The sequence below is a fragment of the Dipodomys merriami genome, unplaced genomic scaffold (assembly GCF_024711535.1).
Source record: "Dipodomys merriami isolate MVZ:Mamm:240054 unplaced genomic scaffold, mDipMer1.0.p SCAF_66, whole genome shotgun sequence".
In the NCBI taxonomy this organism is placed as follows: domain Eukaryota; kingdom Metazoa; phylum Chordata; class Mammalia; order Rodentia; family Heteromyidae; genus Dipodomys; species Dipodomys merriami.
In genome coordinates this window covers 1,186,742-1,258,830 of record NW_027206246.1, presented here as the reverse complement: position 1 = coordinate 1,258,830, position 72,089 = coordinate 1,186,742, and positions in this window count along the sequence as shown.

Sequence of the window (72,089 nt, the reverse complement as noted above, 5' to 3'; positions counted from 1 at the left end):
CATAACCCTAACCCTAAAGCTCACCCTACCCCTCACAATTAAACTAACCCTCACGCTCACCCTTAACCCTCACTCTAACCCTAACCATCACCCTAAACTTCAACCTAACCCTAACCCTAACCCTAGCCCTCACCATCAACCTAACCCTCACCCTATCCCTAACCATAACCCTCACCCTTAACCTCACACTCAGACTAACCCTTACCCTAAACCGAATCCTAACCCTAACTCTCACCCTCACATTAACTCTAACCCTAACCTTAATCCTAACCCTCACCCATACCATCTCCCTAAACCTAACCAATCCCTAAACCTCACACTATCCCTAACCCTCACCCTAAACCTAAGCCGCAGCCTCACCCTAACCCTAACCCTAACACTAAACCTAACCCTCACCCTAACCCTAACAATAACCCTAATCCTCACCCAAATGTTTACCCTCACCCTAACCCTAAACCTAACCCTAATCCTAACACTAAATCTAACCATAACCCTAAACCTAAACCTAACCCTCACCCTAACACTCACCCTACAATTACGGTAACCTTAAACTTAATGCTCACGGTCACCCTAAACCTCAGCCTAACACTAACCCTCACCGGCAACCTAACCCTCACCCTCACCCAAACCCTAGCCCTCACCCTAACATTCATCCTCACCCTAAACACCAACTTAACAATAATGCTCACCCTAACCCTAACACAATTCCTCAAACTAAACCTCACACTAACATTAAGCCTAACCCTCACTCTCACCCTCCCCCTCCCCCTAAGCCTAACAGTACCCAAAAACCTAATCCTAAATCTAACCCTTACCCTCGCCCTAAATCTAACCCTAAACCTAACCTGAAGCATCACCCTCACCTTACCACTAAACCTATCCCTAACCCTCACACAAACCCTAACCCTCACGCTAACGCTAACCCTGATCCTAACCCTTACTCTCACCCTAACCCTAACAATATCTCTCACAATAAAACTATCCCTCAACCTAACCCTAACCCTCAGCCTAACCCTCAGCCTAACCCTAAACCTAACCCTAACCCTCACCCTCACCTTAACCCTAACCCTAACCCTAATCATAACATTAACCCTCACACTAACAATCACACTAACCCTAACCCTAAACATCACCCTTACCCTAAACCTCACCCGAACCCTCTCACTGACCCTAAGATGAACCCTAAACCTAACACTAATCTGAAATCTAACCCTCACCCTCACCCTCACCCTAATCCTAACCCTAACCCTAAACCTTACCCTCACCCTAACCCTATCCCTAACCCTAACTCTCATCCTAACTCTAAGCCTCACCTAACCCTAACCCTAACCCTAACCCTCACCCTAACCCTAACCTTAACCCTCTCCCTCACCCTAACACTCACTGTTACCCTAAACCTCACCCTAAACGTAACCCTCACCAACACCCTAACGCTCACCCTCACCCGAACCCTCACTCTAACCCTAAACCTCAGCCTCACCCTATACATCACTGTAAACCTAACCCTCACAGTCACCCTAACCCTAACACTAACCCTAACCCTAACTCTCAAATAACCATAACACTAACCCTCACCCTCACCCTAACCCTAACCATAACCCTCACACTTACCCTCACCCTCACTATCAACTTAACCCTCACCCTTACCCTAACCCTCACCCTCATCCTCACCCTAAGCCTAACCCTAACAATTACACTAATCCTAAACCTAACCCTCACCCTCACCCTCACCCTCACCCTCTCCCTCACCCTCACCCTCAGCTTAACCCTAACCCTAAACCTAAACCTAACCCTAAAACTAGCCCCACCCTCACCCTCACCCTCACCCTAACTATAACCCTAACAATAACCCTAACCCTAACCCTAACCGTAACCCTAACCCTCACCCTAAACTTAACTCTAACCCTAACCCTAACCATCACCCTAACCCACAACCTAACTCTAACCCTACCTTTATGCCTCATCCTAACGCTAACCTTAAACCGAACCCTAACCCTAACCCTCTCCCTAACCCTAAAGTTAACCCTTACCCTAATCCTAAACCTACACCTCACCCTCAACCTAAGTTACCCACATCCTAAACCTAACCCTAAACCAAAACCTAATCTTAACCATAACCTTCACCCTCACAATCAGCATAAACCTAACCCTAACCCTAATCCTAACCCTAGCACTCACCCTCAACCTCACCCTAACTTTAACACTAACCCTCACCCTAATCCTAACACTAACCCTAACCCTAAACCTCACCCTAAACATAACCCTCACGCCAATGCTAACACTATCCCTCATCCTCACCCTAACACTCACCCAGAACTTACTCTCACCCTAACCTTCACCCTAACCCTAATCCTCACCCACAACCTAAACCTCACCCGAACCCGAACCCTCACACTCACCCTGACAGCTCAACCTCACCCTAAACTTCACATTAACCCTAAACCTCACCCTCACCCGAACCCTCACCCTCAGCTTAACCCTAACCATAAGCCTAAACCTAACACTAAACCTACCCCTCACACTCACCCTCACCCTAACTATAACCCTCACAATAACCCTAACCCTAACCCTAACATTAACACTAACCTCACCCTCACCCTAACTCTAACCCTAACCCTAACCCTAACCATCACACTAACCCTCAACCTAACCCTAACCCTAACCTTACGCCTCACCCTCAGGCTCACCCTAACCCTCACCGTCACCCTAACCCTAACCCATACCCACACCCTAACCCTCACCCTAAGCCTAAACCTAAACCTCAGCCTAACTCTCATCCTTACCCTAAACCTAACCCTCTCCACAACCCTAACCCTAACCCTCACACTTTACCACACCCTCAGACTAACCCTAATGCTTACCCGAATCCTAACCCTAACACTCACCCTAACCTTAACGCTAACCCTAACCCTCACCCTAATGCTTACCCTCACCCTAACCCTAATCCTAACACTAACCCTAACCCTAACCCTAAACCTAAACCTAACCCGAACCCTCACCCTCACCATCACCCTAAACGTAAACCTCACCCTAAACCTAAACCTACCTTTCAGCCTAAACCTAATCCTTACCCTAACCCTAACACTCTCCCCAACCATAACCCTAAACCTCACCCTTAACCTCAACCTCAGACTAACCCTAACCCTAACCGTAATACTGACCCTAACTCTCACCCTCACCCTAACTCTAACCCTAACCCTAATCCTAACCCAACCCCTCAGCTGAACCGTAACCCTAACCCTCAACCTCACCTTACCCCTCACCATAAAACTACACCTCATACTCACCCTAACCCTAACTCTAACCCTAATCGTCACCCTAAACCTCAACCTAACCCTAACCCTAACCCTAGCCCTCAGCATCACCCTAACCCTCACCCTACCCCTAACCATAACCCTCACCCTTAACCTCACCCTCAAACTGACCCTAACCCTAACCCTAATCCTAACCCTAACTCTCACCCTCATATTAACTCTAACCCTAACCCTAATCCTAAACCTCACCCATACCCTCTCCCTAAACCTAACCAAACCCTAAACCTCACCCTAAACCAAAGCCGCAGCCTCACCCTAAACCTAACACTAACACTAACCCTAAACCTCACCCTTAACCTAACGCTAAGCCTAACTCTCACCCTAAACCTCATCCTAATGCTTACCCTCACCCTAACCCTAACCCTAACCCTAATCCTAACAATAACCCTAACCCTAAACCTAAACCTAAACCTAACCCTCAAACTAACACTCACCCTGAACTTACCCTAACCCTAAACCTCACCCTAACGCTAACCCTATCTTTAACCCTAACACTCACCGTCACCCTAACACGCACCCTAACACCAACCCTCACCCACAACCTAAACCTCACCCTCACCCGAACCCTCGCCCTCATCCTAACCCTCATTCTCACCCTAAACACCAACCTATCAATAACGCTCACCCTAACCCTAACACTATCCCTCACCCTAACCCTCACCCTAACTTTAACCTTAGCCCTCACCCTCAACCTCCCCCTCCCCCTAAGCCTAACAATAACCATAAACCTAATCCTAAACCTAACCCTTACTCTCACCATAAATATAACCCTAGCCCTAACGCTAACCATCACCCTAACGGTAAACCTGTCCCTAACCCTCACACAAACCCTAACCCTCACGGTAACGCTAACCCTAACCCTCTTCCTCACCCTAACCCTTATTCTCACACTAACCCTAACAATATCCCTCAAAATAAACCTATCCCTCAACCTACCCCTAACTCTACCCCTCAGACTAACCCTCACCCTAACCCTAAACCTAAGCCTAACCCTCACCATCACCTTAAACATCACCCTAACCCTAATCATAACATAAACCCTAACCCTCATCCTAATCTTTTCCCTAACTCTAACACTAACCCTCACCATAACAATCACCCTAACCCTAACCCTAAACCTCACCTTTACCCGAAACCTCACCCGAACCCTCTCACTCACCAAAACCCTAACCCTCAACTTAACCCTATCCTTCACCCTAACACTAACCTTCACCTTAACCCTCAAGCTAATCCTTACCCTCAGCCTAAACCTAACCCGAACCCTCACCTTCAGCTTAACCCTCACCCTAAATTTAAACATAACCTTCACCATAACCCTCACCATAACCCTCACCCTAACCCTCACCTTAACACTAACCCTCACCCACACCCTAACCCTCACCCTCACCCTAAACATCACCCTAACCCGAAAGTAAACACGAAACCTAAACCTCAATCTCACCCTATCCTTCATCCTAAACCTAAACCTAACCATAAACCTCACCCTCACGCTAACCCTCACCCTATCCAAAACACTCACCCTAACCCTAACCCTCACCCTCACCCTAACTCTCAACCTAATCCTAAACCTTACCCTAACCCTAATCCTAAACCGAACCCTAAACTTAACCCTCCACTAACCCTAACTCTCATCCTAACCCTAACCCTACCACTCTCCCTAATCCTCATCCTAACCCTAACCCTCACTCTCACTCTCACACTCACACTCACACCCACCCTAACACTCACCCTAACCGTGAACCTAACCCTAACACTATCCCTCAACTTCACCCTCAACTTCACCCTCAGCGTAACCCAAAACCAAAACCTAATCCTAACCCTAAACCTCACCCTCAATCTAATCCTAAACCTAACCATAACTGTAACTCTCACTCTCACCCTAACCCTAAGCCTAACAATAACCCTAACCCTAACCATAACCGTTACGTGAAGCATAACCCTAAACCTAATCCTAACCCTAACCATCACCCTAACCCTAACCTGAAACCTAAACCTCACCCTCAACCTAATCCCCACCCTAACCCTAATCCTAACCCTTACCTAAACGAAACCCTCACCCTAACCCTCACCCTAACTCTAACCCTCACCCACAACCTAAATCTCACCCTCAACCGAAAACGAACCCTCACCCTAAACCTCACCCTCACCCTAAACATGACCCTAATCCTAACCCTCACCCTATCCCTGACCCTAATCCTCACCCTAACCGTAACCTTCACTTAACCCTAACCCTAAACCTCACCCTCACACTAACCCTAACCCTAAACCTAACCCTAACCCTCACACTCACCCTAACCCTAACCCTAACCCTCACACATATCCTAACCGTCACTCTCACCATAACCCTCACCCTAAACCTAACCCCCACACTCACCATCACCCTAAGACTAACACTTACCCTATCACTAATCCTAAATCTAACATTCACCCTCACCCTAAACGTAACTCTAAACCTATCCCCCACCCTAACCCTAACCCTAATGCTATCCCTAACCTTAAACCTAACCCTCACCGTAAACCTAACCCTCAAACTCACCCTCAACCTCACCTCAAGCCTAACGTTTAACCCTAACACTAATCCTAAAGCTAACCCTCACCCTCAGCCTAACCCTAATCCTAACCCTAACCCTCACCCTCACCCTCACGCTCAACCTCACCCTCAGCCTAACCCTAACCTTGACCTTAATCCTAACCCTAACCCTTACCCTCACGCTCACAATAAATCTAACCCTAACCCTAAACTTCACCCTCACCCTCAGCCTAACACTAACCCTAACCCTAACCCTCACCCTCACACTCATTCTAAACCTCACCCTGAACCTCACCCTCAGCCTAACCCTAACCCTAACACTTAGCCTCACCCTAGACCTAACCCTCACCCTAACCTTCACCTTAACCCTCAACCTCACCCTCACCCTAAACATAACTCTAAACGTAACTCTCACCCTAACCCTCATCCTAACACGAATGCTAAACCTAACCCTCACCCTAACCTAACCCTCACCCTAACCCTAACCCCCACCCTAACTCTTATGCTTGCCCTAACATTAACCCTAACTCTAACCCTAAACGTAACCCTCACACTAAATCTATCCCTCACCCTAACCCTTACCCTACCCCTCAGCCTAACCCTCACCCTAACCCTATCCCTAACCCTAATCCTCACCATATCCCTAACCCTAACCCTCAACGTAACCCTATCTCTCACCCTAACCCTAACAATCACACACACCCTATCTCTAACCCTAACCCTCACTCTAACCCTAAACCTAAACATCATCCTAACCCTAATTCTAAGCCTAACGCTAACAGTAAACCTAAGCCTAACACTCACCCTAACCGTCACCCTAACCTTAAACCTAACTCTAACTCTCACCCTAACCCTAAACCTAAACCTTATACACAACCTCACCCTAATCCTCAACATGAAGATTACCCTCACCCTCATTCAAACCCTAAACCTAACCGTAACCCTCACCCTAACCCTTACCCAAACCCTAAACCTAACCCTCATCCTAACCCTCACCCTAACCCTAATGCTAACCCTAACCCTAACCCTCACACTCACCCTCACGCTAACCCTTACCCTCACCCTCACCCTAACCCTATCCCTAACCTTAACTCTCACAGTAACCCTAACCCTCACCCTAACCTTAAGCCTCACCCTAACCCTAACTGTAACCCGAACCCTCACCGTCTCCCCAAACCTCACCCTAACCCTAAACCTAATCCTAACCCTCACCCTAACCCTAGACGTCAACCTAACCCTAATCCTAAACCTAACCCTTTCACTAACCCTAACCCTCACCCTAACCCTTACCCTCACCCCAATCCTTACCTTCACCCTAATTCTATACTTAAACCTCACACTAAACCAAACCCTCGCCCTAACTCTAACCCTAACCTCACCCTAACCGTCACCCTAACTCTAAGCCTCACCCTAAACCTAACCGTAATCCTAACCCTCACCGTCACCCTAACCCTCAACGTAATACTAAACCTCACCCACACCCTACCCCTCACCCTCACCCGAAACCTCACAGTGAACCTAACCCTCAACCTCACTCTATACATCACCCTTACCCTAATCCTAACCCTAACCCAAACCTTAACCCTCACCCTAAACCTAACCCTCACCCTCAGCCTAATCCTCACAATAACCCTATCCCTAAGCCTTACCTAAACGAAATCCTCACCCTCACCCTCACCCTCATACTAGCCCTCACCCTAACCCTAACCATAACACTAACCCTAACCCTCACCCTCACCCTCACCCTCAACCTCAGCCTAACCCTAACCCTAACACTCACAATAACCCTAAACATCACACTAACCCTCAACCACACCCTCACCCTAACCCTCACCCTCACCCTAACACTAAACCTAACCCTAACCCTAAACCTAACCCTCACAATAACCGAAACCCTAAACCTCAATCCCAGCCCCACGCAAACCCTAAACCTAACCCTAACAATAACCCTAACCCTATCCCTCACCGTAACACTCACCGTAACCATTACCCTCACCCTAACCCTAACCCTCACACTCACCATAACCCTCACCTTAGTCCTAACCCTACCGTCACCCTAACCCTAATGCTAACCCTAAATCTCACCTTCACCATAATCCTCACCTTAACACTTAGCCTTTCCCAAATCCTAACCCTCACACTCACCCTAACCCTCACCCTAACCCTTACCCTCACACTAAACCTAACCCTAAACCTAACCCTCAACCTCACCCTAACCCTAACCCTAACTCTAACCATCACCCTAACCTTAAACCTAACGCTCACCCTAAACAGAACCCACACCCTCAACCTCACCCTAACCCTAACCCTAACCCTAACACTGACCCTCATCCTCCCTGTCACCCTAACACTAACCCTCACCCATACACTCATTCTAACCATCACCCTAATCCTAAATCTAACCCTAATCCTCACAATCACCCTAACCCTCACCCTAACCCTAATCCTCACACTAACCCTAAACCTAACCCTAAGCCTACCCCTCACCCTAAACTTAACCCTAACCCTCACCCTCATCCTTATACTTACCCTAACCCTTACCTTCACCCTAACCCTCACCTTAACCCTAACCCTAACTCTAACCCTTACCCTAACTCTCAACATAACCCTTAAACTCAACCTAACCCTAAACTTAAACCTAACCCTAACCCTCACACTAACCCTCACCGTACCCCTCACCCTAAACCTCACCGTAACCCTAAACCTAACCCTCACCCTCAACCTAATCCTCACCCTCACCCTCAACCTAACCCTAAACCAACCATAACCCTAACCCTTACCTTAAGCGTAACTCTCACACTAACCCTCACCTTAAGCCTCACCCGAACCCTAACGCTAACCCTAGCCTTCACCCTCACCCTAAATCTCACCCTAACCCTTACCCTAACCCTATCCCTAACCCTAACCCTAATCCTCACACTAACCCTCAAGTTAAACGTAACCCTCGCCCTAACCCTCACACTATCCCTAACTTTCACCCAAAGGCTAACCCTAAACCTAACCCTCACATTCACCCTCACCTTAACCGTCACCATCACCCTAACCCTCACCCGAACCCGAAACCTCACCGTCAGGCTAACCCTCACCCTCACCCTAAACATCACCCTAACCTTAACACTCACCCTAACCCTAACCTCACCCTAAACCTCACCCTAATCCTAACAATAACTATAATCCAAACTCTCACACTAAACCTAATACTCACCCTAATCCTAACCTTCACTCTCACACTAAAACTTACCGTATCACTAAACCTCACTGTATCCCTAACCCTCAGCCAAACCCTAACCCAAACCCTCACCCAAACCTTTACCCTCACCCTCAGCCTAATCCTCACCCTAACCCTATACCTAACCCTTACCTAACCGAAGTTCTCACCCTCACCCTCACCTCACCCTAACCCTCACCCTCATCCTAGCCATCATCTTAGCACTAATCCTAACACTAACCCTAACCCTCACTCTCACCCTCAACTCAACCTCAGACTAACCCTAAACCTAAAAATCACAATAAGCCTTACCGTCACACTAACTCTCAACCTAACACTCACTCTAAACCTAACACTCACCCTCACCCACACCCTCAACCTAACCCTCACCCTCAACCTAACACTAATCCTAACACTAAAACTAAAGCTAACACTCACACTAACCCTAATCCTAAACCTCAATCCCACCCTCAACTTATCCCTAACCCTAACCCTAACAATAACCCTAACCCTCACCCTAAACCTCACCCTAAGCCTTTCCCTCACCCTAACCCTAACCTTCACCCTCACCCGAACCCTAACTGTCACCATAACTCTCACCCTAACCCTAACCCTCACCCACACACTGACCCTCACCCTCACCCGAACCCTCATACTCACCCTAACCCTCACCCTCACCCTAAACATCACACTAACCCTAACCCTCAAACTAACCCTAACCATAACCCTCACCCTCACCCTCACCCTCACCCAAACCCTAACCCTAACCCTCACACAAACAGTAACCCTCACCCTAACCCTAACCCTCAACTCACCATAAGCCTAATCCTAACCCTAACGCTAATCCTAAACCTAACCCTCACTCTCAAACTCACCCTAACCCTAACCCAAACCGTAACCATAACATTAACCTCAAACTAAACCTAAACCTCACCCTAACAATAAACCTACCCCTCACCCTAACCCTCACCCTAACGCTAACCCAAATCCTAAACCTCATACTAACCCTAACCCTAACCATAAGCCTCACATTCACCCTATAACTCACAGTCACCGTAACCCTCACCATAAACCTAACCCTCACCTATACCTTAAACCTCACCCTCACCCTCACCCTAACCCTAACCCTACCCTCACCAAAACCCCACCCTCAACCGAACCCTCACCCTAATCCTCACCATAAACCTAAACATAACCCTTACTAACCGAAAAACTCACCCTCGCCCTAACCCTCACCTATCCCTTAACCCACACCCGAACCCTCACCCGAACCCTCACCCTAAAACTCACCCTCACCCTAAACATCCCCCTAACTCTAACCCTCACGCTAAACCTAAACCTAACCCTCACCCTAACCCTAACCCTCACTTACCCTAACCCTAACCCTAACGATCACCCTCCCACTAACCCTAAGCCTAAACCAAACCCTGACCCTAACCCTCACTCTCACCCTAACCCTAACCCTAACCGTCACACTTACACTAAACTTCACTGTCACCCTAACCCTCACTGTCACCCTAACCTTCACCCTAAACCTAACCCTCACCCTAACCCTAAAACTAACACTCAATCTCACCTTCACCCTCACCCTAAGCCTAATCCTAACCCTAACACTAACCCTAAAGGTAACCCTCACCCTCACCCTCACCCTAACTCTAAACCTAACCCAACCCTAACCTTCATGCTCACCCTAACCCTAACCCTAAACATAACCTTAACCATAACCCTCACACTAACTCTAACCCTAACACTCAACCTCACCCTAACTCTAAACCGAACCCTCATCCCAACACTCACCCTAACACTAACCCTAACCCTCACCCTCACCCTCACCGTAGCACTTACCCTCACCCTAACCCTAACAATATCCCTAACCTTAACTCTCACACTAACCCTAACCCTCACCCTAACCCTAACCCTCACCCTAATCCTAACCGTAACCCTAAACCTCACTGTCTCCCCAAACCTCACTGTAACCCTAAGCCTAATCCTAACCCTTGCCCTCACCCTAAGCCTAATCCTAACCCTAATCCTTACACTAACCTTAACCCTCACCCTCACTCTAAACGTTTCCCTAACCCTTACCCTCACCCTAATCCTATACTTAACCCTCACACTAAACCAAAACCTCACCCTAAGTCTAAACCTTCCCCTCACCCTAACAGTCACCCTAACTGTAATCTCACCCTAACACTAACCCTAACCCTAACCCTCACCGTCACCTTAACACTCAACGTAATCCTAAACCTCACCAACACCCTACCACTCACCCTCACCCAAAACCTCACCCTCAGTCTATACATCAACCTAACCCTAACCCTCACCCTAACCCAAACCCTAACCCTCACCCTAACCCTAACCCTCATCCTAACCCTCACCCTCAGCCTAATCCTCACCCTAACCCTATCCCTAAGCCTTACCGAACCGAAATCCTCACTCTCACCCTCACCCTCATCCTAACCCTCACCCTCATCCTAGCCCTCACCCTAACCCTAAACCTAACACTAAACCTAAACCTTACCGTCACCCTAACCCTCAACCTCAGCCTAACCCTAACCCTAACACTCACAATAACCTTTACCGTCACCCTAACCCTCAACCTAACCCTTACTGTAAGCCTAACCCTCACCCTCACCCTCACCCACACTCTCACCCTAACCCTATCCCTCACCCTAACACAAACACTAACCCTAAACCTAAGCCTTACCCTAAGTCTCACCCTAAACCTAACTGTAACCCTAACCCTCACCATCACCCTATCTCTCAACGTAATCCTAAACCTCACCCAGACACTACCCCTCACCCTCACCCGAAATCTCACAGTGACCCTAACCCTCAACCTCCCTCTCTACATCAGCCTAACCCTAACCCTCACCGTAACCCAAACCCCAACCCTCACCCTAAACCTAAACGTAACCCTAACCCTCACCCTCAGCCTAATTCCCACCCTAACCCTATCCCTAAGCCTTACCTAACCGATATCCTCACCCTCACCCTCACCCTCACCCTAACCCTCACCCTCATCCTAGCCCTCACCCTAACTCTAACACTAACCCTAACCTTCACGCTCACCCTCACCCTCAACCTCAGCCTAACCCTAACCCTAACACTCACAATAACCCTTACCATCACACTAACCCTCAACCTTACCCTCACTCTAACACTAAACCTCACCCTCACCCTCACCCACACCCTCACCCAAAACCGCACCCTCACCCTAACACTAAACCTAACCATAAAACTAAACCTAATCCTCACACTCACCCAAACCCTAAACCTCAATCCCACCCCCACCCTAACCCTAACCCTAACCCTAACAATAACCCTAACCCTAACCCTAACCCTAAACTTCACCCTAACCCTTACCCTCACCCTAAGCCTAACCCTCACCCTCACCCTAACCCTCACCCTAGCACTAACCCTACCGTCACCCTAACCCTAATGCTAACCCTAAACCTCACCCTAACCCTAACCCTCACCCTCACCCTAACCCTCACCCTAGCCCTAACCCTACCGTCACCCTAACCCTAATGCTAACCCTAATCCTCACCCTCACCCTAACCCTCAACCTAACACTTAACCTTTCCCAAATCCTAACGCTCACACTCACCCTATCCCTCAACCTAACCCTTACATTCACCCTAAACCCAACCATAACCCTAACCCTCAACCTCACTCTAACCCTTGCTCTCACCCTAACCCTAATCCTCACCCTCATCCTAACCCTAACCGTCACCCTAACTCAACCCTAACAATAACCCTCACCCACACACTAACCCTCAACCTCAGCCTAAAGATCACACTAACCCGAACCCTCAATCTAACCTTAACCCTATCCCTCACCGTCACCCTCACCCTCACCCAAACAATAACCCTAACCCTCAAAAAAAAAACCTACCCCTCACCCTAACACTAACCCTAACTCTAAACTCACCCTAAACCTAATCCTAACCCTAACGCTAAACCTAAACCTAACCCTCACCCTCACCCTCACCCTAACCCTAACCCTAACCCTAACCCTAACCCTCACCCTAACAATAAACCTACCCCTCACCCTACCCCTCACCCTAACCCTAAACCAAATCCTAAACCTCACACTAACCCTTACCCTAACCATAAGCCTCACACTCACCCCAAACCTCACAGTCACCGTAACCCTCACCATAAACCTAACCCTCACCTACACCCTCATCATCCCCCTCACTCTCATCCTAACCCTCACCATCACCCTAAACATCACCCTAACCCTAACCCTAACCCTAAACCTCACCCTAAACCTAATCCTCACCCTCACCTTCAAACTAAGCCTAACCCTAATCATAATCGTAAAACTCACACTAACCCTAATCCTCATCCTAACCCTAATCTTCACCCTCACCCCAACCTAATCCTAACCCTAAACCACACCCTAACCCCATTCCTTTCCCGAAAACTCACCCTTACCCTAAGCCTCACCATCACCGTAAACATTGCCCTAACCCTAACCCTCAACTTAACCCTTACCCTAAACCCCACCCTAACCCTAACACTCATGATAACTCACATTCTAATCCTCACAGTAATATTAAACCTAATCCTTACCTAAACAAAATCCTCACCCACACACTCACCCTCACTCTAACCCTTAGGTCACCCTAGTACTCACCCTCAACCTAACCCTAAATGTAACCCTCACTGTCAACCTCACCCTCACCCTCAACCTAAACCTAAACCTAACCCTAATCCTAACGCTAACCTTCACCCTCACCCTCACCCTAACCCTAACCCTAACCCCAATCCTCACCGTCACCCTAACCTTCTCCCTAAACCTACCCTCACCCTAAACATAAACCTAAACCTAATCCTCACACTAACCCTACACTTTACCATAAACGTAACCCTAACCCTAATCCTAAACCTAATTCTCACCCTCACCCTCAGCCTCAATCTAACCTTAACCCTAATCATAAACCTAACCTTCACCTTCACCCTAACCCTAAACATAACCCTAACCCTAATCGTCACCCTCACCCGCACCCTAACCCTAACTGTAACTCTAACCCTCACCCTAACCCTAACACTAACCGAAAGCATAACCCTAACCCTGACCCTAACCCTAACCCTAACCCTCACACTCACCCTAACCCTAACACTAAACCTAACACTCACGCTAAAACTCACCCTAACACTCAGGCTAACCCTAACCATCACTGTCTCCCTAAACCTCACCCTAACCCTTACCCTCACCATAACCCTAATATTAACCCTAACTCAAAGCCTCATTTGAAACCTAACCCTCACACGAAGCTTAACACTACCGGTCACCTTAACCCTCACCCTAACCCTCACGCTAACCCCAACCCTCAGCCTCAACCTAGCCCTCACCGTAACCCTAATCCTCACCCTAACCCTAACCTTCACACTCACCCTAACCCTCACGCTAACAGTAACCCTAACTCTAAGCCTCAACCTAATCCTAACCCTAACTCTACCCTCACCCTAACCCTCACACCCACCCTAACCCTAAACCTAAACCTCACCCTCACCCTAACCCTCATCCGAATGCTGATCCTCGTCCTCAACCTAACCCTCACACTAACTCTAACCTTCACCATAACCCTCACCCTAACCCTAACCCTCTTCCTAACCCTAATCCTCACCCTAAACATAACACTCACCCTCACCCTAACCCTCACTCTTACCCTAAACGTAACCCTAATACACACCCTCACCCTAAGCATCACCTTACCCCTTATCCTCACCTTCACACTAACCCTTGCCCTCACCCTAACCCTTACACTCACCCTAACCCTATCCCTCACCCTAACCCTAACCCTCACCCAAACCCTCAACCTAACCCTTACCCTCAGCCTAACCCTAACCCTAACCCTCACCTTCACCTTAACCATCACCCTAACCCTAACCGTAACCTTCCCCATAAACCTCACCCTAACCCTCACCCTAACACTAACCCTCACCCACACACTAAACCTCAAACTCACCCTAAACATCACCCTAACCCTAAAGTAAACGCTGAACCTAAACCTCACTCTCACCCTATCCTTCACCCTAACCCTAATCCAAACCCCAACCCTCACCCTCACCCTCACCCTCACCCTAACCCAAACACTCACCCTAACCTTAACCCTCACCCTCACCCTAACTCTCAACCTAACCCTAAACCTAACCCTTACCCTTACACTCACCCTAACCCTCCACTAACTCTAACCCTCACCCTCACCCTAACCCTCACTCTAACCCTAACCCTGAACCTAACACTCACCCTCACCCTTACCCTAACCCTAATCCTAAACCTAACCCTAACCTTAACCCTCCACTAACGCTAAATCCAATCCTAACCCTAACCTACCACTCTCCCTAATCCTTATCCTAACCCTAACCCTAACCGAAAACCTCAACTTCACACTCACACTCACCCTAATCCTCACCCTAGCCGTCATCCTAACCCTAACCCTATCCCTCAACTTCACACCGAACCTCACCCTCAGCCTAACCCTAAACCTAAACCTAATCCTAATCCTAACCCTCACCCTCATTCTAACCCTAAACCTAACAATAACCGTAACTCTCACCCTCACCCTAACCCTAACCCTAACAATAAACCTAACCCTAACCCTAAACGTTACCCGAACCATAACCCTCACCCTAAACTTAAGCCTATCCCTATCCCTAACCCTAACCCTCACAGTAACCCTAACCCTCACCCTAACCCTAACCCTACACCTCAACCTAAACCTCATCCTAACCCTAAGCCAAAACCTAACCCTCACCCTATCCCTCACCCTAACCCTAACGCTAACCCTAACCCTAACCCTCACCCTAAAACTCACCCTAAACCTTATCATCAACATAACTCCAACCCTAACTCTATCCCTAATTCTCACACTAAACCTAACCCTAACCCTAAACCTCACCCTAACCCTAACCATAACCCTACCCCTCACCCTAACCCTAACCGTCACCCTAACTCTCACCCTATCCCTAACCCTCACGCACACACTAACCCTCACCCGAACCCTCATACTCACCCTTACCCTCACCCTCACCCTAAACATCACACTGAACCTAAGCCTCACCCTCACCCTCAACCTCATCCTAAACCTAACCCTAACCCTCACACAAACCCTACCCCTCACCCTAACCCTAACCCTAACCCTCAACTCACCCTAAGCGTAATCCTAACCCTAATCCTAAAACTTACCCTTACCCTCACCCTAACCCTAACCCTAACCCTAACCCTCACAATAAACCTAAGCCTCACCACAACAATAACCCTACCCCTTAGCCTATCCCTCACACTAACCCTAACCAAAACCCTAAAACTCATACTAACCCTAACCCTGACCATAAGCCTCACACTCACCCTAAACCTCACAGTCACCCTAAACCTCACCATAAACCTAACTCTCACCCACACCCTCACCCAAACCCTCACCCTAACCCGAAACCTCACTCTATCCTATACATCACCCTAACCATAATCCTAACCATAACCCTAACCCTAACCCTTACCTAACAGAAACCCTCAACCTCACCCTCACCCTAACACTTACACTCAGTCTAGCCCTCAAGCTAACACTAAAATTCACCCTCACATTAACCCTCACCGTCATCTTCTGCCTAACCCTAACCCTAATCTTAATCTGACCCCTAAGCCTCATCCTCACCCTCACCATCACTCTATCACTAAACCTAACCATAACCTTCACCCTCACCCTTAACCTCACCCTAACCCTAACACTACCAGAACCCTAACTCTAACCCTAAACGTTACCCTAACACTAACCCTCACCCTAATATTAACCCTAATCCTAACCCTAACCCTCACACTAACCCTAACCCTCACCCTACACCTAAGCCTACTACTCAGCCTAAACCTCATCCTAAACCTAACCATAACCCTAAACCTCACCCTAAACCTAACCCTAAACCTAACTCTCACCCTCATCCTAACCGTAACCCTCACCGTCACCCTAACCCTCACCCTAACCCTAAGACTAACGCTAAGCCTATCCCTCAACTTCCGCCTCACCCTAACCCTAACTTTATCCTTAACCCTCACCCTAGCCCTAAACCTCACCATCACCCTAAACCTAACTCTCACCCTAAACCTAACCCTCACAAACACCCTCACCCTCACCCTCACCCAAACCCTCATTCACCCTAAACTTCAACCTCACCCTAAACATCACACTAACACTAAACCTCACCCTAACCCTAACCCTAAATCTCACCCTCACCCTCACCCTCACACTAACCCTCAACCTAAACCCAACCCTAACCTTCACACAAATGCTAACCATCACCCTAACCCTAACCGTATCACTCAAATTCACCCTAAGCCTAATCCTAACCCAAACCCTAATCCTAAACCTAACCCTCACCCTCACCCTAACCCTAACCCTAACCCACACCCTCACACTCACACTCACCCTAACCCTAACACGAACCCTAAACCTAAACCTCACCCTAACCCTAAACCTAACCCTAACCCTCACCCTCACCCTAAGACTAACACTAACCCTCACACTAACCAGCACCCTAAACCTAATGCTAACTTTAAAACTAATCCTAAGCCAAACCCTAACTCTCACCCTAAACCTCACGCTAACCCTTTTCCTCTCCCTTACCCTAATCTTAACCCTAACCCTCACAAAAAACCTTACCCTCACCCTAACCCTTACTCTCACTCTTACCCTAACCCTAACCCTCACCCTAACATTAACCGAAGTATAATCCTCACTCTAACCCTAACTGTCACCTTCAACTTCACCCTTACCCTCACCCTCAGCATAACCCTAACCATAACCCTAATCCTAACCCTAACCCACACTCTCACCCTCACCCTAAAAATAACCCTAACCCTCGTCCAAACCCTCAACCTCACCCTCAACCTAAAGCAACCCTATCCTTTAACCTCACACTAACTCTAACCCTCACCTTCATGCTAACCCTAAGACTAACCCTAGCAGTCACCCTAAACGTCACCCTAACCATAACGCTAACCCTAACCCTCACCCAAACCCTCACCCTAACCCTTAACCTCAACCTAAACCTAACCCTACAGCTAACCCTCACACTAACACTCAACCTAACCCTAATTATATCCCTAACCCTCACCCTAATACTATCCCTTACCCTAACCTACACCGTCACCCTAACCCTTACCCGAACCCTAAATATCACCCACGCCCTAATCGTCACCCTCACCGTAAACATCACCCTAAACCTAACCATCACCCTAACCCTAACCCTAACCCTCAACCTAAAACTAAACCTAACCCTCACCCTCTCCCTCACCCTCACCAGAAGCCTGACCCTAACCCTAATCCTAAACCTAACCCTCCCAATCACCGTCACCCTCAGCATAAACCTCACCCTAACCCTAACCCTAACCCTCACCCTAACCATAACCCTTAGGGTAACACTAACGGTAACCCTCACCCTCAGCCTAAAACTCACCCTCACCCTAACCTTAGCCCTAACCCTCACCCTAACCCTAAACCTAAAACCAAATCTAACCCTAAGGCTCAACCTCACCCTAACCCTGACACAAACCCTAATCCTCACTCTAACCCTCTCCCTAATCCTAAAGCTAACCCTTGCCCTAAACCTAAACCTAAACCTCACCCCCACCCCAACCCTCACCCTCATCCTAACCCTAACCCTAAACCAAAACCTAATCCTAACGCTCACCCTCACCCTCACAATTAGCCAAAACCTAACCATAACCCTAATCCTAGCCCTAGCCTTCGCCCTGACATTGACCCTACATCTAACCCTAAGCCTAACCCTCACCCTAATCTTAACCCTAACACTAAACCTAACCCTAATGCTATCCCTAACGCTGACCCTCACCCTAAACCTCACGTTAACCCTTACTCTCACCCTAAGCTTCACCCTCACCCTAATCCTCAACCACAATCTAACCCTCAGCCTCACTCGAAGCCGCACACACATTCTGACCCTCAACCTCAACCTAAACATCACACAAACCCTAACCCTCACCCTCACCCTCAATCTCACTCTCAGCTTAACCCTAACCCTAAACCTAAACCTAATCCTAAACCTATCTCTCACCCTCACCCTAACCCTCACCCTCATTCTAACGCTAAAAATAACCCTAACCCTAAACCTAAACCTATCCCTAACCATAACCCTAACCCTAACCCTCACCCTCACCCACACACTCAGCCTAACCCTAAACCTAACCCTAATCCTAACCATAACCCTAACCCTCACCCTCATTCTAACCCTAAACTTAAACATAAACGTAACTCTCACTCTCACCATCACCCTCACCATAACCCTAACCCTAAAAATAACCCTAACCCTAACCCTAACCCTTAACCTAATCCTAACCCTCACCCTAATCTTAAACCTAACCCTATTACCCATAACCCTCACCTTAACCCTAACCCTACTCCTCAGCCTAAACCTATTCCTAACACTAACTCTCACCCTAACCCTCACCCTAACCCTATCCCTAACCCTAACCCTAACCCTCACCCTCACCCTAACCCTCACTTTCACCCTCACCCTCAACCAAAGGGTAACCCTAACCCTAACACTCACCCTCGCTCTCACCCTAAACCTAACCATTTCCCTAACCGTCACCCTCACCCTAACCCTCACCCCAACGCTAAACCTAACCCTAACCCTCACCCTCACCCTCACCCTAAACCTAACCCAAACCCTCACCCTAACCCTAACCCTAATCCTAACCCTAACCCTCACCCTCACCCTAACCCTAAACCTCACCTTAACTGCCACCCAAACCCTAACACTAACCCTAAAACTAATCCTAAACTAAACCCTAACCCTCACCCTAACCCTCACCCTAACTGTTTTCCTCACCCTAACCCTAACCTTAACCCTAATCCTCACACAAAACTTTACCCTCACCCTAACCCTTATCCTCACCCTAACCCTAACCCTAAACTTAACGTTCACACTAAACCTAACACTCACCCTAACCCTAAACCTAAACCTCACTGTAACCCTTATCCTAACCCTAACAATCACACATTCCTCACCCAATCCCTAATTCTAAATCTATCCCTCACCCTCCACCTAACCCTTACTGTCACCCAAACCCTCACCCTAACCCTAACCGTAACCCTCACCCTCAAAATAATACTCATCCTAATCCTAAACCTATCACCCTAAACCTATCCCCCACCCTAACCCTAAAACTAACCCTACCTCTCGCCCTCACCCTAACCCTAAACCTAACCCTAACCCTCACCCTCACCCTAACCCTCACCCTAAATCTTACACTCACCCTAACCCTAACCCTCACCCTAACCATGAACCTAACCCTCACACTAACCCTAACAGTCACCCTAACCTTTAACATCAAGCAAACCCTAACCCTAACCCTAACTCTCTCACTAACACTAATCCTCACCCTAACCCTAAACCTACCCCTCAGCCTAAGCCTCATACTAACCCAAACCCTAAACCTAAAACTCACCCTAACCCTAACCCTAACCCTCACCCTAACCATAACCCTCACTCTCAGGCTTACCTACAACCTCAGCCTAAACCTAACCCTAAACCTAAAGGTAACCCTCACCCTCACCCTCACAATAACTCTAATCCTAACCCTCAAACTCACCATCACCCTAAACCTAGCCCTATCCCTAAACCTCACCGTAAATGTAACCCTAATGCTGACCCTAACCCTAACCCTAACCCTAACCTTAACCCTAACCCTAACCCTAACTGTAACCCTCAACCACACCCTAACCCTCACCCTCAGCTCAAACCTCACACTCACGCTAACCTTTACACTCACCCTATCCCTGAACCTAACCCTTACCCTCACCGTAATCCTAACCCTAACCCACACCCTCACCCTCACCTTCACCCTCACCAAAAGCCTAACCCTAACAATGAAAATAATGCTAAACCTAACCCTCACCCTCACCCTCACCCAACCCTAACCCTAACCCTCACCGTCAACCTAACCCTAACTCTAACCCTCACCCTCACCCTAACCCTCATCCTAACCCTAATGCTAACCCTAATTCTCACCCTAACCCTAACCCTCACACTAACTCTTACCCTCACCCTAACATTAAACCTAACCCTAACTCTCAAACTAAACCTATCCCTCACCCAAACCCTAAACCTACAACTCAGCGTAACCCTAACCCTAACCCTCACCCTCACCCTAAATCTAACCCTAACCCTCACACTTACCCTAATCCTCACTGTCACATTAAACCTCACCCTAATTCTAACCCTCAACCTCACCCTCACCCTAACCCTAACCCTAACACTAACCCTAACACTCACCCTAACACTCAACCTAACCCTAACGCAAACACTAACCCTCACCCTAAACCTCCCCCTAACACTTATCCTCAACCTAAACCTAACCCTAAACCTAACCCTCACCCTAATAATCACCCTAACCCTAACCCTAACCTTAACTTTCACCGTCACCCTAACCCTTACCCGAAACCTGACCATAACCGATGCCCTAACCCTCACCCTCACCCTCACACTCACCCTTACCCTCAACCGCACCCTAAGCCTAAACCTAACCCTAACCCTAACACTAACACGCATGGTAAAACTAAAGGTAACCCTCACCTTCACCCTAAACTTAACCCTAACGCTAACCTTCACTGTCACCCTAAGCCTTACCCGAAACCTGACCATAACACATGCCCTAACCCTCACCCTCACCATAACCCTCAACCTCAACCTCACCCTAACCCTAAACCTAACCCTAGCCCTAACACTAACCCCAAACCTAACCCTGACTCTCAACGTCACCCTAATGCAAACACTAACCCTAACCCTCACCCTCTCCCTAACCCTAAAGATAACCCTTACCCTAATCCTAAACCTACACCTCACCCTCACACTCACCCTCATTCTAAACGTAACACTAAATCAAAAGCTAATACTAACCCTCACCCTAACCCAAAACCTAACCCTAACCTTCACACTCACCCTAACGCTAACGCTAACGCTAAACCTAACCCTCAACCTCACCTTAACCCTCACCCTAACCCTATTCATAACATTAACAGTACTCTCACCCTAAACCTTTCCCTAACCCTAACACTAACCCTCACCCTAACAATCACCCTTACCCTAACCCTAACCCTCACACTAAATCTAACCCTCACCCGAACCCTCACCATCACCCTCACCCTAATCCTAACCCTAACACTAAGCCTAAACCTCACCATGACCCTAAACCTATCCCTAACCCTAACCCTCACCCTAGCTGTAAGCCTCACCTAACCCTCACCCTCACCCTAATCCTATCCCTAACCTGAAACTTAACCCTCACCCTAACCCTAACTTTAAACCTCACCCTCAACCTAACACTCACTGTCACCCTAACCCTCACCCTAACCCTAAACCTCACCAACACCCTAATGTTCACCCTCACCCGAACCCTCACTCTAACCCTAATCCTCACCCTCACACTAAACATCACATTAAACCTAAGCCTCACCCTCACCCTAACCCTAACCCTAACTCTAACCCTCACCTAACACTAACCCTAACCCTCGCCCTCACACTAACCCTAAACCTAATCCTGATCCTAACCAACACCCTCACCCTAACCCCAACCATAATCCTCACACTTACCCTAACCCTAACCCTCACCCTCAACTTAACCCTAACTCTAACGCTCACCCTCACACTAACCCTCATCCTAACCCTAATGCTCACCCTAATTCTCACCCTAACCCTAACCCTCACACTAACTCTTATCCTCACCCTAACATTAAACCTAACCCCAAATCTCACACTATACCTATCCCTCACCCAAACCCTACACCTCAGCCTAACACTCACACTAACCCTAAACCTCACTTAACCCTTACCCTAACCCTTAACCTCACCCTCACACTAACCCTAAGCCTAACCCAAACCCTAACCCTGACCCTCACCCTAAATGTAACCCTAACCCTCACACTTACCCTAATCCTCACTGTCATCCTAAACCTCACCCTAATTCTAACCCTCACCCTAAAATTAATCCTCACCCTATCCCTAACCCTAACCCTCACCCTCACCCTCAACCTAGAACTCACCCCAACCCTAACCGTAACCCTCACCCTAACCCTATCTCTCACCTTAAACCTAACACTCACACTCACCCTAACCCGCACCCTAACCCTCACCCTAAACATAAACCTAACCCTCATCCTAACCCTCACTCTGAGCCTAATGCTAACGCTAACCCTAAACCTCACCCTCACCCTAACCCTCACCCTAACCTTAAACCTAACACTAACTCTCACCCTAACCCTCATCCTAACCCTAAACCTAACCCTAATCCTCAACATCACCCTAATCCTCAGCATAAAGATTACCCTCACACTCAACCAAACCCTAACCCTAAACCTAACCCTCACCCTAAACCTTACCCTAAACCTAAACCTAACCCTCATCTTAACCCTCACCCTTACCCTAACACTAACCCTTACCCTAATCCTCAACCTCACCCTCACCCTAACCCTTATCCTCACCCTAACCCTAACCCTATCCCTAACCTTAACTCTCACACTATCCATAACCCTCACCCTAACCCTAACCCAACCCCTCACTCTAACCCTTACCCTATCCCTAACCCTAACCCTAACCCTAACCCTCACAATAAATGAAACCCTAACCGACACCCTCACCCTAACCGTTACCGTCATCCTAAACTTCACCCTTACCCTAACCATCACCCACACCCTAACCTTCACTCTCACCCTCACCCTCACCTTAATCCTCACCTTAACACTAACACTAACCCTTACCTAACTGAAATACTCAAGCTCAACCTCACCCTCACCGTAACTTACCCGTCACCCAAATCCTAACACTAGCCCTCAGCCTCATTCTAAACCTAACCCTAACACTCCCCCTAACCCTCATCCTAACCCCAATGCTAACCGTAACCCTCATCCTAAACCTAACCCTCACCCTAACTCTTACTCTCACCCTAATAGTAAACCTAACCCTAACTCTCACACTAAACCTATCCCTCACCCAAACTCTAAACCTACCCCTCAGCCTAATACTCACCCTAACCCAAACCCTAACCCTAACCCTCAACCTAACCCTAACATTCACCCTAACACTAACCCTCACCCTCAACCAAAACCTCACCCTAACACTCACCCTAACCCTAATCGTAACCCTCACCCTCACCCTAAACCTCACCCTAACCCTAAACCTAACCCTAACCCTCACCATAACCCTCACCATAACCCTAACCCTTACCCTAAACCTAACCATCACCCACACCCTAACCCTCACTCTCACCCTCACCCTCACCATAATCCTCACCCTAACACTAACACTAACACTTACCTAACTGAAACACTCAACCTCACCCTCACCCTCACCCTAACCCTACCCTTCAACCAAATCCTAAACCTAGCCCTCACCCTCACCCTAACCACAACCCTAACACAAACCCTAACCCTCATACTAACCCTAATGCTAACCCTAACCCTCACCCTAACCCTAACCCTCACCCTAATCCTTACTCTCACCCTAATATCAAACCTAACCCTAAATCTCACAGTAAACCAATCCCTCACCCAAACCCTAAAACTACCCCTCAGCCTAACCCTCACCCTAACCCTAACCCTAACCCAAATCTTCACCAAATCCCTAACCCTAACCCTAACCTTCGGCCTAGAACTCACCCTAACCCTCAAACTAACCCTAACCCTCAACCTAACCCTAACCCTCACCATAACCCTAACCCTCACCCTCAACCAAAACCTCACCCTAACCCTCACCCTAACCCTAATCCTAACCCTCACCCTCACCCTAACCCTCACCCTAACCCTAAACCTAACCCTCACCATAACCCTAACCCTTACCCTAACCCTCACCCTCACCCTATACATCACCCTAACCATTACCCTCACCCTCACCAAAATCCTAACCCTAACTCTAACCCTCACCCTAAACCTAACCCTAACACTCAACCTCACCCAAACCCTCAGCACAAAGATTAACCTCACCCTCAACCAAAACCTAACCCTAACCATCATCCTAAACCTAACACTAACCCTCACCCGAACCCGAACCCTCACCGTCACCTTAAACCTAAACCTCACCCTAACCCTAACAATAACTGAAATCCTAACCCTCACCCTCACCCTCACCCTAACCCGCACCCTCAACATAACACTAAACCTAACCCTATCCATCACCCTAAACCTAATGCTCATCCTAAACCTAACCGTCAACCTTACCTTCATCCTCACCCTAAGCCTAACCAGAACCCTAACACTATTCCTAAACCTAAACCTCACCCTCATCCTCAACCTAACCCTAACCCTTAACCTAACCCTAACTCTAAACCTCACCCTCACCCTCAGCCCAACCATAAACCTAACACTAATCATAACCACATCTCTCAACCTCACACTCACCCTAACACTCAACCTCACCCTACCCCTCACCATCACCCTAAACCTAACGATACCCTAACCCTCATCCTAACCCTAATCCTAATCCTAACCCTAACCCTATCACTGAGCCTAACCCTCACCATAACCCTAACCCTAAACCTAATCCTCACCCTATCCCTTACCCTAACACTAACCCTCACCCTCAACCTCACCCTCGACCTAGACCTCACCCTAACCCTAACCCTCACCCTAACCATATCCCTCACCCTAACCCTAACCCTCACCCTCAACCTAACCCTCACCCCAAACCTCACCGTAACTCGAAGACTAACCCTAACCCTCACCCTCACCCTAAACCTCACCCTAACCTTAAACCTAACTCTAACTCTCACCCTACCAATCACCCTAACCCTAAACCTAACCCTAACCCTCACCCTCATCCTAACCCTCAGCATAAAGATTAACCTCACACTCACTCAAACCCTAACCCTAACCCTCACCCTAAACCTAACACTAACCCTCAGCCTTACCCTAACCCTTAGGCTAACCCTAAGCCTAACATTCATCCTAACCCTCATCCTAAACCTAACAGTAATTTAACCCTAACCCTCACCCTCACCCTCATGCTAACCCTTACCCTCAACCTAACCCTAACCCTAACCCTAACCGTAACCCTAACCGTCACCTCACCTTAACAATTACCATCACCCTAACCCTATCCCTAACATTCACACTCACCTTAACCCTCACCGTCACCCTAACCCTCATGCGAGCCCTAAAACTAATCCTCAACCACACCTTCATTCACCCTCACCCTCACCCTCACCCTAACCCTCACCCTCACTCTCAACATCACCCTAAACCTAACCTTCACCAAAATCCTAACCCTCACCCTAACCCTAACCCTAACCCTAACCCTCACCCTCACCCTCACCAGAAGCCTAAAACTAACCCTAAAACAATCCTAAATCTTAACCTCACCCTCAGTCTAAACCTAACCCTAACCCTAAACCTAATCCTCACCCTCACACTCAGCCTAACCGTAAACCTAACCCTAACACTATACCTCATTCTAAACCTAACCATCACCCAAACCCTAAACCTAACCCTCAGTCTCACCATCTACCTTAACCTATCCCTATCCTTAAAATTCACCTTCACACTCAACCTCAACCAAAGCCTAAGCCTAACCCTCTTCCTAACCTTAACCCTAACCCTCACACTCACCATAACCCTAACCCTAACCCTCACCCTAACCCTCATTCTAAACCGAATGCTAACCCTAAACTTCACCCTAACCTTTACCCTCACCCTAACATTAACACTAACCCTAACCCTAACAATCACACTAAACCTTTCCCTCACCCTAACCCTAAACCTACCCGTCAGCCTAAGCCTCATCCTAACCCTAAACCTACCATTATTCCTCACCCTGTCGTAACCCTCACCCTAACCCTCAGCATAACCATTAACTGCACCCTCACCTAAACCCTAACCCTAAGCCTAAACCTCACCCTAAACCTAACCCTAACCCTCACCCTCACCCTAACTCTTACCCTAACGCTAAACCAAACCTTCATCCTAACACTTACCCTAATCCTAACACTAACCCTAACCCTAACCCTCACCCTCACCCTCACCCTAACACTTTCCCTCACCCTAAACCTAACAGTATACCTAACCGTAACTCTCACACTAACCCTAACACTCAACCTAACCTTAAACTAACCCCTCAACGTAGCCCTTACCCTATTCCTAAACTTAACCCTTACCCTCACCCTAACCCTAACCGTAGCCCTGTCACCCTCAAGCTAACCCTTACCGTCACCCTAACCTTCACCTAACCCTAACCCACACCCACACCCTAAACCTCACCCGAACCCGAACCCGAACCCTAAAACTAACCCTAAATTTTACCCTAACCTTTACCTAACTGAAACACTCACCCTAACCCTAACCCTACCCCTCAGCCTAACCCTAACCCTAACCCTCCCCCTTCTTCTCACCCTAACCCTAAACCTCACCCTCACCCTAAACCTCACTGTAACCCTAACCCTATACCTCACCCTCATCCTATCACACACCCTAACCTTAAACCAAACTAAATCTCACCCTAACACTAAACCTAACCCTAAACCTCATCCTCACCCTCACCCTAACCCTAACCCTAACCTCACCCTAAACCTAACCCTAACATCACCCTCACCCTAACCCTTACTCTAACCCTAATCCTCATCCTCATGCTAACCCTGAACGTGCACCTAACCCTAACCCTATACCTAACCTTAACTCTCACACTAACCCTAAGCCTCACCCTAAAGCTAACCCAACCTCTCACCCTAACCCTCACCCTATCCCTAACCCTAACCTTTACCCTCACCCTAAGCCTAACCCTAACACTAACCGTCACCCTCACCGTTACCCTTACCATCACCATAACCTTCACAATAAACCTAAACCTCACCCACACCCACAACCTAAACCTCATCCGAACCCGAACTCGAACGTTAATCTTCAAACTAACACTAACACTAAACCTTCCGTAACTGAAACACTCACCCTCACACTCAACCTAACAATAACCCTACCCCTCAGTGTAATCCTAACCCTAACCCTAACCCTAACCCTCACCCTTCCCTTCATCCTAAACCTAACACTCAATCTCACCCTAACCCTCACCCTGAACCTTAACCTCACCCTAACCCTTACCCTAACCCTAAACCTAAAACTAACCCTCACCCTAACGCTCACCCTAATCCTGACCCTAACCCAGGCCCTCACCCATACACTAACTCTCATCCTAACCCTAACCCTAACCCTCACACTAACCCTAAACCTCACCCTAAACCTTACCGTCACCATAACCCTAACCCTAATTCTAAACCTAACCCTCACATGAAACCTATCGCTCACCCTAACCTTAAACCTACCCCTCACCCCAACCCTCATCCTAACCCTAACTCTAACCCTAACACTCACACTAAACCTAACCCTAACCCTAACACTAACCCTCACCCTAAAACTAACTTTCATCCTCACTGTAACTCCCAGCCTAAACATAAACCCAAAACTAATCCTAACCCTAACACTCACCCTCACCCGAACTCTACCCCAAACCCAACCCTAACACTCAGCCTCACCCTCACCCTAATCCTAACCCTACCCGTCAGCCTAACCCCCACCCTAATCCTCAAGCTACCCCTAATCCTCACACAATCCCTAACCCTAACCCTCACCATCACCCTAACCCTTAGCATAACCATTACCCTCACCCTCACCCAAATCGTAACCCTCACCCTAAACCGAACCCTAACCTTAACCCTCACCCTTACCCTTACCCTAACCCTAAACCTAACCCTCATCCTAACACTCACTCTAACATTAACCCTAACACTAACGCTAACCCTCAAAATAAACCTTTCCCTCACATAACACTAAACCTACTCCTCAGTCTATCCCTCATCCTGACCCTAACCCTAACCCTAATCCTCACACTATAGCTAACCCTCACACTCAAGCTCCCCCGAAACCTAAACCTAAACCTAATCCTCACCCTCACCCTCAGCCTAACCCTAAACCTAACCCTAACCGTAACCCTCACCCTCACCCTAACCCTCACCCTAAACCTAAAACTAACATTAACCCTAACCCTCAACCTAACCCTCACCCTAAATCTAAACGTAACCCTAACCCTCACCCTAACACTCACCCTAACCCTAACGCTAAACCTAACCCTCACACACCCTAAACATAATCCTCACCCACACCCTAAACCTAACCCTAAAAATCAGCCTCAGCCTAATCCTAACACTCAACCTCACCCTAACCCTTCACCTAACCCTAAACCAAACCTCACCCAAGCCCTCACCCTAACCCTAATGCTAACCCTAACCCTCACCCTCACCCTGAACCTCACCCTAAACCTTAACCTCACCCTAACCCTAGCCCTAATCCTAACACTCACACTAAACGTAACTCTCGCCCTAACCCTCACCCAACCCCTCACCCTAAACTTCACCCTATCCCTAACCCTAAACCTAACCCTCACCCTAAGCCTCACCGTTACCCTAACACTCACCCTAAGCCTAACCCTCAAGCAAACCTTAACCCTTACCCTCACCCGTACCCTCACCCTCACCCAAACCCTCACCTCACTCTAACCCTACCCCTCAGCCTAAGCCTTAACCTAACCCAGGCCTCACCCTAAACCTAACCCTAACCCTAACCCTCACCCTCACCCTAACCCTCACCTTAACCCTTAACTTCACCCTAGACCTAACACTAACCCTAAACCTAACCTTTACCCAAACACTAACCCTAACCCTCACCCTAACCCTAACCCAACCCAGCACCCTAATCTTCACTCTATCCCTAACCCTAACCCTGAACCTCACACTAACCCTAACCATTAGCCTAACACTCACCCTCATGCTAACCCGCACAGTCACCCTAACACTCACCCTAAACCTAAACCTCACCCACACCTAAACACTCACCCTCACCCTAAACATCAATGTAACCCTTACCTCCCTCGTACCCTAACCCTAACCCTCACCCTAACCCTAAACCTCAACCTAAACCTAAACCTACCCCTCATCCCTACACTCACCCTCACCCTCAGCCTAACCCTAACCCTAACCCTAACCCTAACCCTCACCCTCACACTCACCCAAAAAGTAAGCCTAATCCTAACCCTCACACTCAACCTCAGCCTAAACCTAACCCTTACCCTAACCTTAATCCTAACCCTAACCCTCACCTCAGACTCACCCTAATACTCACCTTCACACTCACCCTCACCCTGCCCCCAACTGTAAATATCAGCCTCACCCTAACCTTAACCCTCACCATTATCTTAACCCTAACTCTCACCCTCAACCTCACCCTCACACTAACTATAACCCTAACCCTAACCCAAACCCTTACCCTCATTCTAAACCTAATGCTAACCCTAAACCTCACCCTATCAATAACCCTAACCCTCACCCTCATCCTCACACTAGCCCTCACCCTACCCCTAAACCTAACCCTAACCCTTCCCATAACCCTAACCCTAACCCTAACGCTCACCCTCAAACTAACCCTAACTGTAACACTTACCCAAAAAACTAACCCTCACCCTAACCCTAAGCCTAACCCTCACCCTAATCCTCATGCTAACCCTCACTCTAACCATAACCCTCATCCTAAACCTAACACTCAACCTCACCCTCACATTCACCCTAAGCCTCACCCTAACCCTAACACTAATCCTAAACCAAACCCTCACCATCACCCTCACCCTAACCCTAACCCTACCCCTAACGCTCAACCTCACCATATCCCTAACCCTAATCCTAACACTCAACCTAACCCTAACCCCCACCTAACCCTAATCCTAACCCTCACCCTCAAACTAACCCTAACCGAAACCCTAATGCTAACCCTCACCCTAAACTTAACCCTAATCCTCACCCTTATCCTAACTCTCACTGTCAAACTAAACCTCACCCTAACCCAAACCCTAACCCACACCCTAACCATCACCCTAACCCTAAACCTAACCCTCACCCTAAACCTCTTCCTAAAACTTAACCTCACCCTAACCCTAACCCTAACCCTAAACCTCACACTAAACCTATCCCTCAGCCTAACCCTAACCCAACCCCTCACCCTAACCTTCACCCTATCCCTAACCCTAAACCTAACCCTCACCCTAATCCTCATCATCCCCCTAACACTTACACTAACCCTAACCATCAACCCTACCTTAACCCTTACCCTCACCTTAACCCTCACACTCACCCTCACCCTACCCCTCAGCCTAAGCCTCAACCTAACCCACCTCTCACCCTAAACCTAACCCTAACCAGAACCCTAACCCTCAACCTCATACTAACCCTCAACATAACGCGTATCCTGACGCTAACCCTAACCCAAACCCTAACCATAACCCTCACACTAACCGTAAACCTCAACCTAACCCTAGCCCTTACCCTCACCAAAACACTAATATTAACCCTAACCCTAACACTCACACTAATACTAACCCTCACCCTCACCCTAACCCTAACAGTAACTCTAACAGTAATTCTCACCCTCACCATAACCCTAACCCTAACCCTCACCCAACCCTCACACTAAACCTAACGCTAACCCTCATCCTCAACATAACCCTCACCCTAAACCTTACCCTCAAACTACCCCTCACCTTAACCCCAAACCAAACCCTAACCTTAAGCCTCACCCTCACCCTAACCCTAACCCTCACCCAAGCCCTCAAACGTACACTAACCCAAACATTAAGCCTAACCCTCACCGACACCCTAACCCTCAACCTAACACTAACGTAAACCCTCATCCTAACCCTCACCTTAACCTAACCCTAACCCTCATCCTAACCCTCAACCTAACCCTCACCCTAACCCTAACAATCAACCTAACCCTCACACAAAACCTAACCCTAAACCTAAACCTCAACTTCACCCTTTCTCTCACCCTAACCCTCACCCTCACCCTTTCCCTCACCTTAACCCTAACCCTAACCCTAATCCTAACCCTCACCCTAAACCTAACATTCACATTCACCCTAACCCTTTATCTAACCCTAAACCTAAACCTCACCCTAAACCTCACCCTATCCCTAAAGCGAAACCTAATCCTCACCCTCAACCTAACCCTCACCGTAACCCTTAACCTCACACTAGCCCTAACCCTAACAATAACCCTAACCCTAACCCTCACAATAACCCTAACCCTCACCCTAACCCTAACCCAACCCAGCACCCTAGCCCTCACTCTATCCCTAAACCTAACCCTAAACCTCACACTAACCCTAAACATTACCTTAAAACTCACCCTCACCCTAATCCTCACAGTCACCCTAAAACTCACCCTAAACCTAAACCTCAACCACACCCTAACCCTCACCCTCACCGAAACCTCACTCTCACCCAAACCCTCACCCTCACCCAAAACATCAATGTAACCCTAACCCTCACTCTAACGCTAAACATAACCCTAAACCTAAACCATAGACCTCAATCTAAACCTAAACCTACCCTTCATCCTCACACTCAACTTCACCCTCAGCCTAACCATGACCCTAGCCCTATCCCTCACCATAACCCTCATCCTAACGTTAACCCTATCCCTAACGCTGACCCTCGTCCTAATGCTCACCCTAAACCTTACCCTCACCCTAACCCTAACTCTAACCCTAAACCTAACCCTCACACTAACCATAACCCTCACCCTAACCCAAAACCTAACCCTCACCCTAAACCGCTTCCTAACCCTTAATCTCACCTTAACCCTAACCCTAACCCTAACCCTCACACTACCCCTAACCCTCACCCTAACCTTCACCCTATCCCTAACCCTAAACCTAACCCTCACCCAAACCCTAACCGACACACTAACACTTACCCTATCCCTAACCGTAACCCTAAGTGTCACCTTCACCCTAACCCTTACCGTTAGCTTAACATTCACCCTAACCCTAACCCTCACACACACCCTAACCCTCACCCTCACGGAACCCTCACCCTAATCCTCCCTCTAAACCTAAACCTAACTGAAACCCTCACCCTTACCCTCACCCTAACACTAAGCCTCCCACTCAGCCTAACCCTAACCCTAACCCTAACCCTCACCCTTACCCTCACCCTAACCCTAACCCTCACCCTAACCCTCACACTAAACCTTCCCCTCACCCTAACCCTCACCCTAACCCTAAACCTAACCCTCAACTTAATGCTCACCCTAACCCCAACCATAAATCTAGCCCTCACCCTCACCCTAACCCTCATCCTAACCTTAACCCTAACCCTAACCCTAACCCTCATCCTAATGCTCACCCTAACCATTACCCTCAACCTAATCCTAACCCTAAACCTAATCCTCACAATAACCCTAACCCTCACACTAACCCTAACTCTACCCCTCACCCTAACCCTCATTCTAACCCTAACCCTAACCCTAACACTGACACTAACCTTAATCCTACCCCTAACCCGAACCCTCACACTAAACATAACCCTCATCCTCACCCTCACCCCCAGCCTAAACCTAACCCTAACCCTCATCCTAACCCTAACCCTCACCTCATCCTAACTCTAACACTAACCCAACCCTAACCCTCACCCTCACCCTCACCCTAACCCTAAACCTAACCCTAACCCTCACCCAAATCCTAACCCTCAAACTAAATCTAACCCTAACCCTTAACCTCAACTTATCCTTAATCCTAACCATCACCCTCAATCTCACCCTAACCCTAACACTCAAACTAACCCTCACCCTCAACCTAATCCTCACCCTAACCATAACCCTAACTTTTACCTAACAGAAACCCTCTCCCTCATACTCACACTCACCCTAACACTCACCATCACAGTAGCCCTCACCCTAAACCTTAACGCCACACTAACCCTCACCCTCACCTTCACCCAAACCCTAACCCTAACCCTAACCCTCACTCTAACCCTCACCCTAACCCTAACGATAACCCTTACCATAACTCTCACCCTAACGCTGACATTATCCTAACCCTAACCCTAACACTAAATCTCACCCTAACCCTATCCCTAAACCAAACCCTCACACTCACCCTTACCTTTACCCTAACCCTTACCCTAATCCGAAACCTCACACTAACCCTAATCCTAACCCTCACCTTAACCCTTAATCTCACCCTAGCCCTAACCCTAACCCTAACCCTAAACCTCACACTAAACAAAGCCTTCAGCCTAACCGTATCCCTAACCGTCAGCCTAATACTCACTCTAACCGTAAATCTAACCCTAACCCTCACCCTATCCCTAACCGTAACCATCACCCTCACCCTCACCCTAACCCCCACCCTAACCCTAAACTTAACCCTAACCCCCACCCTCACCCTAACCCTCAACCTCACCCTAACCCTCACCTTAACTCTAACCCTAACACTAACAAAAACGCTTACCCTAACCCTCTCACTAACCCTAAACTTAACCCTAATCCTCCCCATAACCCTACTCCTAAATACCTCTCACCCTCACCCTAACCCTCACGTTAACACTTATCCTCACCCTAACCCTCACACTAACCCTAACCCTTAGCCTCATCCTAACCCTCATCCTAAACCGAATGCTAACCCTAAACTTCACCATAACGCTAACCTTCACCCTAACCCTTACCCTAACCCTAATATTAACACTAAACCTAACCTTAACCCTCACACTAAACCTATCCCACAGCCTATCCCTAACCGTACCCATCAGCCTAAACCTCGCCCTAACACTAAACCTAAACCTAATCCTCACCCTATCCCTAATCCTAACCCTCAACCTCACCCTCACCCTAGCCCCCACCCTAACCCTAAACTTAACCATAACCCTCACACTAACCCTAACCCTCACCCTAAACCTAACCCTGCCCCTCAACCTAACCCTCACCCTAACCATAACCCTAAGCCCCAACCTAACTCTCATCCTAACCCTAACCCTAACCCTAACACTCACCCTAACCCTAACACTAAACCTCACCCTAACCCTCACTCTAAACCTAACCATAACCCTCACCCTCACCATAAACCTCACTGTCAACCTAACCCTAATCATAGCCCTAACCCTCACACACACGCTAAACCTGACCCTCACCCAAACCCTAAAGCTCACCCTCACCCTCAAAATCACTCTAACCCTAACCCTTACCCTAACCCTAACCCGAAAACTGACCCTAACCCTAACCCTCACCTCCCACTCACCCTCAACCTAAAAGCCTAACCCTAACCCAGCACTAATCCTAAACCTATACCTCACCCCAACCCTAAACCTAAACCTAACCCTCACCCTAACTCTAACCTTAACCCTATCCCTCACCCTAACCCTAAACCTCACTCTAACCCTAAACCTCACCCTCAGCCTCACCCTCACCCACAGCCTAACCCTCACCCTAACCCTAATCCTAACCCTAGCCCTCACCCTCACACTCACCCTAACCTTCATCCTAACCAAAACACTAAACTTAACCTAACCCTCAACCTCACCCTCACCCTAACCCTAACCCTAAACCTAACTTTCACCATAACCCTCATTCTAAACCTAAAGCTCACCCAAAACCTCACCCTAACCCTAACCATCACCATAACTCTTACCCTCGCCCTAACCCTAACCCTAACCCTCACCATCATCTTAACCCTCACCCTAAACATAACCTTGACCCATATCCTAAACCTAACCCTAACCCTCACCCTCAGCCTAAAACTAACACTCACCATCACCCTAACCCTTAACCTAACCCTAAACCTAATTTCAACCTAACCCTCATCCTAAACCTAATTCTAACCCTAAACCTCACCCTAACCCTAACCATCACCCTAAATCTTACCCTCACCCTAAACTTAACCCTAATCCTAACCCTCACTATCACCTTAACCCTCACCCTAAATATAAACCTCACCCATATCCTAAAACTAATGCTAACCCTAACCCTCACCTTCACCCTAACCCTCAACCTAACCCTTTACCTCACACTAAACCTAACCCTCACCCTAACCCTAACCCACCCCCTCATAATAACATTCACCCTATCCCTAACCCTAAACCTAACCCTCACCCTAAACCTCAATGACACCTTAACACTCACCCTAAACCTAACCCTGAACCAAACACTAACCCTTACCCTCACCCGAAACCTCACACTCATTCAAACCCTAACCCTCACCCTAAACCTACACCTCAGCCTAAGCCTCAACCTAACCCTAACCCTAACCCTAAAACTAACCCGAACCCGAACCCTAACCCTAACGCTCACACTAAACCTAACCCTCAACCTATCCCTAACCCTTACCCTCACCCTAATTTCAATATTTACCCTAACACTTACCCTCACACTAATCCTAACCCTCACCCTAACCCTAAAACTAACCCTAACCCTAACCCACACCATAACCCTAACCCTAACCCTCACCCAACCCCTCACCCTAAACTTAATCCTAACCCTCACACAACCCCTCAACCATACCCTAACCTTAACCCTAAGCCTAACTCTCATCGTCACTCTAACCCTCACCCAAACACTAAACCTAACCCTCAAATTCACCCTCACCCTAAATGTAACCCTAACCCTAACCCTCAACCTAACACTCAACCTAACAGTCACCCTAACACTAAACTTCAACCTCACCCTAACCCTCACCCTAATCATTACCCTCACCCTCACCCTAACCCTAACCCTAACCCAAATGCTCCCCCTAACGCTCACCCTAAACATTACCCTAACCCTCACCCTAAACATTACCTTCACCCTCACCCTAACCCTAACCCTAAACCCAACCCTCACCCTAACACTCACTCTAATCCTCACTCTAACCCTTAACCTCACCCTAGCCCTAACCCTAACCCTAACCCTCACACTAACCCTAACCCTCACCCTAACCCTAAACCAACCCTGCACCCTAACCCTCACTCTATCCCTAAACCTAACCCTCACCCTCACACTAACTCTAACTGTAACCCTAACACTCACCATTACACTAATCCTCACCGTCATCCTAACACTCACCCTAAGCCTAAACCTCACCCACACCCTAACCTCAACCTAATGGAAAACTCACCATTACCCAAACCATCACCCTCACCCTAAACATAAATGTAACCCTAACCCTCCCTCTAACCTTATCCCTCTCCCTCACCCTAAGCCTAACCCTAAACCTAAACCTAAGCCTAAACCTAACCCTCACCCTCACGCTCACACTAAATGTAACATCAACCCTAACCCTCAACCTCACCCTCATCCGAAAACTAATGCTAACCCTAACCCTCACACTAAACCTATCCCTCAACTTAACCCTAAGCCAACCCGTCAACCTAACCCTCACCCTAACCCTAACGCTAACCATAATCCTCACCCTATCCCTAACCCTAACCCTCACCTTCACCCTCACCCTAGCCCTCACCCTAACCCTAAACCTAACCCTGACCCTCCCCATAACCCTAACACTAACCCTAACCCTAACCCTAACCCTCACCTTAAGCCTTAAAACTAACCCTCACCCTAACATTAACTAACCTAACCCTATCATTAATCCTAATCTTCATCCTAACCCTCACTGTAACCCTAAACCTAACCCTCACCCTAACACGAAACCTAACCCTCACCCTAAACTTAACCCTCACTCTCAGCCTCACACTCACCCTAAGCCTCACCCTAACCCTAACACTAATCCTAAACCTAACTCTCACCATCACCCTCACCCTAACCCTAACCCTAACCCTAATGCTCACCCTCACACTATCCTTAACCCTAATGCTACCCTCACCCTAACCCTAACCCCACCTAACCCTAAACCTAACCTTCACCCTCAAACTAACCCTAACCCAAACCCTAACCCTAACCCTCACCCTAAACCTAACCCTAATCCTCACCCTCACCCTAACTCTCACTGTCAACCTAACCCTCACCCTATCCCAAACCCAAAACCACACTCTAACCCTCACCATAACCCGAAACCTCACACTCACCCTCAACCTCACCTTCACCTTAAACATGACACTAAAACGAACCCTCCCTAAACCTAACCAGAAACCTCACCCTAACCCTAACCCTCACCCTCACACTCACCCTCACCCTCAGCCTAACCCTAACCCTCACACTAATCCTAAACCTAACCCTCAAACTCACTCTTACCCTAACCCTAACCCTCACCCTAATCCTAACCCTATCCCTCACCCAAACACTAACCCTCACCGTAACCATAACCCTCACCCTCACCCTTTCCATCACCCTAAGCCTACCCCTAATCATAACCTTTAACCTCACCCTAACCCTAATATTAACACTAACCCTCACCCTCAGCTTCACCCTCACACTCAGCCTAAATCTCACCATAACCCTAATCCAAACCCTAACTCTCATCCTCACTCGCAACCTAAACCTAATCCTAACCCTAACACTCATCTTCACACTAAGCCAAACCATAAACCTAACCATAAACCTAAAGCTAATCCTCACCCTCATACTCACCCTAACCCTCCCCCTAACCCTAACACTAACCCATAGCGTCACCTTAACCCAAAACCTCACCCTAGCCTTAAACCTAACCCTCACCCTCACAATAACATTATCCCTCACCCTAACCCTAGCCCTGCCCCTCAGCCTAACCCTCACCCTGACACTAACCCTAACCGAAATCCTCACTCTATCGCTAACCCTCTTGCACAAGCTCACCCTAAACCTAACACTAACCCTAACCCTCACACTCAACCTTAGCCTAACCCTAACACTAACCCTCATCCTAAACCTAACCCTCACCCTCACACTCAACCTAACCCTCACCCTAAACCTTACCCTCACCTAAACCTCAACATAAACCTATCCTTTATCCTAACCATATCCCTCACTGTCACCCTAAACCTCACCCTCACCCTAACCCTGGTATTAACCTTAAACCTCAACCTAACCCTCACTCTAAACCTAACTTTAACCCTAATCCTCACTCTAACCCTCATCCTCACCCTAAAACTAACCCTAACCCTCACCCTCACCCTTAACTGAACCCTAATCCTAATCCTCACCCTAACCCTCTCCATAACTGTAACACTAACCCTAAACTTCACCCTCACCCTAACACTCACCCTAACCCTAAACTTCACCCTAATCCTAACCCTAACCCTAACACTCAAAATAACACTAATCCTCACACTAACCCTAACGCAACAACACACCCTAACCCTCGCCCATTCCCTAATCCTAACCCTAACCCTAACCATAACCCTCTCACCCTCACCATCACCCTAACACTCACCCTAACCCTAACCTTCACTCACAGGCTAAACTTCACCCTCAACCGAACCCTCACTCTCACACAAACCCTTACCTTCACCCTCACACTAAACCTAAACTTCGCCCTAAACATAACCCTAACCCTAACCCTCACCCTAACATTAACCCTAACCCTCACCCTAACCCTAAACCTCACTCTCAACTTCACACTCACCCTAAGCCTAATCCTAACCCTAACATTAATCCTAATCCAAAACATAACTGTCACCATCACCCTAACCCTAAAAATCACTCTAAACCTAACCCTAACCCTCAACCTCACCCTAACCCTAAACCTAACCCTAACCCTAACTCTCACGCTAACCTTCACCCTAACCCTCACCCTAACCCTGACCCTCATCCTAACCCTAAACCTAACATTAACCCTAACCATAAACCTCACATGAACACTAACCCTCACCTTGAACCTAACCCCAACCCTCAGCCTAATCCTCAACCTAAGCCTAACCCTCACCCTAACCCTAACCCTAACCCTCACCCTCACCCTCAACCTAACCCTCACCTTAACCTATAACCTCAACCTAACCCTAACATTAACGCTAACCCTAAACCTCACACTAACCCTAAACCTCAACCTAACCCTAACCCTAACACTAACCTTAACTCTCACCATAATCCTAACCGTAACCCTCACCCAACCCCTCACCTTAACCCTAACCCTAACCCTCATCCTCACCCTATCCCTCACTCTAAATCTTACCCTCACCCTAACCCTCACATTAACTTTATCCCTAACCCTAAACCTAAGACTCACCCTCACCCTAACCCTAAACCTCAACCAACCCCTCACCCTAACCCTAAACCTACACCGCAGCCTAACTCTCAGTGTCACCCTAACCCTCACCCTAACATTAATCTTAACCCTCAACCTAATCCTCACCCTAAAACTAACCCTAACCTTAAACCTCACCTCAACCCTCAACTTAATCCTCACCCTAACCCTAAGCCTGACTCTCCCCCTAACCCTAACCCGCACCTTAACCCAAACCCTATCCCTCACACTAAACCTCGCCCTAAACTTTACCGTCACCCTAAACCTAATCCTAACCCTCACACTAATCCTAACCCGCACAAAAACCCTAGGCATACCCCTCACCCTAACCCTCACCCTAACTCTAACCCTAACCCTCACCCTAAACCTAACCCTAACCCTAATCCTAAAGCTAAACCCAACCATAGGCTCACTCTAAACCTAACCCTAACCCAAACCCTCACCCTCAACCTAACACTAATCCTAACGCTTAGCCTAAACCTCACCCTCACCGTCACCTTCATCCTCAGCCAATTGCTCAAACTAAACCTAAAACTAACCCTCACCCTAGACCTCACCATAACCCTAACCCTATCCCTAACCCTAAACCTCACACTAACCCTACCCTCACTCACACCCTAACTCTCACCCTCACCCAAACCCTCACTCTATGCCTAACCCTCACCCTCACCCTAAACATCATCCTAACCTTAACCCTCACCCTAACCCTAACCCTAACCCTTACCGTAAACCTCATCCTAACCATAACCTTAACCCTAACCATAACCCTCACCCTCACCCAAACCCAAATCTCATCCTAACCGTAACCCTAACCCTAAGCCTAACCCTAACCCAAATCCTCACATTCAATCTCACCATCAGCCTAAAGCTAATCCTAACCCTAACACTAACCTTCACCCTAACCTTTACCCTAACTGTAAAGCTAAACCTAAACCTCATCCTAAACCTAACCCTAACCCTAACCCTCAACCTCACCCTAAACCTCACACAAAAACTTCCCTCACACTAACACTTACCCTAAACCTAAACCTTAACCCTAAACCTAAACCTCACCCTAATTCTAACGCTAAGCCTAACTCTCACCCTCACACTAAACCTCACCCAAACCCTTACCATCACAGTAACCCTCACCCTAACCCTAACATTAACCATAGCACTCAACCTAACCCTCACCTTAACACTAAACCTAACCCTAAACCTCACCCTCACCCTAAACCTCACCCAAAACCTTACTCTCACCCTAACCCTAACCCTCACACTAAACATAACCCTCACCCTTACCCTTACCCTAACCCTAACACTCACCCTCACACTAACCCTAAACTTAACCCTAACCATCAACCTAACCCTCACCCTAGCCCTAACCCTAAACCTAACCCTTATCCTCAGCCTAACACTCACTCTCACCCTAAATCTAAACCTAATCCTAACCCTCACACTAACCCTAACCCTCACACTAACCCTTACCTTACCCCTTACCCTAACCCACAACCTAAACCTAACCCTAATCCTAACGCTCATCCTAACCCTAACATTCACCCTCACCCTTACCCTCATCCTAACCCTAACCCTCACCCTCAACCTCAACCTCAACCTAACCCTAACCCTCACCCTAGATGTTACCCTCACACTACCCTAACACTAACACTAACACAAACCCTCACCCTAACCCTAACACTCACCCAAAACCTAACCCTAACATTAACCCTAACCCTCACCCTAAACCTCACCCTAAACCTAAACCTAAACCTAACCCCAAAACTAACCCTCACCCTACAGCTCACCGTAACCATAATCCTAATCCTAACCCTCACCCTCGCCCTAATACTCACCCTAACAATTACTATCACCCTAACCCTCACCCTCATCCTATACCTAAACCTAAACCTAACCCTCACCCTTACCCTCACACAAACCCTATCCCTAACCCTCACCCTCACCCCAACCCTCACCCTCACCCTAACCCTAACCCTCAACCTCACCCTAACTCTCACCCTAACCCTAACTCTACCCCTCTCCCTAATCCTCATCCTAAACCTAACCCTAACCCTAACACTCATTGTAACCCTAAACCTAACCGTAACCCTCACCCTCACCCTCATCCTCACCATCACCCTAAACCTAACCCTCACCCTACCCCTTACCCTCACCCTACCCTAACCCTAACCCTCACCCTAACCCTCACCCTAAAACTAATCCTAACCCTAACTGTAACAATCACCCTACCCCTTAGCCTAACCCTAACAGTAACCCGAAATCTCACCCTCACCCAAACACTCACCCTAACCTAACCTTAACCCTCACCTTAGCCCTCACACTTAACCTAACCCTAACCCTCACCCTAAAGCTAACCCTCATCCACACCCTAACCTTTACCCTCACCTGAACACTCACCCTCACATTAATCCCCACTCTCACCCTAAATATCACCCTTACTCTAACCCTCACCCTAACCCTAACCCTAACCCTCACCCTATCCCTAACATTCACCCTCACCCTCACCCTCACCCTAAGCCTAAACCTAAACCTAAGACTAACCCTAAACCTAACTCTCACCCTCAACCTCACCCTCAGTCTAACAGTAACCCTAACCCTAATCCTCATCATCACCCTCACCCTCACCCTCACCCTAACCCTCATCCTCACCCTAGATCTCACCCTAACCCTAAACCTCACCCTCAGCCTAACCCAAACCTTAATCCTTATCCTTACCCTAACTGTAAATCTTACCCTATCCCTAACAGTCACACTAAACCTAACAATCACCCAAACCCAAACCCTAATTCTAACCTTATCCTTCAACCCCACCCTCACTCTTACCCTCAGCCTAACCCTAACCCTAACCCTAATCCTAACACTAAACCTCATCCCCATGCTAGCTCTAACACTAACCCTAAACCTCACACTAAACCTATCCCTCACCCTTACCCTAACACTCAACCTAACCCTAACCCTAACCCTAACCCTCAATCTTACCCTAATCCTCAACCTAAACCTTACACTCACACTCACCCTTACCCTGAAACTAAGCCTAACCCTCAACCTAACCCTAAACCTAAACGTCACCATCACCCTCACCCTCAGCCTAACACTAATCCTAACACTAACTCTCACCATCGCCCTCACCCTTACCCTAACCCTAACACTAAGCCTAACCCTAACCCTAACCCTCATGCTAACCCTAACCCGAACCCTGAGCCTAACCCTCACACTACACTAAGCCTAATGCTACACCTCACCCTATCCATAACCCTAAAACTAACCCTATCCCTCACCCTCATATTCACCCTCACCCTCAGCCTATCCCTACCTCTAAACCTAATCCTAACCCTAAACTTCATCTTCACCCTCAACCTAACCCTAAATAGAACCCTAACCCTAAATCTAACCCTCACCCTTCCCCTCACCCTAACCCTAACCCTAATCCAAATCTTCAACCTAAATCTTATCCTCACCCTAACTCCCATCCTAAACCAAAACCTAAACCTAATCCTAACCCTCGTCTTAACCCTCAACCTAACCCTAACCTTAAACATCACCCTAAACCTCACCCTAACCAAACTCTCACCTTCATACTAACACTCACCCTAACGCTTACCCTCACCCTAACTGTAAACCTAAACCTAACCATCATACTAACCCTAAACCTCACCCTAACCCTAACCCTACCATTCACCCTAACCCTCACCCTAACCCTAAACTTAACACTAATAGTCACCCTAAACCCTAACCCTAACCATTACCCTCACCCTCACACTAATCCTCACCCTAAACCTACTGCTCAGCCTAAGCCTCACTGTAACCCTATTCCTCACCCTCAAACTCACTCTAAACCTTAACCTAAACCTTACCCTAACCCTTACCTAAACCCTCACCCTAAAACTTATCCTCACCCTAAACCTAACCCTCACAATAACCCTAATCCAAAACCTCACCCTAATCTTCACCCTCACCCTTACCCTCAACCTAACCCTCACCTTAAACCTAACCCTAACCCTAAAACTCCCCCTAAATCTCACCCTCACCCTAACCCTAACCCTAACCCTAAACATCACTGTAACCCTCACCCTAATCCTAACCCTAATCCTAACACTATTCCTCAACCTCACCCTCACCCTAATTGAAACCCCAAACCTAACCCTAAACCTCAACTTCACCCTAACCCTAACTCTAACTCTGATTCTAACCCTAAACCTCACACTAAACCTCACCCTAACTTTCAAGCTAACCCTAACTCTAACCCTAACCCTCAACCTCATCCTAACCCTAACCCTAACCCTAACCCTCACCCTAACCCTCACCATAAAGTTAACCCTAACCCTAACCCTCACCTCCACCTTAACCCTCACCTTGACACGAACTCTCACCCTAACCCTCACTGTAACCCTCACCCTAAACCTTACCCTCACTCTAACACTCATACTAAACCTAAACGTCGCCCTCAACATCAACCTCACCCTAACCCTAACCCTCACCCTAACACTAAACCTCACACTAACCCTAACACTCAGCCTAACCCTAAACCTTAACCTAAACCTCAACCTCACCCTAACCTTCACCCTAACCCTTACCCTCACCCTAACCCTCACCCTAACCCTAACCCTCACCCTAAACCTAGCCCTGCCCCTAACTCTCACCCTCACCCTAAACTTCACCCTAACCCTTACCCTTACCCTACCCTCACCCTCACCCTCACCTTCACCCTACCCCTTACCCTCACCCTAATCCTCACACTAACCCTAGCTCTAACCCTAACCCTAACCCTCAACCTAAACCTCAACATAACCCTAACCCTAACCCTAATCCTAATACTAAACATCACCCTAACACTCACCCTCACCCTAACCCTAACACTCACCCTCATCCTAACACTCACCCTAACCATTACCCTCACCCTAACCTTATCCCTAACCCTAACCATAAACCTAACCCTCAGAATAACCCTAAAGCTCACCCTAAACCTAACCCCAAACCTCACCATACCTCTCATCCTACCCCTAATACTCACACTAACTCTAAACCTAACCCTAACACTCACCCTCACCCTAAGCCTTACCCTCACCCTAACCCTCAACCTAACCCTAATATTCACCCACACCTTAACAATCAACCTCACCCTCACCCTCACCCTAAACCTCACCCTCAACCTAGCCCTCACCATAACCCTAACACTAACCCTAACACTTACCTAACTGAAACCCTCACCCTCACCCTCACCTTCACCCTAACCCTAACCCTAACCCTATCCTAATCCTAACCCTCACCCTGACCCAAACCCTCACCCTAACCATCACTGTCACCTAATCCTCACCCAAAACCTAACCCTAATATTTACCTAACCCAAACCTTCACCCTCACACTCACCCTAAACCACACCCTCAACATAATCAAAAGCCTAAACATACCCCTCACCCTAACCCTCACACTAACACGAACCCTAACCCATACCCTCACCCAAACCCTCACCGTCACCCTAACCCTAAGACTCACCCACAACTTAAACCTCACCCAAAACCTCACCCTCACAGTAACCCTAGCCCTCACCCTAACTCTAACCCTAACCTTAAGCCTAACCCTAAACCTAACACTCACCCTCACACTCTGCCTCACTTTAACACTAATCCTAACCCTCACCCTTACCCTAACACTCACCCTAACACTCACCCTAACACTCACCCTAATCCTCAGCCTAACGCTAACCCGCACCTTAACCCTAGCCCTCACCAGCACCCAAACCCTAACCCTAACCCTCACCCTAACCCTCACCCTAATGCTAACACAAACCCTAAACCACACTCACCCTAAACCTCACCCTAACCCTTACCCTCACCCTAACCCTCACACTAACCCTAACCCTTACACTAAGATTAAAGCTAAACTTCACCCTACCACTCACCCAAACGCTAATGCTCACCCTAACCCTCACCCTAAACCTAACCCTAACCCTCATCCTTACCCTAACCCTTACCCTCACCCAAACACTCAACCTCACGCTAACCCTCACCCTCACCCAAAACTTCACGCTAACCCTAAACCTCACCCTAACCCTAAACCTAACCCTCACCCTAAACCTAACCCTCCCTCTAACACTCAAACTCAACCAAATCTTCACCCTAATCATAACACTAACCCTTACCAAACCCAAACCCACACCCTCAAACTAACCCTCACTCTCACTCTAACCTTCACTTTAACCCATACCCTCACCCTAACCCTCACCCTAACCCTAAATCTAAGCCTAACCCTAAAGCTCAACCTAACCCTCACCCTAACCGACACCCTCACCCTAACCCTAAACCTCACCCTCATCCTAACCCTCACCCTAACACTTACGCTCACCCTAACCCTAACCTTAAACCTAACCCTAAGCCTAACCCTCACACTAACCTGAAACCTCACCCTAACCATGACCCTAACCCTCACTCTACCCCTCATCCTAACCCTAACCCTAACCCTAAACCTCATCCTCACCCTAACCCTCACGTTTATGCTAACCCTCAACCTAACCCTAACACTCACTCACACCCTAACACTCAACCTCACCCTCATCCTCACCCTCAGCCCAACACTCACCATAACCTTAACACTAACCCTAACGCTTACCTAACGGAAACCCTCATCCTCACCCTCACCCTCACCCTAACCCTAACCCTCAACCTCACCCTAACACTTACCCTCACCCTAACCCTCACGCTAACCCAAACACTCACCCTCACCCTCACTCTCATTGTCACTTTCACCCTAACCCTAACCCTCACCCTCACCCTAACCCTTAACTTCACCCTAACCCGAACCCTCACATGAACCCTCACCTCACGGTAACCCTCACCATCACCAAAAACATCACCTTAAACCTAACCCTAACTCTCACCCTAAAGCTCACAATAACCCTAATACTAACCCTAACACTCACCCTGACCCTAAACCTCACCCTCACCCTAACCCTCACACTAACCCTTACCGTTACCCTAACAATAACCCTACACCTCAATAACCGTAATGTTAACCCTAACCCTCACCCTTTCCCTAACCTAACCCTCATCCTCACCCGAACCCTTAACCTCACCCAAACTGTCACCCTCATGCTAACCCTCACCCTCACCCAAAACATCACACTAACCCTAACCCTCACCCTAACCCTAATCCTAACACTCACCCTAACCCTAACTCTCCTTCGAACTCTCAAACACAACCTTATCCTCACCCTAAACATAACACTAACCCTTACCTAAGCCAAACCCTCACGCTCGACCTAACACTCACACTCAACATAGCTCTTAACCTAACCCTAACCCTAACCCTAAACCTCACCCTCACCCTCACCCTACCTTCACTTTAACCCTTAACCTTACCCTATCCCTCACACTAACACTAACTCTAACCCTAACCCTAAACCTCAGCCTAACCCTCATTCTAAACCTAACACTAACCCTAACCCTAAACCTAAACATTACCCTAACCCACACCCTCAAACTAACCCTAACCCTCACCCTCATCCTAACTCTCACCCTAACCCTTACCCTCAACCTCACCCTAACCCTAACCCTAAGCCTAACCCTCAAACTAACCCTAAACCTCACCCTAACCCTAACCCTAACCCTCACACTACCCCTCATCCTAACCCTAATACTCAACCTAACCATAACCCTAAACCTAACCCTCACCCTAACCCTCATGGTTACCCTAACACTCACCCTAACCTTAACGCTCACCCACCCCCTAACCCTCATCCTCACCCTCATCCTCACCCTAAACCTCACCCTCAACCTAGTCCTCACCATAACCGTAACACTAACCCTAACCCTTACCTAATCGAAACCCTCATCCTCACCCTCACCCTCACCTTAACCGTAACCCTCACCCTCATCCTCACTCTCACGGTCACCCTCACCCTAAACCTAACCCTCACCGTCACCCTAACCCTTCCCTTCGCCATAACCCGAACCCTCAAACGAAACTTCACCTCCCAGTAACACTCACCCTCACCCAAAACATCACCCTAACCCTAATCCTCACCCTCACCCTAACCCTAACCTTCACCCTAAACCTAACCCTCCCTCTAACCCTCAAACTCACCCTAATCCTCAACATAACCATAACCATAACCCTTACCTAAGCGAAACCCTCACCCTCACCCTAACCCTAACCCTAACCCAAACCCTCACACTAACCCTAACACTCACCCAAACCCTAACCCTTACACTAACCCTAAACTTAACCTTAACCCTTACCCTAACCCTACCCTCACCTTACCCTCACCATAAGCATAACTGTAAATCTCACCATCACCCTAACACTCAGCCTAAAACTTAGCCTAAGCCTAACCCTCAACCTCACCCTAACCCTAACCCTAACCCTCACCCTAAACCTCACCCTAAACCTCACACTCACCCTAACGCTAACCCTCACCGTAACCCTAACCTTAACCCTAACCCTAACCCTCACACTAAACCAAACCCTCACCCTAAACTTTACCATCACCCTAATCCTCAGCCTAACCCTACCACTAACCCTTACTCTAACCCTCACCCTCACCCTCATACTAACCCTAAACCTAACCATAATCCAAACCTAACCCTCACCCTCACCTTCACCCTAATTCTAACCCTAACCCAACCCTAACCCTCTCCCTAATCTTATCCTTAAACTTAAACTTTACCTCACCATCAGCCTCACTCTATTTCTAACACTAACCCTAAAACCTAAGCCTCACCCTAACACTAAAACTCACCCTAAACTTCACCGTAACCCTCACTCTCACCCTAACCCTTACCCTAAACCTCTCCCTCATCCTAACCCTCACCCTAAACCTTACCCTCACCGTAACCCTAACCTTTACCTTACCCTAACCCTCACACTAACCCTAAAACCAACCCTCTCCCTAACCCTAACCCTAACCCTCACCGTAAATCTAACCCTCAGCTCACCCTCACCCTCACCCTAAGCCTAACACCATAACCCTAAACCTAACCCTAACCCTCAACTTAAACCTAACCCTAACCCAAACACTCAACCTCATCCTAACCCTCACCTTAACCCCAACACTCAAACCTCACCCTCACACTCACCATCACCGTAACCCTCACCCTAACCCTAACCCTCACCCACAGCCTAACCCTCACCTTCACCTGAACATTCACCCTCACATTAAATGAAACCCTAACCCTAAACATAACCCTACCTCTACCCTCACCCTAACCTTAATTCTAAACCTCACCCTAAACCTAACCCTCACCCTCACCCTCACCCTAAGCCTAACTTTAACCTAACAGTAACCCTAAACCTAACTCTCACCCTCAACCTCACCCTAACCTTAACCCTAACCCTAACCCTAAAACTCACCATCACGATTACACTAAAACTAACCCTAACCCTAACCCTCACCCTAACCCTCACCCTCACCCTAACCCTATCCCTCACCTTCACCCTCACCCTAACCCTAACCATAACCGTAAACCTAACACTCACCCTAACACTAACCCTCGCCATATCCCTAACCCTCACACTGACCCTAACCCAAACACTAACACAAACACAAACCTAACCATCAACCTAAACCTTACCCTAACCCTAACCCTAACCCTAAACCTCACCCTACGCCTCACCCTTACCCTTGCCGTCACCCTAAACCTTACCCTCACAATATCCCTCACCCTAACCCTTATCCTTACCCTGACCCTGACCCTAACTCTAACCATAACCCTCACACTAATCCTAACACTAACCCTAAATTACACCCTAATCCTCACCCTCACCCTAATCCAAACCCTAACCCTAAACCTCACCCTCACCCGAACCCCCACACTCACCCTAACCCTAAACATCAGCCTAAACCGAACCCTCATCCTAAACCTAACCGTAACCCTCACCCTAAACTTAACCCTCACCCTCGCCCGCAACCTAATCCTATCCCTCACACTAACCCTATCCCTAACCCTAACACTAACACTAACCCTCACACTCAACATAACCCTAACCCTCAAGCCAAACCTAACCCTAACCCTCAACCTCACCCTAACCCTCAAAGTCAACCAAACTCTCATCCTAAACCTAAACCTAAACCACACCCTAACCGAAACCCTCACTCGAACACACCCTCACACTAACCCACAACCTCACTCTAAACCTAACACTCACACTGACCCTCACCCTCACCGCAAACCTAACGTTAACCCTAAACCTAACCCTCACACAAACCCTAACCTCACCCTAACACAAAACTAACCCTCACCCAAACCCTCAACCTCAACCTAAACCTAAACCTAATACTCACCATAAACCTAACCCTAACCCTCAATCTCACCCTAGTCCTCACCCTAACCCTAAACCTACCCCTCAGCCTAACCCTCATCCTAACCCTAAACCTTACCATGAGAATCACGCTATCACTATCCCCAACCATAAACCTAAGCCTCAACCTCAACCTCAGCCGAACCCTAACCCTAACCCTAATCCTAACACTAAACCTCACCCTCACCTTAATTCTAACCCTAACCTTAAAAGCTAAACTTCACCCTAAACCTAACACTAACCTTAAAATTCACCCTCACCCTAATCCTCACCCTAACCCTACCAGTAACCCTTACCCTTACCCTCACCCTCACCCTCATTTTAACCCTAACCCTATCCCTAATCCTGACCCTAATCCTGACCCTCCCCTTCACCCTAACTCTAACCCTACCCAACCTTATCCCTAATCTTATCACTAACATTAAACTTTACCCTAACCCTCATTCTCAACTTAACCCTAACAATAAACCTCACCCTCATACTAAAACTCACCCTAACCCTTACCCTCACCGTATCCCTAACTTTAACCCTAACCCGAATCCTCACACTAATCCTAACCCTCACCCTAACCCTTACCCTAATCCTCACACTAGCCCTCAACCTAAACCTAAGACAAAAACTAACCCTCTCCATAATCCTAACACTAACCTTCAATCTCACCCTCATCCTCACCCAAACCCTAACCCTAACACTCACTCTAAAAATAATCCTAACCATAAACCTCACCCTCAATCTCACCCTCAGCCTAACCCTAACCCTATCCCTAATCCGAACCCTAAACCTCACCCTCACCCTAATTCTAACCCTAACCCTAAACCTAAACCTCACCCTAACCCTAACACTCACCCTAAACTTCACCCTCACCCTAATTCTCACCCTAACCCTACCACTAACCCTTACCCTAACCCTCACCCTCACCCTCATTCTAACCCTAACCCTAACCCTATTCCTAACCCTAACCCTAACCCTCATATTCACCCTAATTCTAACATTAACCCAACCATAACCCTCACCCTAATCCTATCCCTAACCCTAAACTTTACCCTAAACCTCATTGTCACACGAAACCTAACCCTAAACCTAACCCTCACCCTAACCCTCACTCTAACACTAATGCTAACCCTAAACCTCACCCTCACCCCAAACCTCAGCCTAACCCTTATCTTCACCCTAACCCTGACTGTAACCCTAACACTAACCTTCACACTAATCCTAACCTAACCCTAATTTTAACCCTAAATTTCTCCCTTACACTCACCCTAACCCTAACCAAACCTAAACCAAACCCTCATCCTAACTCTAACCCTAACCCTAACCCTCACGCTCAAACTAACCCTCACCATCACCCTAACCCTCACCCTAACCCTAGCCCTCAACCACACCATAAAACTCACCCGAACCCGAACCCGAACCCTCACCCGAAACATCACCCTAAACCGAACGCTCTCCCTAACAATAACCCAAACCCTCACCGTAAATCTAACCCTCACCTCACCCTCACCGTCAACCTAAGCCTAACACTCACCGTAAACCTAACCGTAACCCTCACCCTAACCCTAAACCTAACCTTAACCCTAACCCTCACCCTCACCCTCAGCTTAACACTAACCCTAACACTAAACCTCACCCTCAGCCTCACCATAACCCTAACCCTAACCCTCACCCTCACCCTAACCCTAACCCTCACGCTCAACCTGACCCTACTCCTTATCCTAACCCTTAGCCTAACCCTCACCATCACACTAACCCTCACCTTAACCCTTACCCTCACCTTAACCAAAACCTAACCCTAACCGTAAAACCCTAACCCTCACGCTCAACCTGACCCTACTCCTTATCCTAACCCTTAGCCTAACCCTCACCATCACACTAACCCTCACCTTAACCCTTACCCTCACCTTAACCAAAACCTAACCCTAACCGTAACACTCATACCAACCCTAAAACTCTCCATAACCCTAACCCTAACAGTAAACCTAAACCTCACACAAACCCTCAACCTAACCATAACCCTAATCCTAACCCTAAACCTGACCCTCACCCTACCACTCACCCTAAACCTAAACCAAAACCTAACCCCCACCCTCACCCTAACGCTTATCCTAAACCTTGTCCTCACCCTAACCTAAGCCTAATCCTAAACCTAACCCTCACTCTCACCCTAACCCTAACCCTTAGCCTCATCTTCACCCTCACCCTAATCCTAACCCTACCACTCACCCTAACCTCATCCTAAAACTAAACCTAAGCCTAACATTTACCGTAACACTGAATCTAACACTTACCCTCACCTTCACTCTCACCCCTCAGCCTAACCCTTACTCTCACCCTAACCCTTACCCTCACCCTAACATAACCCTAACCCTAATCCTCACACTAACCCTAGCACTCACCCTAACCCTGACCCTTACACTAACACTAACCCTAAACTTAAACCTCACCCTATCCCTAACCCTAACCCTACCCCTCACCCTAACTTCACCCTAACCCTAACCATAACTCTAAACCTCACCCGCACCTAACACTCACCCTTACCCTTAGCCTAACCCTACCATCAAACTCACCCTAACCCTAACCCTAACCCTCACACGAAACCTCACCTTAAACCTCACACTCACTGAAACCCTCACCCTCACCGTAACCCTAAATTTAACCGTAACCCTAAGCCTCACACTAACCCTAACCCTCACCCTAACACTAAACCTAAACCTAATCGTAACCCTAACCCTCACCATAACCCTAAACCTAACCCTCAATCTCACCCTCATCCTCACCCTAACGCTAACACTTCCCCTCACCCTAACCCTCATCCTAACCCTAACCCTCACCCTAAACCTGACCCTAACCTTACCACTAACCCTTACCCTAACCCTCACCCTCATCCTCATTCGAACCCTAACCCTAACCCTAATCCTAACCCTATCCCTCACCTTCACCTTCACCCTAACTCTAACCCTAACCCAACCCTAACCCTCACCTAATCCTATCCCTAAACCTAAACTATACCTTACCCTCAACCTCACCCTAATTCTAGACCTAAACCTAAAACCTAAACCTCACCCTAACCCTAACACTCACCCTAAACTTCACACTAACCCTCATTCTCACCCTAACCCTAACCCTAAACCTCACCCTCATTGTAACCCTCACCCTAAACGATACCCTCACCGTAAAACTAAACTTAACCCTAACCCTAACCCTCACACTAACCCTAACCCTAACCCTCACCATAAACCTCAACCTAAACCTAAGCCTAACCCTAACCCTCATCATAACCCTAAACCTAACCCTCAATCTCACCCTCATCCTCACCCTAACCCTAAACATGACACTCACCCTAACACTAACCCGAACCCTAAACATCACCCTTAACCTCACCCTCAGCCTAACCATAAACCTAACCCTAAACCTACCCCTAAACCTCAATTTCACCCTAATTCTAACCCAAACCCTAAAACCTAAACCACACTTTAACCCTAACACTCATCCTAAACTTCACCCTCACCCTAACCCTACCACTAACCCTTACCCTAACATTCACCCTCACCCTCATTCTAACCCTAACCCTAACTCCAATCCTAACCCTAACCCTGGCCCTAACCTTCACCCTAATTCTAACCGTACCCAAACCTAACCCTCACCCTAATCCTAACCCTAACCCTAAACTTTACCCTAACCCTCATTCTCACCCTAGCCCTAACCCTATGACTCACCCTCATCCTAATCCTCACACTAACCCTTACAGACACCATACCCCTAACCTTAACCCTATCCCTAACACTCACAATAACCCTAACCCATACCCTCACCGTAACCCTAACTTTTACCCTAACGCTAACCCTCACCCTAACCCTAACACTAACCCTCACCCAAAGCCTCAACCGAAACCAAACCCTAACCCTAACCCTCACCCTAACCCTAACCCTAACCCTCAATCTCACCCTCATCCTCACCCTTAGCCTAAACCTTCCCCTCACACTAACCCTCATTCTAACGATAACCCTAACACTAACGCTCACACTAACACTAACCCTAACCCTAAACCTCACCCTCAAACTCACACTCACCCTAACCCTAACCCTAACCCTAATCCTAACCCAAAACCTCACCCTCACCCTAATTCTAACCCTAACCCTAAAACCTTAATCTCACCCTAACCCTAACACTCACCCTAAACTTCACACTCACCCTAATCCTCACCCTAACCCTACCACTTACCCTTACCCTAACCCTCACCCTCACCCTCATTCTGACCCTAACCTTAACCCTAATCCTCACTCTAACCCTCACACTCACCTTCACCCTAATTTTAACCCTACCCAATCCTAACCCTCACCCTAAACCTATCCCTAAACCTAAACTTTACCCTAACCCTCATTCTCACCCTAACCCTAACCATAAACCTCACCCTCATCCTAACCCTCACCCTAAATCTTACCCTCACCATAACCCTAACCTTAACCCTAACCTTAACCCTCACATTAATCCTAACCCTCACCCTAACCCTCAACCTAAACCTAACCCAAACCCTAAACCTCACCATAACCTTAACACTAACCGTCAATCTCACCCTGATCCTCACCCTAACCCTAACCCTACCCCTCACCCTAAACCTCATCTTAACCCTAATCCTAACACTAAAACTTACCCTAACACTAACCCTAAACCTAAACCTCACCCTCAACCTCACCCTCACTCTAACCCTAACCCTAACCCTAAACCTCACCCTCAACCTAATTTAACCCTAACCCTAAACCTAAACCTCACCCTAACCCTAACACTCACCCAAAACTTCACCCACACCCTAATTCTCACCCTAACCGTAACACTCACCCTAAACTTCACCTTCACCCTAATTCTCACCCTAACCTACCACTCACCCTTACACTAACCCTCACCCTCACCCTCATTCTGACCCTAACCCTAACCCTAATCCTAACCCTAACCCTCACACTCAACTTCACCCTAACTGTAACCCTACACAAACCTTACCCTCACCCTTATCCTATCCCTAAATCTAAAATTTATCCTAACCCTCATCCTCACCCTAACACTAACCCTAAACCTCATCATTATCCTAACCCTCATCCTAAACCTTACCCTCACAGTAACCCTAACCTTAACCCTAACCCTAACCTTCACACTAATCCTAACCCTCACCCTAAACCTAAGCCTAACCCTCACCCTAACCCTCAACCTAACCCTAACACAAACCTTAACCCTCACCATAACCCTAACACTAACCATCAATCTCAGCCTGATCCTCACCCTAACCATAAACCTAACCCTCACCTTAACCCTCATCCTAACCCTAACCCTAACCGTAAAACTCACCCTAACACTAACCCTAACCCTCAATCTCACCCTCATCCTCACCCTAACCCTAAACCTACCCCTCACCCTAACCCTCATCCTCACCCAAACCCTAACCCTAACAGTCACACTAACACTAACCCTAACCCTAAATCTCACCCTCAACCTCACCCTCCGCCTAACCCTAAACCAAACCGTAATTCTAACCCTAAACCTCAACTTAAACCTAACCCTCATCATCACCCTAAACCTAACCCTCACCCACACCCTAACTCTCACCTTCAACTGAAAACTCATCCTCACACTAAACGAAAACCTAACCCTAAAAATCACCCTAACCCTAACCCTCAACGTAACCCTAACCCTAAACCTCCCCCTAACCCTAACCCTCACCCTCACCCTCACCCTAAGCCTAACCTTAAACCTAACAGTAACCCTACACCTAACTCTCACCCTCACCCTCACACTAAGGCTAACCCTAACCCTAACCCTAATCCTAACACTCATGATTACCCTAAACCTAACCCTAACCCTCACCCTCACCCTCACACTAACCCTATCCCTCACTCTCACTCTCACCCTAACCCTAACCCTAATCCTAGCGCTAACCCTCACCCTCACCCTAAGCTTAACGCTAACCCTCACCCTCACCCTCACACTCACCCTAACCCTATCCCTCACCCTAAACTTAAACCTGACCCTCAACATCTCCCTAACCCTCACCATTACCCTAACCCTCAACCTAACCCTAACCCTCACCAACACCCTAACACTCACCCTCAACCGAACACTCACCCTTACACTTACGAACAACCTCACCCTAAACCTCACCCTAACTCTAACCCTCACCCTCACCCTAACCCTAACCCTCAACCTAACATTAATACTCACCCTCAGCCTCACCTTCTCCCTAAGCCTAACCCTAAACCTATCACTAACCCTAAACCTAACTCTCACCCTCAAGCTGACCCTAACGTTAACCCTAACCCTCACCCTACGCCTCACCCTTACCTTAACCCTAACCCTAAAACTTTCCCTCACACTATCCTTCAACCTAAACCTTATCCTCACCCTAACCCTGTCCCTAACTCTAACACTAACCCTCACACTAATCCTAACCCTAACCCTAAATTGCACCCTAAAACTCACCCTCTCCCTAACCCAAACCCTAACCCTAACCCTAAACCTAACCCTTACCCTCACCTTCACCCGAACCCTCACTGTCACCCTAACCCTCACCCTAACCCTAACCCTCAACTACAACCTAAACCTCACCTCACCCAAACCCCCATCCTCACCCTAACCCTAAACATCACCCTAAACCGAACCCTCATCCTAAACCTAATCGTAACCCTGACCATAAACCTAACCCTCACCCTCGCCCTCACCATAAGCCTAACACTCACCAAAACCCTAACCCTAACCCTAACACTCACCCTAACCCTAACACTAACCCTCACACTCAACCTAACCCTAACGTTCACACTAAACCTACCTCTAAACCTCAAGCTCACCCTAAACCTCATCCTAACCCTAACTCTCATCCACACCCTAACCCTCACCCTCACCCGAAGACTCACCCTCAAACTAACACACACCCTCACCCTAACCCTCACCCTAAACCTAACCCTCACCCTAACCCTAACCCTAACCTTCACCCTAACACTCACCCTCACCCTAACCCTAACCCTAACCCTAACCCTAATCCTAACTTTCATCTTAATCCTCACCCTTACCCAACCCTATCCCTCACCCTCACCCTAACCCTAACCCTAACCCTATCTTTCACCTTAATCCTCTCCCTTACCCTAAACATATCCCTGACCCTCACCCTAACCCTAACCCTAACCCTAACACTAACCCTAACCCTCATCTTAAGCCTAACCCAAACCCTAACTCTAATTTTCACACTCATCCTATTCCTAACCATAACACTCACCCTCACCCTCACCCTCAGCCTTACACTAACCGAAACTCTAACACTCACTCTCAACCACACCCTCACCCAAACCTTAATCCTAACCGCAACCCTCACCCAACTCTAACCCTAACTCAAACCTAACCCTCCACTAAGCCTAACCCTAACAATAAACCTTACCCTAACCCTCACCCTCACCAGAAACCTAATGCTAACCCTAACCCTCACCGTCAACCTCACCCTAACCCTAACACTAACACTAACCCTCACGCTCAACCTAAACCTCACTCTAACCCTTATACTCACTCTAACCCTGACCCTAACCCTAACCTTAACCCTCACATTAATCCTAACCCTAAACATATCCCTAACCCTAAATTTCACCCTAACCCTCACCCTAACCCTAACCCTAACCAAAACCCTCACCCTAACATTAACGCTAATGCTAACCCTCAGCCTCATCCTAACCCTCACCATCATCCTAACCCTCACCCTAACCCTAACACTCCACCACACGCTAAACCTCACCATCACCCGAACCCTCACCCGAACCCTAACCCTTAACATCACCCTAAACCGAACACGCAACCTAACCCTAACACTAACACTCACACTAAATCTAAACCTCACCCTCATCCTCACCGTCATCCTAAGCCTTACCCTTAAAATAAACCGTAATCCTAACACTAACACTCAACCTAACCCTAACCCTCACCCTAATGCTCAACCTCACCCTAACCCTCACCGTCATCCTAACCCTCAACCTAAGCCTAACCCTAAACCTTCTAAACCTCACCCTTTCCGTCACCCTTACCCTAACACTATTCCTCAACCTCACACCCACCCTAACCCTAACCCTAAACCTAAACCTAAATCTAATCCGAACCCTAACCCTCACCCTCACCCTAACTCTAAACCTCACACTCACCCTGACCCTAAGCCTAAAACTAAACCTACTACAAACCCTAAACCTAACTCTCACACTCACCCTCACCCGAAGGTTAACCCTAATCCTAACTGTAACCCTCATTCTCTTCCTCGCATTAACCTTAACCCCAAACCTCACCCTATCCGTCACCCTCAACCTAACCCTATTCCTTACCCTCACCCTCACCCTAACCCTAAACCTAAACTTAACCCTCAACCTATGCCTATCCCTAACCCTAAACCTAACCCTCACCCTCACCCTAATCCTAAACCTAACCCTCTCCCTCATGTTCACCCTCAGCCTAACACTTACCCTAACCCTTACCCTCACGCACACCCTCAACTTCACCCTACCCCTCAGCCTCACCCTAAAACTCAGCCTCACCCTCACCTTCACCCTAACCCTAACCCTAAACCTCACACCATCCCTAACCCTAATCCTTATCCTCAGCCTTACCCTAAAGCTAGCCATAACCCTAACACTCACACTAACCGTAACCCTCAACCTAAACCTAACCCTCACCCTCACCCTAACCTTCACCCTAACTCTTACCCACACCCTAAACATAACTCTAACCCTAACCCTAACCCTCACACTAAACCTAACCATCACCCTAACCCTAACCCTAAGCCTAAAATTAACCCTCAACCCCAACCTCAACCGTACCCTCAGCCTAACCCTAACCCTAATCCTAATCCTAACCCTAACCCTCACCCTCATGCTCACCCTAAACCTAACCCAACCCTAACCCTTACATTACTCTAAAGCTAACAATAACCCTAACCATAAACATAATGCTAAACCACACCCTAAACCTAAACCTAACCCTAAGCCTCACCCTAAACTTAATTAACCCTAACCCTAAACCTACCCTAACCCTAACCCTAACCCTCACACTAACCCTCATCCTGACCCTAATACTCACCCTAAACATAACCCTAACCCTAACCCTCACCCTCACAATAAGCTTCATGTTTACCCTATCCCTCACCCTAACCCTAACACTCACCCACCCCCTAACCTTCAACCTCACCCTCATCCTCACCCTAAAATTCACCCACAACCTAGCCCTCACCATAACCGTAACACTAACCCTAACCCTTACCCAACAGAAACCCTCATCCTCACCCTAACCATCACCCTCACCCTAACACTTACCTTCACCCTAACCCTCACGCTAACCCTAAACCTCACTGTCACCCTCACTGTCACGGTCACCCTCACCTTAAACCTAACCCTCACCCTCACCCTGACCCTTAACTTCAACCTAACCCTCAACCTAAACCTAACCCAAAACCTAACCCTTACCATAACCCTAACACTAACCGTCAATCTCACCCTGATCCTCACCCTAACCCTAACCCTACCCCTACCCCTAAACCTCATCTTAAACCTAACCCTCACCCTAACCCTAACCCTCCCTCTAACCCTCAAACTCACCCTAATGCTCACCATAACCCTAACCCTAACCTTTACCTAAGCGAAAACCTCACCCTCACACTCACCCTAAACTAAACCCTCATCCTAACCCTAACTTTAACCCTAACACTCACCCTAACCCTAACACTAAATCTCACCGTTACCCAAACCCTAAAACTTACCCTAAACATTATCCTCACCCTAACCTAAGCCCAACACTAAACCTAACCCTAACACTCACCCAAACCCTAAGCCTAACACTAAAAGTAACCCTGAACCTAAACCAAACCCTAACACTAAACTTCACCTTACACCTCACCATAACCCTAATCCTAACCCTAACACTCACCCTAACCCTAACCTTATCCCTAAACCTAACCCTAAACCTCACCCTCACCTTCACCCTCACTCTAATCCTAACCCTACCACTCACCCTACCACTCATCCTAACCCTAAACCTAAGTCTAAGACTTAACCTAACACTAACCCTAACCTTTCCCCTCACACTCACACTCACCCCTCAGCCTAACCCTAACCCTCAACCTAACCCTTACCCTCACCCTACCCTAACCCTAACGCTAACCCTCACCCTAACCCTAACATGCACCCTACCCCTAACTCTTAAACTAACCCTAAACCTAAACTTAAACCTCACCTTAACCCTACCCCTCACCCTACATCACCCTAACCTTAACCATAAGTTTAAACCTCACCCTCACCCTAACACTCACCCTAAACCTTAGCTTAACCCTAACCCTCAATCTCACCCTAAACCTAAACCTAACCCTCACCCTAAACCTCAGCCTAAACCTCACACTAACCCTAACCCTCACCCTCACCCTAACCCTAACGTTAACCCTAACCCTAACCCTCACACAAACCCTAAAATTCACCCTAACACTAAACCTAACCCTCACACAAACCCTCAACCTAAACGGAAACCTAACCCTAACCCTCACCATAAGACTAACCCTAACCCTCAATCTCACCCTCATCCTCACCCTAAACCTAACCCTACCCCTCACACTAACCCTAATCCTAACCCTAAACCTTACCATAAGACTCACCCTATCATTAACCCTAAACCTAAACCTCAGCCTCAACCTCACCCTCAGCCGGACCATAACCCTAACACTAATCCTAACCCTAAACTTCACACTCACCCTAATTCTAACCCTAACCCTAAACCTAAACCTCACCCTAACCCTAACACTCACCCTAAACTTCACCCTCACCCTAATTCTCACCCTAACACTACCACTAACCCTTACCTTAACCCTCACCCTCACCCTCATTTTAACCCTAACCCTAACCCTAATCCTAACCCTAACCCTCACCCTCATCTTCACCCTAATTCTAACCCTAACCCAACCCTAAACCTCACACTAATTCTATCCCTAACCCTAAACGTTACCCTAAACCTCATTCTCACCTGAATCCTAACCCTAACCCTAACCCTCACACTAAACCCTCACCCAAACACTAATGCTAACCCTAAACCTCACCCTCACCCTAAACCTCAGCCTAACCCTTACCCTCACCCTAACCCTGACCCTAACCCTAACCCTAAACTTCACACTAATCCTAACCAAACCCTAACTCTAACCCTGTATTTCACCCTAACCCTCACCCTAAACCTAAACCTAACCCAAACCCTCACCCTAACTCTAACCCTAACCCTAACACTCACGCTCATACTAACCCTCACCGTCACCCTAACCTTCACCTTAACCCTAACCCTCAACCAAACCATAAAACTCACCCTCACCCGAACCCGAACCTTCACCCGAAACATCACCCTAAACCGAACACTCTCCCTAACAATAACCCTAACCCTCACCGTAAATCTAACCCTCAACTCACCCTCACCCTCACCCTAAGCCTAACATTCACCGTAAACCCAACCCTAACCCTCACCCTAACCCTCAACCTAAGCCTAAACCTAACCCCCAACCTAAGCCTAAACCTAACCCTAACCTTAACCATCACCCTAACCCTAACCCTAACACTTCCCCCCACCCTACACTCACCCTAACCCTGACCATATTTCTAAACCTCACCGGCAACTAACACTCAAGCTAACCCTTAGCCTAACCCTAACCCTCAACCTAACCCTAACCCTAACCCTAAGCCTCACCCTAATCCTCACCCTAAACGTCACACTCACCGTAACCCTCACCCTCACCGTAACACTGACTTTAACTGTAACCCTAACCCTCACCCTATCCCTAACCCTAACTCTCACCCTAACCCTCAAGCTAAACCTAACCGTAACCCTAACCCTCACCATAACCCTAAACCTAACCCTCAATCTCACCCTCATCCACATCCTAACCCCAAACCTTTCCCTCACCCTAATCCTCATCCTAACCCTAACCCTCACCCTAATCCTCACCCTAACCCTACCACTAACCCTTACCCTAACCCTCAACCTCATCCTCAGTCTAACCCTAACCCTAACCCTAATTCTAACCCTATCCCTCACCTTCACCTTCACCCTAACTCTAACCCTAACCCAACACTATCCCTTACCCTAATCCTATCCCTAAACCAAAACTTTACCTCACCCTCACCCTCACCCTAATTCTAACGCTAAACCTAAAACCGAAACCTCACCCTAACCTTAACACTCACACTAAACTTCAACCTAACCCTCATTCTCACACTAACCCTAACCCTAAACCTCACCCTCATCCTAACCCTCACCCTAAACGATACATTCACCATAACCCAAACCTTAACCCTAACACTAACCCTCACATTAACCATAACCCTCACCCTAAACATAACCCTCACCATAACCCTCAGACTAAACCTAAGTCTAACCCTAACCCTCAACCGAACATTAACCCAAACCTTATCCCTCACCATAACACTAAAACTAACCGTCAATCTCACCCTGATCCTCACCCTAAACCTAACCCTACCCCGCACCTTAACCCTCGTCATAACCCTAACCCTAACCCTAAAACTCACCCTAACACTAACCCTAACCCTCAATCTCACCCTCATCCTCATCCTAACCCTAAACCTACCCCTCACCCTAACCCTCATCCTCACCCTAACCCTAACCCTAACACCCACACTAACACTAACCCTAACCCTAAACCTCACCCTCAACCTCACCCTCAGCCTAACCCTAACCCTAACCCTAATCCTAACCCTAAACCTCACCCTCACCCTAATTCTAACCCTAACCCCAAAACCTTAATCTCAACCTAACCCTAACTCTCACCCTAAACTTCACCCTCACCCAAATCCTCACCCTAACCCTACCACTAACCCTTACCCTAACCCTCACCTTCACCCTCATTCTGACCCTAACCCGAACCCTAATCTTAACCTAACCATCACACTCACCTTCACCCTAACTGTAACCCGACCCAACCCTAACCCTCACCCTAATCCTACCCCTAAACCTAAACTTTACCCTAACACTCATTCTCGCCCTAATCCTAACCATAAACCTCACCCTCACCCTAACCCTCACCCTAAACCTTACCCTCACTTTTACCCTAAACTTAACCCTATCCCTATACCTCACACTAATCCTAACCCTCACCCTAAACCTAACCCTAACCCTCACCCTAACATTCAACCTAAACCTAACCCAAAACCTAACCCTGACCATAACCCTAACACTAACCGTCAATCTCACCCTGATCCTCACCCTAACCCTAACCCTACCCCTAACCCTAACACTCATCTTAACCCTAACCCTAACCCTAAAACTCACCCTAATACTAACCCTAACCCTAAACCTCACCCTCAACCTCACCCTCAGCCTAACCCAAACCCTAACCTTAAACCTAACCCTAAACCTCACCCTCACCCTAATTTTAACCCTAACCCTAAACCCAAACCTCACCCTAACCCTAACACTCACCCTAAACTTCACCCTCACCCTAATTTTCACCCTAACCCTAACACTAACCCTTACCCTAACCCTCACCCTCACTCTCATTCTAACCGTAACCCTAACCCTAATCCTAACCCTAAACCTCACCCTCACCTTCACCCTAACTCTAACCCTAACCCAAACCTAAACCTCACCGTAATCCTATCCCTAACCCTAAACTTTACCCTAAACCTCATTCTCACCCGAAACCTAACCTTAACCCTAACCCTAACCCTAACCCTCACTGAAACACTAACACTAACCCTAAACCTCACCCTCGCCCTAAACCTCACCCTAACCCGGACCCTAACCCGAACCCTAACCTTCACACTAATCCTAACCCTAACCCTAACCCTAACCGGAAATTTCACCCTAACCTTCACCCTAACACTAAACCTAACCCAAACCCTCACCCTAACTCTATCCCTAACCCTAACCCTCATGCTCACACCCTAAAACTCATCCTCAAACGAATCCTCACCCTCACTCGAATCATCACCCTACACGGAACCCTATCCCTAACCCTAACCCTAACCCTCACCATAAATCTAACCCTCACCTCACCCTCATCCTCACCGTAACCCTACCACTCACCGTAAACCTAACCCTAACCCTAACCCTCACCCTAACCCTAACCGTCACCCTAACACTCAACCTCACCCTAACGCTCACCCTAACCCTAACCCTCAACTTAACCCTCACCCTCACCATCACACTAACCCTCACCCTAAACCTAACCCTCACCCACACCGTAACCCTCACCTTCACCTGAAAACTCACCCTCACACTAAAGGAAACCCTAACCCTAAACATCACCCTAACCCTAACCCTCACCCTAACCCTAACCCTAAACCTCACCATAAACCTAACACTAACCCTAACCCACACGCTCACCCTAAAACTTACCCTAATCCTTATACTCACTCTAACACTGACCCTAACCCTAACCTTAACCCTCACACTAATCCTAACCCTACACATAACCCTAACCCTAAATTTCACCCTAACCCTCACCCTAACCCTAAACCTAACCCAAAACCTCAATCTAACCTTAACACTAATGCTAACCCTCAGCCTCATCCTAATCCTCACCATCACCCTAACCCTCACCCTAACCCTAACACTCAACCACAACCTAAATCTCTCCATCACCGGAACTCTCACCCAAACCCTAACCCTTAACATCACCCTAAAACGAACACTCAACCTAACCCTAACACTAACCCTCACACTAAATCTAACCCTCCCCCTCCCCCTCACCTTCATCTAAGCCTTACCCTCAACTTAATCCTAACCCTAACACTAACACTCAGCCTAACCCTAACCCTCACCCTCACACTATCCCTAACGCTCAACCTCACCCTAATCCTCACTCTCATCCTAACCCTCACCCTAAGCCTAACCCTAAACCTAACACTGTCCCTAAAACTAAATCTCACACTTATCCTCACCTTTACACTAACCCTAACCCTAACCTTCACCCTCACAATCACTCTAAACCTAACACTAACCCTAACTCTCTCCCTAACCTTCACCCTCACTCTAAACCTATCCCTAACCCTCAACCTCACCCTAACCCTAACCCTAACCCTAAACCTAAACCTAACCCTCAACCTATGCCTAACCCTAACACTAAACCTAACCCTCACCCTCAAACTAATCCCAAACCTAACCCTCTCCCTCACCCTCACTCTCAGCCTAACATTTACCCTAACTCTAAACCTCACCTGCACCCTCACACACACCCTAAACTTAAACCTCACCTTAACTCTCACCCTCACCCTCACCCTCACACTAACTTTAACCTAAACCTCATACCATGCCTAACGCTAATCCTTATCCTCAGCCTAACCCTAAAGCTAACCCTAACCCAAACCCTCACACTATCCCTAACCCTCAACCTAACCCTAACCCTCACCCTCACCCTAACACTCACCCTAAAACTTACCCACAGCCTAACCGTAACTCTAACCCTAACGCTAAACCTCAAACTAAACCTAACACTCACCCTAACCCCAAACCTAAGCCTAACCTTAACCCTCAGCCCCAACTTTAACCTCACCCTAAACATAAACATCACTCTAACCCTAACCCTCACCCTTAACCTAAGCCTAAACCTAAACCTACCACTAACCCTAAATCTAACTCTTACCCTCACCCTCACAAGAACGTTAACCCTAATCCTAACCCTAACTCTCACCCTCTTCCTCACCCTAACCCTAATCCTAACCCTCACCCTATCTGTCACCCTCACCCTAACACTATTCCTCACCCTCACCCTCACCCTAACCCTAACCCTAAACCTAAACCTAACCCTCAACCTATGCCTAACCCTAACACTAAACCTAACCCTCACCCTCCCCCTAATCCTAAAGCTAATGCTCTCCCTCACCCTCACCCTCAGCCTAACACTTATCCTAACACTAAACCTCATTTGCACCCTCACCCTCCCCCTAACCTTAAACCTCACCCTAACTCTCACCCTCACCTTCACCGTCACCATAACCTAATCCTAAACCTCACACCATCCCTAACCCTAATCTTTATCCTCAGCCTAAACCTAAAACTAAGCCTAACCCTAACCCTCACACTAACCCTAACCCTCAACCTAACCCTAACCCTCACCCTCACCCTAACCCTCACCCTAACCCTTACCAACAGCCTAACCGTAACTCTAACCCTAATGCTAACCCTCACACTAAACCTCACCATCAACCTAACCCTAACTCTAAGCCTAACCTTCAGCCTCAACCCCAAACTCAACCTCACCCTAAACCTAACCCTCACCCTCACCATAAACCTAACCCTCACCCTCACCCTCACACTCACCCTAAGCCTAAACCTAAACCTAAACCTACTACTAACCCTAAACCTAACTCTCACCCTCACCCTCACCCGAAGGTTAACCCTAATCCTAACCCTAACCCTCACCCTCTTCCTCACACTAACCCTAACCCTAAACCTCACCCTATCCGTCACCCTCACCCTAACCCTATTCCTTACCCTCACCCTCACCCTAACCCTAAACATAAACCTAACCCTCAAATTATGCCTATCCCTAACCCTAAACCTAGCCCTCACCCTCACCCTAATCCTAAAGCTAACCCTCTCTCTCACCCTCACCCTCAGCCTAACACTTACCCTAACCCAAACCCTCACCCGCAACCACATCCTCATACTAACCCTCAGCCTCACCCTAACCCCCAGCCTCATCCTCACCTCACCCTAACCCTAAACCTAAACCTCACACCATCCATAACCCTAATCCTGATCCTCAGCCTAACCATAAATCTAACCCTAACCCTAACCATCACACTAACCCTAACCCTCAACCTTACCCTAACCCTCACCCTAACTTTCACCCTAACCCTTACCCACACCCTAAACTTAACTCTAACCCTAACCCTAACCCTCACACTAAACCTAACCGTCACCCTAAACCTAACCCTAAGCCTAAACTTAATCCTCACCCACAACCTCAACCTTACCCTTAGCCTAACCTTAACCCTAAACCTAATCCTAACCCTAACCCTCACCCTCATGCTCACCCAAAACCTAACCCTAACCCTAACCCTCACATAACTCTCAAGGTAACAATAGCCCTAACCCTAACACTAATGCTAAACCACACCCTAAACCTAAATCTAACCCTAAGCCTCACCCTAAACTTAACTCTAACCCTAAACCTCTCTTTAACCCTAACCCTAATTCTCACACTCACCCTAACCCTAACAATAACCCTAACCCTCACACTAAACCTATCCCTCACCCTCACCTAATCCTCACCCTAAATCTTAACCTCACCCTCACCATTCCCCTCACACTACCCCTCACCCTCATGCTCACCCAAAACCTAACCCTAACCCTAACCCTCACATAACTCTCAAGCTAACAATAATCCTAACCATAACCCTAAAGCTAAACCACACCCTAAACCTAAACCTAACCCTAAGCCTCACCCTAAACTTAACCCTAACCCTAAACCTCTCCCTAACCCTAACCCTAATCCTCACCCTCACTCTAACCCTAACCATAACCCTAACCCTTACACTAAACCTATCCCTCACCCTCACCCTAATCCTCACCCTAAATCTTACCCTCACCCTCACCCTTACCCTCACACTAACCTTAACCCTCAACCTAACCCTAAACCTAACCCTCACCATCAACATCACCCTCAGCCTAACCCTAAACCTCACTCAAAACCTAACCGTAACCATCACCCTCACCATCACGCTAAACCTCAACCTCACTCTCACCCTCACTCTAACACTAACCCTAACCCTAACCCTCACCCTAAACGTAACGCTCACCATAAAATCCTAACCCTGAACTTCACCCTTACCCTAAACCTAACCCTAACCCTAACCATCACCTTAACCCTCTCCGTAACCGTAATACTAACGCTAACACTCACCATCACCCTCAACCTCACCCGAAACCTTACCCTCACCCTAACCCTAACCCTAAACCTAACCCTCACACTAAACCTAATCTTCACCCTGACACAAACCCTAACCATAACCTAACCCTCACAATAAACCTAACCATCATGGTAACCTTAACCCTACTCCTGAGCCTAATAGACACACTAACCCTAACTATAATCCTACACCTCACCCTATCCCTAACCCTAACCCTAAACATCAACTTCACCATTGCCCTCAGCTAACACTAACTCTAACCTTAATCATCACCTTCACCGTCATCCTAACCCTCACCCTAACCCTAACACTAAACCAGACCCTAATCCTCACCCTCACCAGAACCCTCCTTCTCACCCTAATCATAAACATCACCCCAAACCGAACCCGAACCCTAACTCTAACCCTAACACTCACCCTAAAACTAACCCTCACCCTCACCCTTACCCTGCCCCTAATATTAACGTTAACCCTAACCGTAATCCTCACCCTAACCTTAACCCTAACACTCAACCTATCCCTAACCCTCACCCTAATCCTAACCCTAAACCTCAACCTCACCTGAAGCCTCACTGTAACCCTAACCCTCAACCTAACCCTCACCCACACCCTAACCATCACACTCACCCAAACACTCACTCTCACACTAACCTACACCCTCACCGTAAACATCACCGTAACTCTAATCCTCACCTTCACCCTAACCCTAACCCTCACCCTAATGCTAACCCTATCCCTCACCCTCACCCTCACCCTAATCCTAACCCTAATCCTAACCCTCACATAACTCTAAAGCTAACAATAACCCTAAACCTAACCCTAAACCTCACCCTAACCCTAAGCCTAAACCTCACCCTATCCCTCACCCTTACCCTAACCCTCACCCTAACCCTAACCCTAACACTAACCCTCACCCTCACCCTAATCCTCAACCTAGACCTTACCCTCACACTCACCCTTTCCCTCACACTAAGCCTAACCCTGAACCTAACCCTAAACCGAACTCTCACCATCACCCTTACCCTCAGCCTAACCCTCAGCCTAACCCTATACCTAACACTAACCCTCACCCTCACCCTCACCCTAACTCTCATCCTCACCCTCACCCTCACCCTAACACTACCCCTAACCCTAAACCTCACGCTAAACCTAAAGGTCACCCGAAACTTAACCCTAACCCTCACCCTCAACTTCACCCTAAACCTAAACCTAACCCTATCATTCACCCTCACCATAACCCTCATTTGAAACCTTACCCTCACCCTAACCATAACCCTCACACTAATCCTAACGCTCATGCTAACACTAACCCTACCTCTGAGCCTAACCCTCACACTAACCCTAACACTAATGCTATACCTCACCCTATCTCTAACCCTAACCCTAACCCTCAAACTCACCCTAGCCCTCAGCTAACAATAACCCTAATCCTAACCCTCACCCTCACCCTCACCCTAAAACTCAACCTAACCCTAACCCTCACCCTGAACAGGGACAGTGCCCAAGCCTTGAGTTCAAACCTTGAATACCAACTGGGACAAGCCATCCCAGCAACGAGCACCTAGACTCAGCCAGTCTAGGGAACAAGGGAACGTTGAAAGGAGTAAGAGGAGATGATGTCACATCAGCTACTTTGTGCCTGCCCTTTCAAAATTAACCTGAGCCGGGAGGTCAGTAGAAGTAAGAAGCCTGCCCATCCAATGTCTATACCTGTCTACCTATTAACTGAACAGGAATTTATATTCTTGCCTTTGTCACCTGACTTCTCTACCTAGTCGCCAGATGTCAGAAGTAACTAGGGACATTTCTACCAACATTTTCAGCCCCAAGTCCTTCCTCTTGCCATTTATTTGCTCTCTAGTATTTTTTTTCCAGCCCCTCAATGCTCATGAGACTTCTCCAGATTTCATCTAAGGACTCACGCCACCAAGGGACAGCTGCTGCTCACTGCCTTCTCTGGGAGGAGACCAAATTCCAGCCTTTTACCCCTATTGTCGACGCCCCTTGTCAGCAGGAAGTAGCCAGAGAGAATCCTCGCCCTATTTCATGATTATTAAAAGGCTGGAATGTAAGGTCCATTCCTGGACGACGAACAGACCTCGCCCAGTACCTGCGTTACCTAGGCAACTGGGATACCTGGAAGAGGTCACGTCCGCATCTGCTGAGCGTTACCTAGGCAACTGGGATACCTGGAAGAGGTCACGTCCGCATCTGCTGAGGTCACATCCTAACCTGATGTGGCCACACCTTTCTCCCACCTGATCCCACTTCCCTTTACCTGGACACACCCTTCCCCGCCCCCTACCCTATATAAGGCCTAAACCGCCGCCAGACCTCTCTGTTTTTTTCTTTTGCCAGCCGCGTGGAGTGCCAACCTTGCCTGGTCCCAGCAGGTCTACTGAATAAACCCCTTACCTGAATACCACGTGCGTGGTGCAGTTTCAGTTCTTACTCGGTCACCTCTTTTTAAAAACCTAACATAAATGGTGCCGTGACTCGGATAAAGGGCTTAAAGTCAGGACAGCCGAGATTCCTCTCTGTTTTTTTTCTTTTTTTCATTTTTGTTTTTCCCTTTTTGCTCTGAGGAATACCCACAGTTCTGACGGCCTTTTATGAACCCGTCTATCTGCTGCGGACACAGTGCATCAATTCTATTGCTGGCCTCTGCATCTTCCTCGACACTTCTACATTTTGGTGAGTGACCTGCTCCCTAAGGGGTCTCTGTCGTTCAGTCTCTTTACAGATACCACGCCGGAGAACCTACTAGGCCTTTACTTGACTCCGGTTGTTTGTCACTTCTCTCTAGAGGGCTCGGTGGTAAATTGGGACACCGCTTCCATTCAGTAAGCCCTCCTTCACTCACTAAATTTTTCCCCCTACGTTTTTCTCTTTTGCATTTCTAATGGGTTGTTGTAAGTCACGCCCAAAGGAGGAAACTCCATTGAAATGCCTCCTGCGTTCCCTGGACGTCTTGTCTATTGACTGCATCGACAAGAAACGCCTGATTTATTATTGCACTCAAGTTTGGCCACAGTACCAACTGGATAATCGTTCTCGATGGCCCAGAGATGGGACTTTGGACTATGTCATTCTCAGAGATTTAGACGATTTTTGCCGTCGTAATGGTAAATGGTCTGAGGTCATTCATATTCAGCCATTCTTTGCTCTCCGGGACAACCCGGCCCTATGCCAATCATGCCCGGCCTTTCCACTCCTCCTGGCACGTGGAGAACCCAACTCTAGCGCAGGGCTCCCTCCGGAGCCTGAGGTGCCTGACCCTCTTTTTGACTCTGCCCCTCTTCCTGCTGAGCATCTGGTGCCTTCCCCACCTTCTTCACTCTCCTCTCCTTCACCCTCTATCTCCTCCCCCCCTGCAGCTCACACCCGGTCTCGCACTGGTGGCACACAACCTCCACCAGACCCCCTGTGCCCTTTGCGAGAGGTGGCAGGGGCTGAAGGTGTAATTAGGGTGCATGCGCCATTCTCAATGTTTGATATTGCTCAGATTGAGAAGCGGCTGGGATCTTATGCCCAAGATTCTAATAATTATGTCAAGCAGTTTAAGAACCTGGCTCAGACCTATGACCTTACTTGGCAGGACATATATCTAATGCTATCCTCTACCCTTACTGCTGAGGAAAAAGAAAGGGTGTGGACTGCAGCCCAGGCACATGCCGATGAAGCTCACCGCCTAGATATTAACTTTCCAGTGGGAGCAACAGCTGTGCCTAGGGAAGAGCCCAATTGGAATTATCAACATAATGCTCCTGGGCGGGAAAGCAGAAATAGGATGATAACTTGCTTAGTGGCTGGCCTTCAAAAGGCAGCCTATCTTCCTGTTAATTACGACAAATTAAACCACATTACTCAAA